The sequence below is a fragment of the Anabas testudineus genome, chromosome 6, assembly GCF_900324465.2.
Source record: "Anabas testudineus chromosome 6, fAnaTes1.2, whole genome shotgun sequence".
Classification (NCBI taxonomy): domain Eukaryota; kingdom Metazoa; phylum Chordata; class Actinopteri; order Anabantiformes; family Anabantidae; genus Anabas; species Anabas testudineus.
Window position 1 is genome coordinate 24,599,204 of NC_046615.1, and position 63,014 is coordinate 24,662,217.

General features: G+C 44.7%; 7 protein-coding genes across 14 annotated transcripts in view; 3 read left to right on the forward strand and 4 right to left on the reverse strand.

Annotated features, from left to right (window-relative positions):
• snx20 (sorting nexin 20) overlaps window positions 1–2,842 on the forward strand; it is a 3,029-nt gene extending 187 nt beyond the window's left edge. Inside the window, exons 1-5 of one of the 2 annotated variants that reach the window (XM_026365056.1) lie at window positions 1–45; window positions 200–262; window positions 368–421; window positions 635–777; window positions 1,298–2,842. The exon at window positions 1–45 is cut by the window's left edge and continues 187 nt beyond it. In XM_026365056.1, the coding sequence (XP_026220841.1) occupies window positions 391–421; window positions 635–777; window positions 1,298–1,969 (846 nt within the window). In that variant the 5' untranslated portion in view covers window positions 1–45; window positions 200–262; window positions 368–390 and the 3' untranslated portion in view covers window positions 1,970–2,842. Of the gene's footprint in view, window positions 263–367; window positions 422–634; window positions 778–1,297 lie in introns of both variants that reach the window. The other variant, XM_026365054.1, reaches the window with a different exon arrangement.
• Window positions 2,843–7,424: 4,582 nt separating this feature from the next.
• mphosph6 (M-phase phosphoprotein 6) lies at window positions 7,425–11,651 on the forward strand. Its single transcript, XM_026366529.1, has 5 exons — window positions 7,425–7,726; window positions 8,111–8,223; window positions 9,485–9,575; window positions 10,770–10,873; window positions 11,245–11,651. Exons 1-5 carry the CDS (start codon window positions 7,679–7,681, stop codon window positions 11,378–11,380), a joined length of 492 nt encoding a protein of 163 aa, XP_026222314.1. The 5' UTR covers window positions 7,425–7,678; the 3' UTR covers window positions 11,381–11,651.
• A 40-nt stretch (window positions 11,652–11,691) lies between these two features.
• Window positions 11,692–18,654, reverse strand: hsd17b2 (hydroxysteroid (17-beta) dehydrogenase 2). The gene is made up of 5 exons (XM_026366528.1): window positions 18,296–18,654; window positions 16,131–16,343; window positions 13,832–14,017; window positions 13,390–13,527; window positions 11,692–12,250 (listed from the first exon to the last, which is right to left on the reverse strand). The coding sequence occupies exons 1-5, from the start codon at window positions 18,546–18,548 to the stop codon at window positions 11,910–11,912; spliced, it is 1,131 nt and encodes a 376-aa protein (XP_026222313.1). The 5' UTR covers window positions 18,549–18,654; the 3' UTR covers window positions 11,692–11,909.
• Window positions 18,655–19,752: 1,098 nt separating this feature from the next.
• On the reverse strand, window positions 19,753–28,839 carry gpia (glucose-6-phosphate isomerase a). 2 transcript variants are annotated; one of them, XM_026366527.1, is made up of 18 exons: window positions 28,595–28,838; window positions 26,316–26,406; window positions 25,555–25,623; window positions 24,864–24,983; window positions 24,701–24,784; window positions 24,331–24,477; window positions 24,085–24,156; window positions 23,929–23,973; window positions 23,376–23,429; window positions 23,108–23,168; window positions 22,644–22,687; window positions 22,062–22,214; window positions 21,771–21,900; window positions 21,276–21,352; window positions 20,970–21,098; window positions 20,702–20,777; window positions 20,275–20,341; window positions 19,753–20,121 (listed from the first exon to the last, which is right to left on the reverse strand). In XM_026366527.1, the coding sequence occupies exons 1-18, from the start codon at window positions 28,711–28,713 to the stop codon at window positions 19,998–20,000; spliced, it is 1,662 nt and encodes a 553-aa protein (XP_026222312.1). In that variant the 5' UTR covers window positions 28,714–28,838; the 3' UTR covers window positions 19,753–19,997. The 2 variants fall into 2 exon arrangements, 1 of the variants encoding a protein (XP_026222312.1); XR_003299171.1 differs by lacking the exons at window positions 19,753–20,121; window positions 20,275–20,341 and having other exon boundaries at window positions 20,970–21,142; window positions 28,595–28,839.
• A 571-nt stretch (window positions 28,840–29,410) lies between these two features.
• On the reverse strand, window positions 29,411–42,972 carry lsm14aa (LSM14A mRNA processing body assembly factor a). 5 transcript variants are annotated; one of them, XM_026365107.1, is made up of 10 exons: window positions 42,700–42,972; window positions 39,019–39,182; window positions 38,790–38,946; window positions 36,488–36,694; window positions 35,306–35,386; window positions 34,615–34,797; window positions 34,018–34,183; window positions 33,255–33,293; window positions 32,804–33,044; window positions 29,411–32,719 (listed from the first exon to the last, which is right to left on the reverse strand). In XM_026365107.1, exons 1-10 carry the CDS (start codon window positions 42,818–42,820, stop codon window positions 32,696–32,698), a joined length of 1,383 nt encoding a protein of 460 aa, XP_026220892.1. In that variant the 5' UTR covers window positions 42,821–42,972; the 3' UTR covers window positions 29,411–32,695. The 5 variants fall into 5 exon arrangements, with proteins under 5 accessions (XP_026220892.1, XP_026220889.1, XP_026220888.1 ...); XM_026365104.1 differs by having other exon boundaries at window positions 29,411–32,716; window positions 36,374–36,694; XM_026365103.1 differs by having other exon boundaries at window positions 36,374–36,694.
• A 992-nt stretch (window positions 42,973–43,964) lies between these two features.
• On the forward strand, window positions 43,965–53,934 carry LOC113165727 (transcription initiation factor TFIID subunit 4-like). The gene is made up of 15 exons (XM_026365425.1): window positions 43,965–45,136; window positions 45,578–45,738; window positions 45,897–45,980; window positions 46,078–46,266; window positions 46,356–46,478; window positions 46,558–46,647; window positions 47,435–47,629; window positions 48,075–48,147; window positions 48,563–48,668; window positions 49,329–49,498; window positions 49,606–49,736; window positions 49,821–49,946; window positions 50,214–50,270; window positions 50,791–50,913; window positions 52,851–53,934. Exons 1-15 carry the CDS (start codon window positions 43,978–43,980, stop codon window positions 53,010–53,012), a joined length of 2,949 nt encoding a protein of 982 aa, XP_026221210.1. The 5' UTR covers window positions 43,965–43,977; the 3' UTR covers window positions 53,013–53,934.
• A 495-nt stretch (window positions 53,935–54,429) lies between these two features.
• LOC113165728 (BTB/POZ domain-containing protein kctd15-like) lies at window positions 54,430–59,900 on the reverse strand. 2 transcript variants are annotated; one of them, XM_026365426.1, is made up of 5 exons: window positions 59,172–59,900; window positions 57,709–57,884; window positions 56,334–56,484; window positions 54,907–55,209; window positions 54,430–54,827 (listed from the first exon to the last, which is right to left on the reverse strand). In XM_026365426.1, the coding sequence occupies exons 1-5, from the start codon at window positions 59,196–59,198 to the stop codon at window positions 54,666–54,668; spliced, it is 819 nt and encodes a 272-aa protein (XP_026221211.1). In that variant the 5' UTR covers window positions 59,199–59,900; the 3' UTR covers window positions 54,430–54,665. The 2 variants fall into 2 exon arrangements, with proteins under 2 accessions (XP_026221211.1, XP_026221213.1); XM_026365428.1 differs by having other exon boundaries at window positions 56,334–56,478; window positions 59,172–59,878.
• Window positions 59,901–63,014: the final 3,114 nt, after the last annotated feature.

Here is a 63,014-nt window from a genome sequence, read left to right on the forward strand (position 1 = left end):
GTGACACCACCCGCCTGCTGTGCCTGGAGCCATTAAACAAACACGGTGTTTAGATTTTTATGTGCTGACTCTGCCCTACACAGTTTACCAGCAGTTTCACTTCCCTCTGCACCCGTTCTGTGCTTCACTCCTGTTTGCTGCTATGAACTTCCTCCTCTCTGCCCCACTGTCAGCACTAAAACACGACATGTGTTTTCAGGGAAGACTCGGGCTTCGTCTCCTCCGGACGACTTCAACGCCTCACTGAGCTGCACGCGTGACGGTAAGGCAGGTTTTTACCTGTGAACCAGAGTCAGGACATCACTGAGTAAAGCTGGAGCAGACGCGGCGGACGACTGATATGATTGTGTCTTAATGTGTTTTGTAGATTAGCTGTACGAGTGTGGTCACATGGCAGAACCGGGTCTAACCTTCACTCCAGGTAAATGAAATCCACCCAGAGACTGATGGGATGCACATGTCACAGATAGTTCTCACACTGCGGGAGTACAGGAGTAGTACTACAATACTCACGCAAAAAGTACTCCACTGGGAGTAGATGTACATCTTCAAATGTACTTTAATCCATAAGTAGCAGTACTGCTGTAAGATAGTATTTGTCTGTCTGTGTGTGTGTGTGTGTGTGTGTGCGCAGACGAAACTCCCAGTGGTTCCAGTTTAACCACTAAGGAGCTGCAGCAGAACCTCAGGGCGGTGAAGCAGAGAGATCGACCCGTCAGGCTGCTGTTTGAAATCCCATCAACTCGAATTGTTGAAGACGCTTTGTCCAAATACGTGGTGAGTTTCAGACCAGAGATTCAGATACTTCAGCAACTGTAGTAATACCACAGTGTACAAATATTGTGTTACAGAGTTTACGTCATAAAAGCAGAATAATGGTAGAAATATGGTCTTTTAGTGCATTTAATGGTTGAATACTGATAATAGTTTTATTTATTCTTAGTTTTATTAATCCAATTCTGAGAAGTAACTGAAGTAATCAAATACAAAAGTAAAGTATTTACCTGTGAAATACTGTGAAGATGAAGTAAGAAGAAAACCAAAATAGCACAGTTAACACAAGGTGTTAACTTGAGGGTGAAGTATTTAGAATGTGTAGTATTGGTACTTTAATAATCTGCCAGCCATCTAAAAAGTTTTTTTATGTAGAGTTTAATTCAGATTCTAAGTCTATTAAATGTGGATCTGAACCCGTGCGACATGGAAAACCTGAATCTAGTTTCTCATTGGTCGACAACAGCGTCACATGACTAATAACATAACCGTGCTCTCACTGTTGGCTTCTGTCTGTCTCCAGGTGTATGACGTCGTCGTGATGCGTTCTGGCAGCTTCGATTCCCGCCGAGTTTCTGTCGGGCGCCGTTACAGCGACTTTTTCCGCTTCCACCATAAACTGCTGGAGGAGTTCAACGAGGAGCTGGAGGAGGTGGTTCTCCCGCGCAAGCACCTGACCCGGAACTTCAGCCCTGAAACCATCTCAGAGCGCCGCCTGGCTCTGCAGGACTACCTGGCCAAGCTGTACGCCGTCCGCTGCGTCAGACACTCTCCTCATTTCCCCAGATTCTTCACCGAGCCGGAGCAGAAACAAGCTCACAGTTTGGTGCGAGCGGGACAGTTTGAAGCGGGCCTGGAGCAGCTGCAGGTTGTTCTGGAGCTCGAGGAGAAGCTGTTACCGTGGCAGAGCCCCACCTTGCCTGTACCCACCCTCGCCGCCCTCACCGTCTGTTACCGGGACCTGGACAAGCTGGAGCAGGCGTTTGCTATGGGTCAGAAAGCGCTGCCTCCGGTTCGACGATATGGGCTGAACCACTACAGAGCGGCGCTGTTAGAGCTGCTGGTGGACTTGGGATACCAGCTGGGTCGACCTGTGGCCCAGTTACAGGAGGAGCTGACCGTGCTGAGAGATGCTGAGAGGGGGGAGGTGTCCCACCGCTCACTGAAGGAGTTGGTGGTTCAGGAGTTCATCTGAGGACGGTTCAGCTCCTCCACCAGCCAAACAAACACAGGTCTTCATGGGTCCAGTTTAAATGTACCGCTCTGTCTGGGCCTGTGTGTGAGTCTGAAACCCAAACAGATCCGAGCCTATGTGTAAAACGTTGTCCTCCAACGTCTTTGTACGTCTCAGCACGCGTTGTTCTCATCACATTACATGATAAACTTGAACTGAGTTCGTTTCATGTCTTTAACCTGATAAAATGATGTTACACCAAACTGAACTTGTGTTTTCAGACGTCATTTAATTTCCTTTGACTTTAGTTTCTCCTGCTTCCTGCAAAATGGGACTTTTGTTTCAATTCTTCTTATTATTTTTTGCCTTGATCTGATAGAGTCCGTGAAGGGACAGACAGGAAGACACCGGTCTTAGAGACGGACTCTAATACGAGGTTTCAGCAGTTATTCAACTGAAGAGGTGAATAAAGATCCCACAGACAGCTGGGAAATCGGTTTGTTCTTAGAAAAACTTGGTTTATTAGATTAGAACTCTCAGCTCATTATTTAAAATCAGACCAACTCATGTTCATAAGATCTGAAAGTGAAGAAACTCTGAGTTTACTTTATTACATTTCTGTTGGTCGTTTATTTCGCTGCATTTACCTGCTCTTAGTTGAACTCCTTCATTTTCTCCAGTAGCTGATTTCTTAAGTTTCTCATGTGAACAGAAACCAGGTGCTGAGAGCTGTTACTCGACTACTTGTTCTCCTCATGTGCAGCCCCTCTAGGAGGTCCACCTGTTCACCTGAACACCTGAACACCTATACATATGAACACCTGTATGTTAGAGTAAAAATGATTTACTCACTGATAATTATCTAATTCTCTTATTACATTTTTGTTTAATTATGGTTTCTTACTTCTTGTCATTATGAAGGATATATGTGTTTGATGTTTAATCCTGTCAGCAACCGGAACATGTTATACTCTGCTGATGCTGCACTCTGCACACAGACATAAAACAGGACAGGTCAGAAAAAGGTCAGCATTCTCAGAGTTGACCAGTTCTTGTTGCTATACACCTATGAGCAGTGTTTTATCCTTATATGGAGTTCTTTTTCCTTGTAAAATGATCATCCTTTAACCATACCAGCCCACATCTGTGACTTCAGGGTGTGTCTCATTTGTAATAAAAAGCTTGCACAAAGGGGGAACGGACGGAGTTGGAGATAGGAAATCCTGGGTGAAGCATTTATGATGCTAAGACCTCAGGCCGGCTCCCCTTGCAAGTAAAAAGGCCAAGTGTCCTTGTTGTGCTTTATTGTCTCCATCTCTTAGTGTATGAAACGTGTTGTGGTAATTTTGGACCCAACACTGTACACCTGTATATATGAACACCTGAACACCTGAACACCGGTACATATGAACACCTGAACACCTGTACACCTGTATATATGAACACCTGAACACCTGCACATCTGAACATATGAACACCTGTACATATGAACACCTGTACACCTGTATATATGAACACCTGTACATATGAACACGTGTACACCTGTACATCTGAACATATGAACACCTGTACATATGAACACCTGTATATATGAACACCTGAACACCTGTACATATGAACACCTGTATATATGAACACCTGTATATATGAACACCTGAACACCTGTACATATGAACACGTGTACACCTGTACATCTGAACATATGAACACCTGTACATATGAACACCTGTATATATGAACACCTGTACACCTCTATATATGAACACCTGTACATATGAACACCTGTACACCTGTACATATGAACACCTGTACATATGAACACCTGTACACCTGTACACCTGAACCCCAGTAAACATGAACACCTGTACACCTGTACATATGAACACCTGTACACCTGTACATATGAACACCTGTATATATGAACACCTGTACACCTCTATATATGAACACCTGTACATATGAACACCTGTACACCTGTACATATGAACACCTGAACATATGAACACCTGTACATATGAACACCTGTACACATGAACACCTGTACACCTGTACATATGAACACCTGTACACCTGTACATATGAACACCTGAACATATGAACACCTGTACACATGAACACCTGTACACCTGAACACCTGTACACCTGTACATATGAACACCTGAACATATGAACACCTGTACATATGAACACCTGTACATATGAACACCTGTACACATGAACTCCTGTACACCTGTACACCTTAACAGCTGTATACCTGAACACCTGTACATATGAACACCTGAACACCTGTACATATGAACACCTGTACACCTGTACATATGAACACCTGTACACCTGAACATATGAACACCTGTACACATGAACACCTGTACACCTGAACACCTGTACACCTGAACACCTGTACACCTGTACATATGAACACCTGAACATATGAACACCTGTACATATGAACACCTGTACATATGAACACCTGTACACATGAACTCCTGTACACCTGTACACCTTAACAGCTGTATACCTGAACACCTGTACATATGAACACCTGAACACCTGTACATATGAACACCTGTACACCTGTACATATGAACACCTGTACACCTGAACAGCTGTATACCTGAACACCTGTACATATGAACACCTGTACACCTGTATATATGAACACCTGTATATATGAACACCTGTACATATGAACACCTGTACACGTGAACACCTGTACACGTGAACACCTGTACATATGAACACCTGTACACCTGAACAGCTGTATACCTGAACACCTGTACACCTGAACAGCTGTATACCTGAACACCTGTACACCTGTACATATGAACACCTGTACACCTGTATATATGAACACCTGTACATATGAACACCTGTACACCTGTATATATGAACACCTGTACACATGAACACCTGTACATATGAACACCTGTACACCTGAACACCTGTACACCTGAACACCTGTACACCTGAACACCTGTACATATGAACACCTGTACACCTGAACAGCTGTACACCTGTACATATGAACACCTGTACACCTGTATATATGAACACCTGTACATATGAACACCTGTACACCTGTACATATGAACACCTGTACATATGAACACCTGTACACCTGAACACCTGTACATATGAACACCTGTACACCTGTACATATGAACACCTGTACACCTGTACACCTGTACATATGAACACCTGTACACATGAACACCTGTACACCTGAACAGCTGTATACCTGAACACCTGTACACCTGTACATATGAACACCTGTACACCTGAACAGCTGTATACCTGAACACCTGTACATATGAACACCTGTACACCTGTACATATGAACACCTGTACACCTGTACATATGAACACCTGTACACCTGTACATATGAACACCTGTACACCTGAACAGCTGTATACCTGAACACCTGTACACCTGTACATATGAACACCTGCACACCTGAACAGCTGTATACCTGAACACCTGTACACCTGTACATATGAACACCTGTATATATGAACACCTGTACACCTGTACATATGAACACCTGTACACCTGTATATATGAACACCTGTACATATGAACACCTGTACACCTGTATATATGAACACCTGTACACCTGTACATATGAACACCTGTACACCTGTATATATGAACACCTGTACATATGAACACCTGTACATACAGTGAGGGAAAAAATTATTTGAACCCCAGCTGATTTTATAAGTTTGCCCACTAACAAAGAAATGATCAGTCTATAATTTCAATGGTAGGTGTATTTGAACAGTGAGACACAACAATGACAAAAAAAATCCAGAAAAATGCGTTTCAAAAAGAGTTATAAATTAATTTGCATTTCCACGAAGGAAAGAAGTATTTGATCCCTTCGAAAAACGTGCTTTAGTACTTGGTGGCAAAACCTTTGTTGGCAATCACAGAGGTCAGCCGTGTCTTGTAGTTGGCCACAAGGTTTGCACACATCTCAGGGGGGATTTTGGCCCACTCCTCTTTGCAGATCCTCTCCAATGTTTGGCAACTCGAACCTTCAGCTCCCTCCACAGATTTTCTATGGGATTAAGGTCTGGAGACTGACTAGGCCACTCCATGACCTTAATATGCTTCTTCTTGAGCCAGTGATTTGTTGCCTTAGCCGTGTGTTTTGGATCATTGTCATGCTGGAGTACCCAACCACGACCCTTTTCAATGCCCTGACTGAGGGAAGGAGGTTCTCACCCAACATTTGACGGTACATGGCCCCATCCATCCTCCCTTTGATGCGGTGCAATTGTCCTGTCCCCTTGGCAGAAAAACACCCCCAAAGCATAATGTTTCCACCTCCATATTTGACAGTGGGGATGGTGTTTTTGGAGTCATAGGCAGCCTTCCTCCTCCTCCAAACACAGCGAGTTGAGTTGATGCCAAAGAGCTCGATTTTGGTCTTATCTGACCACAACACTTTCACCCAGTCTTCCTCTGAATCAGTCAGATGTTCAGTGGCAAACTTCAAACGGGCCTGTAGATGGGCTTTCTTGAGCAGGGGGACCTTGCGGGCACAGCAGGATTTCAGTCCTTCACGGCGTAGTGTGTTACCAACTGTTTTTTTGGTGACTATGGTCCCAGCTGCCTTGAGATCATTGACAAGTTCCTCCCGAGTGGTTCTTGGCTGATTCCTCACCGTTCTCATTATCATTGAAACTCCACGAGGTGAGATCTTGCATGGAGCTCCAGACCAAGGGAGATTGGCAGTTAATTTATGTTTCTTCCATTTGCGAATAATTGCACCAACTGTTGTCACCTTCTCACCCAGCTGCTTGGCGATGGTGTTGTAGCCCATTCCAGCCTTGTGTAGGTCCACAATCTTGTCCCTGACATCCTTGGAAAGCTCTTTGGTCTTGGCCATGGTGAAGAGTTTGGAATCTGGATTGATTGATTGCTTCTGTGGACAGGTCTCTTTTATACAGGTAACGAGCTGAGAGGGCCAATGTCAGCTCGTTACCTGTATAAGATCCACCTGGGAGCTAGAGATCTTGCTGACGGATAGGGGATCAAATACTTATTTCCTTCATGGAAATGCAAATTAATTTATAACTCTTTTTGAAACGCATTTTTCTGGATTTTTTTTGTCATTGTTGTGTCTCACTGTTCAAATACACCTACCATTGAAATTATAGCCTGATCATTTCTTTGTTAGTGGGCAAACTTACAAAATCAGCTGGGGTTCAAATAATTTTTTCCCTCACTGTATGTACACCTGTACATCTGAAGAACCTAGATAAAGCCTTCCATTGGTCTCTGAGGTTTTAATACTGAGCGACACACCGGCCTTTGTTTTCACCGACTCAGGAAGTTTTCACCAAAATGATGCAGAGCTGCACAAAAATCTGAAATTACCCAAGTGTGTGTTTGTTCTTTATTCCTCTTTAATCCTTCTTATCTCCCCTTAAGTAAGCTCAATGTTTCCGAGTCTTCTTATTTCACACGGTGTCGTACAAATGTACTGATAGTTTGTGATGTTTGTGACTAATCTGAAGCTTTTAAATCGTTTACAAGTAAAAACTAACTGTGTTTGTGTTGTTCAACATCAGTGCTAGCGGAGGTTGATTAGCCGGACTGCTAACTGCTGTTCGGCGTTCGACTGCTCCTGCCTGAGCTGCTCGTGGTTTTCTCCGAACATTTTGTGAACTAATGATTAAAACGTCCTGAAGTTTAGTCACTTCTCTTTAAACTGGTGAAATATGGCGAACGACTCCGTGAAACTCTCCAAAAACCTTCTGCGAATGAAGGCAAGTGAAGCAGTGTTTGCTAACAAATGAGAAAACTTAGCAGTCGTGTATATTGGCTACAGAATGTTAGCTGCCCAGCGCCATGCCGAACCTCAATCCGAAATAACACAATGATTTATTTTCTGCCTCGGCGAAAACGACAACTGGTGGCAAATGTCGAATCAAATCATTTTTATATAGAATCTGAACTAGTAATTAATTCGGGTTACAATTTAGCTGCCAAACGGCTTTTAAATTTGACTGAGTAAACTAAACCCTCTTCTACTGAATGTTTTGGTGAATGGATATCACCGAGTTCAGAGTTACAGTTTTATATCAGATCATTGACCTTTTTACAGACAAGTTGGTTTAACTTAAATAAAACTTGACGTCGTGTTTCCGCAGTTCATGCAGAGAGGTCTGGATGCTGAGACGAAGAAGCAGCTGGAAGAAGACGAGAAGAGAATCATCAGTGATGAGCACTGGTATCTGGACCTGCCAGAGCTCAAAGCTAAAGAGTAGGTGTCTTCACACAAACACTGCTGCAACAGAGAATGACACGCCAAACTCCATTCACAATTCTCCAAGTTTAAATGTGGGTAATGAATTGTTAATTGTTGTTAAATCTTCTTACGGAAGATGCTGGCAACTAGAAATAAAAGTAAAATTTTTCTTAGTGGGCAGCGTGAATATATTTCTACCACCTATCAATCGATAAAATAATGTTTATAGCAGCATAGAAGCCACAGCAAAGGATTTTTATTTAAACTGAGTTTCTTGCAGCGGTAGCAGGAATTAGGCATCGTTTTAGGAAAATGTACTTAAAGTATCAGAAGCGACAGCTCTGACATACCAATTAACAAAATCCACTCTATCTGAACCCTGTATATTTAATGTTTGGTACATTTTAACAAAGTATGATATACTTAACATTTAAAGTAACTAATCCCCAGATAAATGTTAGCAACATAAAAGTAGTAATTTTGTAGAAGCAAAAAGTGGCATGAAAAGGAAATAGTGAAAAACCTTAAGTACTCAGATTATTCAGCTCAGTGATCCCACGATGGTGGAATAAGCTGCCAAACTGTGCCCGCTCAGTGACCTCTCTTTTAATATTTAAAAAAGTGCTGAAAACAGAACTCTTCTGCATCTTCCTTTGCACTTAAAAAAACACACTCTCTTACATCTCTTGAAACAGAAACACTTCTTTAACAGCACATTGATGTGATGTTTTTCTCCTTGACTTAGATTTTTGCCTTGTTCCTCACTTGTAAGTCGCTTTGGATAAAAACATCTGATAAATGACTAAATGTAAATTCAAGTACTTGGTAGAGGACTTAGTTACTACTTTTTTCTTACTGACGGTGACGACTACATTTACAACAGTGTCATTTTAACGCTTTTTATGCATTTGTTACAAAATGGCCACTTTTTTGAATGGAGTCCAGCAAAGGAAGAAAAACTTTATGATTGAAGGTTGTCGATTGTGCTGATGGTGGATCTGATTGTATAGTTTTCAAGATTCAAAAAACTTTATTAATCCCAGAGGGAAATTATTTTGCCTCATTACCATTGTTCTCAAAACAGACAGAAAGGAAAGGAACCACAACCAGGAAAGATCCAACACCAACATAAATACAGAATAACATCAATACAGAAAAACTCTCTCTCTCTCTCTCTCTCTCTCTCTCTCTATATATATATATATATATATATATATATATATATATATATATATATATATATACAGAATTTGATATTTTTCCTCCTTCCTCTCAGGAACTTGATCATAGAGGAGAAGAGTTTTGTTCCCTGTGAAAACCTGAAGTACGGTCGCATGTCGTTCAAAGGTTTTAATCCAGAAGTGGAGGTTAGTTTCATTTTATTTAGTTTTTATCTGTTAGAGCTCAGCTCACTCTAGTTTTGTCTCTGCTTGTTGTTTACTGAACATTTAGAACCAGGCCAAACAAAAATTATGTTCCTTGAAAGTATCAGGTTTTCAGGAACCGGAATCTTATACTCTGTGAAACAGTTTCTGAACCAGCTGAGGAGTCTCACACATGAAAACATGAATGTTAAGTTTGCACATGAACAACTCAGAAAGTTAGTGTGTAGAAAAATCATGTGGAAACTGTCATATGAAATTTTAATAATCAGTTGATAACGCCTATAAAAACCAAATCCTTTTTTTATTTAATTTTTTAAATTTATTTATTTTATTTAATTGTCTGACAGCATCAACAATGCTTTTTTTCCTTATCCTGATATTTGTCAAATGTTGATTCGTCTCCGTGATGTCTATACCAGCACTATCTCACAGCCTCAAAACTGGACCCAGCTAGTCCATGATTGAAGTAATTGCCAGTAAATTCAGTAATTATTATTTTGTCCAATAGTTGTTGCCAGACTGTTGAAACACGTCTGTAAATGCATGCTGTGGTGACAATGGAGAGTAGATGAAGCAGCAAACGAATAATTTAATCAGGATCTAAAGTTAGTAAAGTTCCCCTCGTTAAAGTTAAGGACACTTTGTGACGTTCTTTCACTTTACATCATATCATCAGACACGTTTCAGTTCGTTACCTCGCTGTATCGTCAGTGATCAGAATTTAACTACCACCACCTGGCTCAGAGAGAAGCTCCAGCTGGAATCAGCACAGGTGATTTAAAGTTGACCAAAACTGAGGTAACTTACAAAGGAAAAAGGGTCGCCAGGTGCTGTTTACGGAAAGAACTCCAAACAAGCAAGAACTAAACCTCCACCAACTCCCTGTTAGTCACCCGTTCAAACAAAAGTGCAAAAGCAGCATCACCCCTCGTCCTGGTGAGTTTATTACTGTAAACCTGCCCCAGTCTCCAGGGAGCAAAACAGACACAAGTTATGACCAGCAAGTGAACACAGCAGCTGCTCACATGAAATCGCAGCTGAACAGCAGTTTTAACCCTTGTGGTAGAGCACAACAGAAGACCTAAAGGTTTAGACACGTGTGAGGGAGCTCGGATTCCAGTTTCACCACGCTTGAGTTGAATGTGAGCCTGTTCACGGTTTCGTCGTTGCTCACAGAAACTGATGGTTCTGATGAATCCCAAAGAGGAAGAGGAGAAACGAGAGGAAGAGGAGATCAGCCGCATGCAGACGGACGTCACAGATGAAGAAATGGCTCTGAGGTACGAACAGACAGATTCTTTGTAGTCCAAAAATAATCTGCTAATGCAGGTAAAGAATTGAATCATTTTATTTGTGTTTGTCAGGACTGTTCTGCAGTAACCTGCCTTATGGTCTTGTTGTTGAAAACTACACAGACTCTCAGCTGATTTAAAAATATTTGATTTGATGTTTAATTGAGGTGCTTCAAGCATATATGATGGTAGTACTTCACTAAGTAGTTCTTTTTTTATGACAACCCGCGGATACAGTTTACACGTTGATCTGCTGTAAATTCCCAGTAGGATATTACTGAAAGTGTAACAGGATCAGGATTTGTGAGTCCACCAAGCTGCTCTGCTGGACTCACCTGTTTTATTGTTTTGTGTTTCAGGTATGAGAGTTTAGTAGGAAGCATGAAGAAGAAGTTTGCGAAGAAGCGCGAGCGAGCGACGATCGATCAGGATGACATTAACCAAAATGTTGCAGAAACGCACACAAAGAGAGTTTTTCTGAAACCTCAGGACTGAACCTGTGACGGGATGGACTTTAGGAAAATGTATTTTTATTTACTGAAAAGGAGACTTTTTTCTTTCTTTTACAGCTGTGTTTGCTGAAACTGTTTATAGTTTAGTGATTGTTTTGGACCAGCATGAACAGCGTTTTAAAGCTGAATGGATGTTTTTTATTTAGAAAAGATGTGTCTGAGATGCTGCGAGTTGTGAACAGTGTTAGTGTTTGATAGTGTTTTATCCGTCTGTACAGGACAGATCTGACCTTTATTAAAACCATGGCTCTGTAGCCACGTGTCTGCTTCTGTTCACCTGGTGAGTATGAGAGCTACAGTCACCTCCACTTTTATTTTACTTTGTTAGTTGTATCCTAATTTTAATAAGGAAAAAATGCAGTTTTTTCCAGCCAGTCTCCACATAATAATCCACAATGTACTTCAGGCTTTTCAGCATTGTTATTGTGTCATCAACATAGCTTGACTGCTTTAAATGACAAGTTACAATATCAGGCTGAAAGGTAACAACCATCATAAAACCTGGTTCAGTGTCAGTTCCTCTGGAGTCCTGCTGGTTCACAGCCAGTGTATTTAAGGACGCTCATAATGATGGAGTCGAATGTGGTAGTGGGACACCAGCGGTGGAGGAACGGCAGCAGCCATCCCAGCTGTCCAGGGGTGTACACCTGTCTCGGACGTACAGACAGAAGAGCGTGACGCATGTCGTCCACCACAGGGGACAGATCCTCCGTCATCTGGTTGGACATTGTGGACAGACGGTCGAGGAGAGATGAGATGTAGGTCTCCCCGTAATCCTCTCTGGCTTCAGGGGAAATACCTGAGAGGATCTCGTCTCTGTAGTGACTCAAGTCGTCACTGTTTCCAAAGATGTCTGAGGGCAAAGAACATAAAGATACGGTTTCATTTCGCAGCAAACTTGCAGCTTTTTCTGAAGAAATGACTCATGATTCAGCTTCCTGAGAGGTTGACCTGGATGACTGAGTATCTTCGATGGACAACACACCATAAAACACATGGTAAATCTAATGCCATTGAAAATTCAGAGGGATGTTGCTGCTGCTGGAGTAATGAGCTCTGCAGCCTGAATAAGCTAATACCAATCTCTTGACACAGAAGCACGACCATATTGGTGAGAAGGTGTCCCTCTCTTTAAGGTGCCTTTGTCTATTTACACTGCACTTTAAAACGCAGCCATGAAGACGCTGTATAGTGCGTTTTACGCAGGTAACCACGTGACGTTTAGCGTGACGTGTAACATGCATGTCATATATCCGTCACCTTCAAACCATTACTGGTGAATGAACCGTCATGTGCTTGTTTTTGCACATTTTAGAAAAGATTTGTCCTCAAAACACAGTTGAACAGTTGATAAACTGTTATGGTCACAGATTCAGTTTCCCGATGAGAAGCTGGAGGAGAAATGTTACTCGGACCACTATGATCTGCAGCAGGAAGGACGTAATGGATAAAGTTCGAGTTGGAGTAAGACTGGGGTCTGGTTAACCATAATAATCCACAACTGGTTGGGTTGTGTCACCAAATAACTGACCATGTTTTTCTGCTGCCCTTATCCAACTAGTTGCACATTAGTGTTTCATCTGATCGCTTCAACACGTTTAAACACATCCGAATGTAACAGTGATCATTAACACACTGAACACAGAACTATAGTTCAAATCATGTCATGTTTAACATTTTGTTTCATCATGAGTCATATATTAGTTAAACATTATTTATAGGCTTTGTACTGTTTTGTCTTACCAACATCTGCTCACCTAATCCTGAGGCCATGTTTTGTGGAGCAGCCCCAAGTTTAAATATGTTTGTGGCATTTGGAAGAGTAGAGTATATACTCTGTTTAATTAAATAGAATCAAGTAAAAAAAATTCAGAGAAAGTGAGAGAAATGGATTTGGTTGTCATTGCACACCGTGTGTACTGTAGTTTTAAACCGTAACCAAAGACACATCCGTCTGCGCTATCAGCAGTGACTGTGTAGAAGGAGACTCACTTGTCCTGAAGCCTGTAGGTTGGATTACAGCCACTTTGACTCCCCACACCGATAACTCCAGCCTCATCACTTTGGAGAAAATACTCAGAGCTGCTTTCGATGCTCCGTAAGCTGCATACGTGGGCATCGGCACCTCACCTACAGGGGAATCATCACCACAACACTGTAAGTGCATGGTAGTGTAAAGTACAATATTTTCTTCTGAAGTTTCCATAAAAAGAAGTATACATTTGTTCAAAACTGAAATACTACTACTGGTAAAAGAATTTAAACATATCTAAGGAAATACACATAATTCTATGCACACATACAGTCATCTGAGTAGAAAGTCCTACAGTAGTGTGTATGTATCGAGAACGGACAGCAGGAATTTATGTTTACATGTGAATTAGTAGTTTTTAAAAATAAACCTGACGTATCTGGACTTCTCAGTTTGATGTACCTGCCAGGCTGCACATGTTGACAATACGTCCTTTGGACCTCCTCAGCAGAGGGAGGAAGACCTGACACATGCTGACAGCTGCAAGGAAGTTCACCTCCATACAGCGTCTGTAGACTGAGATCGGGTGGAGCTCTGCATCCACGGGGCAGTGAAGGAGTCCTGCGTTATTCACCAAACCCCACAAACCTATATTGACACACAAGACGGGAAACCTACACGGTTAACATGTACAAACCAATGACACCAAACATTACACCGAATATTTATTGTGGGAAATTATCCATCATAAATATGTGTGTGGTAGAAAAATGTGAACCTGTCTTCAGTGAGAGCTGTGGCCTCCTTTTGTAGAAATAACTTCACCAAAATGTCTCCAGAGCTGTTTCTGAGCTCATTGATTTTAGTTCACTCCTTCCTACAGAACAGCTTCAGCTCACAGATGCTGGTTGATTCCTCATCTAATGAGAGTTACAAACACAAGAGTCACACCGACTCGGACGTTGCCCGGGTCAACAAGGTCCGCTTCAGGTGCTGGGGAACCAAGGGCAACCTGATGAGAAGTGGGCTACTGGAACAAGAATAAGACATTCATGGACAAGAGATGAGAACAGCGCTTAATGCAAGAGCAATCTGACCTAAGATTAAAGATCATGGCTAAGATGGACACCTGCAGCCCCTGAGGCCGGTTACCAAGAATAAGTGAAGTACTTTCTGAAACTCTGCTAAAAGATGTGAATGCTGCACTACAAACAGTATCAACTATGACCATCACTGAGGCCAATCGGCTGATATACAGCACAGCAACAGTGATCCTTGAGGTACTTGGCTATAAGATCAACACAAGCCATAAGGTGCAGTATCCTCCATGGAAACTGAGGTTGGAGGCTAAGATCAAGGCAACACGGAGAGAAGTTAGCCAACTATCAGAACTACAGAAAGGCAGCATGAAAAAGTATCACGTACTGAAGAATAACAGCAACATGACAATACCTGAGGCCTAGGAGACTGCCAAGCAAAGACTCACAGCCCTGGCTACCCACCTGAAGAGATACACCAGAGAAATTGAAATCAGGAGAACAGGATGTTCTCCACTGAGCCATCCAAGGCATAATAAGCTGGCCAAAAGAGGAGATGGAAGCCACTGACACCAAGACAAGGAAGCTTCTTACAATGCACAGAGGGTTTCCCCCCAAATCCAGTACCCTGAGACTGTACGCTAAGCGGAAGGAAGGAGGCCGAGGATTAGTGAGTGTCAAAGCCACTATCCAGGATGAAACAACTAAGCTCAATGAATACCCGAACGGATGACATGCTTAGTGAATACCTCAGGCAGCAGGCTGGACCAAGAGAAGAAAGAGGAGGAACCCTCATGGAAGGACAAAGCCCTGCACGGTATGTACCACTGGCAGATAGAAGTGGCTGATGTCAACAAATCCTACCAGTGGCTGGACAAAGCTGGACTGAAAGACAGCACAGAGGCACTAATCCTAGCAGCACAGGAGCAGGCTCTGAGTACAAGATCGATAGAGGCTGGGAACTACTATACCAGGCAGGACCCCAGGTGCAGGCTGTGCAAAGATGCCCCTGAAACAATCCAGCAAATAACAGCAGGATGCAAGATGCTATAGGTGCCATAACCAAGTGGCCAGCACAGTGTACAGGAGCATCCCAAGTACAGGCTGGAAGTCCTAAAGTGAAAATGGGACACACCTCCAAAGGTGGTTGAGAATGACAGAGCTAAGATCCTGTGGGACTTCCAGATACAGACTGACAAACTGGTAATGGCCAACCAACCTGACATAGTAGTGGTGAACAAACAGGAGAACAAGGCTTTAGTGATAGATGTAGCAATCCCAAGTGATAGCAACATCAGGAAGAAGGAGCACGAGAAAATCGAGCAGTACCAAGGGCTGAAAGAAGAGCTGGAAAAGATGTGGAAGGTGAAGGTCCAAGTGGTACCCGTGGTGATAGGAACACTGGGGGCTGTAACTCCCAAACTGGGAGAGTGGCTCCAGCAGATCCCAGGAACAACATCTGAGATAAGATACTGCGCAGGACCATCAAGCTCCCAGGCCTCTGGTAGAGGACCCGAACTTGAAGGAATAAGACCGCTCCAAGGAAGGAGCGAGTGGGGAATTTATTTTTACAGATATAGAAACTTCTAAAGGTTTCGCAAACTGTAAAGCATCAATATACTGTACTTTTTGAAGTACTTGTACCCCTTGTATCAGACAGCTTTAGATTGTTAAAACAAATTTTAACGATTTAATAAATTATTGTTATTATGGTTTGACCTTACCTGCGTCTCCGACCTGAGTACAGATGTACCGATGTGCCGTCTCGATCTGGGAGCCGTCGGTCACGTCGAGCTGCAGGACCTGCAGGTTTTCAGATCCTCGCTCTCTCAGCTGCTGAGCTCCAGCTCCATTCACATCCAGCACACCTGCAAACACCTTCACTCCCATCTCACTGAGCAGCTTTGCCAGGGCATGACCAAAACCTGAATCACAGCCTGAGAGAGGAATGAACAAACTGTACATTCAGTAACGATACAGATTAGAATCATATCTGTTGTTTTTAGAGAAACATAGTTGACAGGTTGTTTATTTTACACCGGTTCACTTCATCTCTCTGAGCTGAGTCATTAACTGCTCCTCACTAATGTGGGTACAGTCGACTTTCTTCAGTAACTGATTCTTTAACCATCGTTGAACAGAAACCTGGTTAGTGTGGTCAGCCTAGTGGATCAGACACCTGGATACTCTAATTTCCAGTAAACAGGTGGGTGCAGGCGAACACGCTGAATGTTACTGAGGAGGTGTGAAGTCCAGTGTAGTGTGGATCACAGCAGCTGTTTGTCTCATACAGAAGCAACACAAAGGAGCAGTGCTGAGCAGCAAATGGTCTGTGTTACGAGTTACGACCTATCAGTGCAGTCGTTGGTCTGTAAAGGGCGAGTTTATCTTCTAAGATAAGTCTGGCGTGTGAACCTTTACCCTTTATCCTAATGTCATCAGCCCAGCCTGCTTTTCCTGTCAGACTCTTGTTTAATCATAAACACACATGCCAGAAATATCTCTGCACGTTATAACAACACAGTCGTGCTGAGCTGAGCTGGACACTTACAGAGAAGCTCTGCTCTTTGAGTACGAGGTGCATCAGTAGTTTTTAGGAAAGGGAAATCCTGGTTGTTCTCAGTACTCAGCACAATTTCTCTGCTAAACAGTTATTTGAACCTGCTGTCTGTCTGCGGCTTCTGTGTTTGGAGTACGTTCTGCCCGGTTTCCTCCTTCAGTTCAAAACACATGCAGGTTAATTGGTGACTTTAAATCACAGAGTGACACCAGCAAATCTTTTTATTTGGACTGAGCTGATTGCTGCAGACCAACATGGTAACATGGCTGCAGTGAGCGACGAACTATTGAATGTTCACATTGTGCCATTAAAGTTGTGGGCATGTTCAAATTGGTATAAACTTGGTGGCTGTTGTGTAACATTTGCTTATTTTCTGTTCTTTGAGTGGGAAGAACAGGAAAAACTGCAGTTATTCTTAGTTGGGAGTGTTTGCACATTATTAAATTCTACATCAGATAAACAGCTTAATGTGGCTTCTGTGCTGTTATGTTTTTGGATCCGTTGGATCTGTTGACTGATGTGAGACCAGATACGATCAAAGGTGGATCATAACCCGAACCCAGATCTTTTTTTTTTGTGTGTGTGAATGTCAACCTGCTCAGTCTCCCTGGGAGAGCCTAATGCCACAGTCCTGGAAAGGAGGCTTATTCTCACATCTAGGAGGAGCAGTATGGATCTGGTTCTGGCTGTGGAACAGCCGATCCTGTCTACATTTTCTATGGACTTGGAGAAAACCTTCAACCTGGTCCGTCAGGGGTCTTGTTGGGAGTTCTGCAGCTGTATCCAGTGTGGGGGTTGTTAGGAGCCACCTAGTCCTTGTAGAACTGGGTTCTGACCTGTCTTTTTTGGAGAACGTTTCTCTGCTGTTTGCAGATAATGTGGTTATGTTGGCTTCCTCTCAGTTTACAACCAGGCCCAAACGAAGTGGGATCATCCTGATTCAAGCAGAAACCGAAACAGCCGACGGTCTAGTAGCCCACGTACGTGAACCTTAAATCGCATCACTGAATCAACAGATGTTACTAGTTATAAAAAGGTACAAATACCAGACCAAAGTATTCACAGGAAACGTACTCGGAGTAAAGTAAAAGTACTTTGTCTGGCGTGCATCAAAGTGCAGAGAAGTATTTGATCTGGTTTGATCTTTAACTATCTTTGCAAGGCTTCATGTGTAATAACCCTAATTTTAAATGTATCTGCAGCCGCCAGTTACACGCAGTAGTGCAGTAGAAGTACTTTCCTCCTCTGCTGGCGACTGCTGACAAGCAGTACACCAGGAGTTGGTGTGTCTTTGTGTGTTTTCAGGTGTGTGTGTATTTTCAGTCTCGCCTGTGATCAGCACAGCTCTGCTCTCTGTGGGCAGCAGCTCTCTTCTTCTTCTGCTCTCAGTGTTCCAGACCAGACTGAGGCTGCAGCTGAGGAGAACCAACCCGCAGAAACCTGGAGATATAATAAAACCCAGCGAGGCCCCGACGATGGCCATGGGCCAAAATCCAGCATCGAAGCCGAGTCCGAGCTTCCTGAGCAGCGTGAAGGTGTAGACAGCTGCAGCTGCTACACAGAACCAGGTGCAGCTCTCCATCTTCACTCCATCTGAAGCTATTGTCCCCACAGTGTGATCTAAGCTCGGAGGCGGTCCTGCACTCTATCAGACACCTGTCCCCAGGTAGGCTGGGAGGAGGAGCAGGTCCTCCCCCTCTCTGAACACCAGACTTCCTTTATATTTTACTCATGTTTACTCTGGCAGGCAAGAGGAGTACAGTTACTCCATGTGTGGACTCGAGGTACTTTAAAGTTCATAATAACAATCAAACTTATTTACACATTTAGCCAGTAGTGAAAGAGTTACCCAGAGCTTCTACTAAAGTAAAAGTACCATCACCAGAGTGTAAAAGTACTCCAAGGTAAAGCTGTACATTCACAACTTTAAGTACACCACAGCAAACCTTGGAACAACACTTCAGCAGCAACAATATTGGCAGTAGTCATTACTATTTCAGAATTACTGTATAAAACGGAGGCGTGTCTTATGTCAGGTGTGAAGTTGGAGTTATCACGTTGATGTCGCAGCAGGTCGAGGTGGAGCTGACTTGAAGTTTTTATATAATGATGAAAGGATGCTGCTCATTCCCAAGTTAATGTCCTTATAATTTGTGAGTACTTTACTATTAGTAGTACTTAAACAGAATTACACACTTGAGAAGAAGCTGGAGCCATGTAGTTTGTTTTCACTTCTAAAAATTATAAAATTCTAGTTGTACCAGCTACTCAAATACTGCACTTAAGTACAAATCTGACACTTACTTCACTTAAATATTTCCATTTCGTGTACTAATAATAAATGTACTACTATGTACTTGTAGACACAGTAGTATGTCAGATTTGTACTTGTGCAGTATTTGAGTTCTCGCTGAGTAGCTGGTACAACTAAAGGTAAGTCATCCCTGTACTTGTACTTGACTGTTCGTACTTTAAACTGATTTAACTGGAGCACCACCAGATTTACCCAAGTACTGTGTACAATTTGAGGTACTTGTACTTGAATATTTAAGTTTTATCCAATTAGTTTTCGGCTTTTGTTTAAAAATGCAAAATACCATTTACTTATAGACATTTAGTACACAGCAGTAAATAAATACTTAAAAATCAGCTGCTAAATCAAAGCAATAACTAATATAATGTATTTCACATTACTGCTACATTTACTTTTAGTTAAACCTTCATGTTTATTCTGTGCCCAACGGTTACAGGTAAAAGTACCACAGTGAGTATTTCGACACTTTGAGTATGTGAAGCAGGTTTTTATTCTACGTGACTTTGAAATGTCACTGGACCCGTTTCTCGTGTTTCCAACCACAACAGGACACGGACGGACTCGGTGACAAACAGACTTTTTTTTCAGAGGCAGTGTTGACTACATTAACATGGGGGGTGGGGAGGTCAGATAAAAGCAGCATTTAACTCTGACCAACAGACAAAGTGCTCGTTCCCACAGACAACACGACGACGACGACTAGAGGAGGAGGAAGGTTCAGGCAAAATTCTTCTTCAGGAAGTTGATCAGGCCGTTGGTGGACGAGTCGTGGGACGTCACCTCGGACTCGTCCTTCAGCTCCGGTTCAATCTTCTTCGCCAGCTGCTTCCCCAGTTCCACACTGTTGACAGACAAGTTGGACAGCTTTACTTCATCCCACTTCTTTTGGGACGTGTTTCTGCACCTCAGTCTTCCTCAGCGATGCCATCTGCTGAAGAAGTCTGAGGTGCAGCTGAAGGCTCCAGTGACAAATGTTCAGATGTGCGCGACTCACCCCCACTGGTCGTAGCTGTTGATGTTCCACATGACACCTTGAACAAAGATCTTGTGCTCGTACATGGCTGGAAAAAGAACAGAGCTGCGTTATCGTCCGTTACCTTTTAAGGTTTTTTGTCACGTCAGGTGGAAAGTTTAGAGGGAATCGCAGATCCAGGTACTCAGCCTCTAACAGTTGCTCTTGTTGACCTCAGCAGGTTAAAAATCTTAACATCTGGTCTCGCCCCCCCACATTAGAGCTGGATCGATGCCTCACAGCTTCAGTACACAGTAAAGTATCAGGGGGCCACAAATGTTTGGAATGTCTTCCAGCTTCTTCATCAATTACTCAATGAATGGAGGAAACATTTGATAGAATACCCTGTTACTTAAAATACTCCGTAGCTGCAGCCTTCATCCGCCCTTCAACACAGACTGTCACTCACCAACCAGAGCTCCCAGTACGAACGGGCTCAGCTTCTTGAAAACGATGGAGTTGCTTGGCTTGTTCCCTTCAAACACCTGATGAAGAAAAGGAGGAGAAGAAATCTGAGAGGAAGCCGTTTGACCGGGGACACGGGGAGTTCAAAAGTGACCAATCAAACCTGAGTTAAACACGACTCGGTTCTTCACTCATCACTGAGGATAGCTGGTTTCACAGCAGCTCCTGCAGTAACAGTGAATGCTAAAATTAGAGCTACGCTTCTCTTTGACCTTGTGAGGCAGCAGCTTCTCCAGTGCGTCCCCTTTCAGGCCGCTGGCCTCCAGCTCTTTACGAGCCTCCTCTGGGGTTTTTCCCTTCATCAGAGCTTCTGTCTGAGCCAAGAAGTTTGCCACCAGGATCTGGAGACACACACAGACAGAACGAGCACGTCAGGACCTAGAAACTGCAGAGAGGACATTTAAGTTCAGGACTGGTATCTGAAGCAAGGTGAAAGGAAGGCTGAACCGTGTCAGCGTAAAGGTTTGGATTCACATCGACCTGCAGTCAAGAAGCAGGAGCAGCAGGTGTGAAATTACCTTGTGGTGAAGGTTGTCTCTGATTGGATGCTGAGACTGAGCGGGAATGAGGAAGTCAGCAGGAATCATTCGAGTGCCTGCAGAGGGAAGAACCAGCGATTTATGATCACAGGTGAAGAAGGAAACGTGTTTAGTCAGGTCTGGGTTTCACGAAGCTGTGGACTACAATCTAAAACTAAAATCTAAACAGCTCGACGTCACATTGCTGTGCTCTACATGGAGTAGGTGGACAAGTCGAACTGAAGTGTGTGCAAACTGGTTTCTAGTAGCACGTTTTACTGCTACCACCTGCTGTGAGACACTGGGATTCTCACACGGCTCAGCAGGAAGTGTGGGATTTAAAATTCAACTTACACACGAAGCGCGTCGGGCCTCAAAACAACAGCTGCTTCATTTCTACTTACTGAAAACGTGTACTACACTGACGCAGCTCGACTCATTTCCACTGCAGAGTATGAGAAAACACTACAGGTGCCGACGGCTGTGGCTGCTCACCTTGATGGATGAGCTGGTAGAAGGCGTGCTGCCCGTTGGTCCCCGGCTCCCCCCACACGATTGGTCCGGTGTGATAGTTCACACGGCTGCCATCTTTGGTGATGTACTTCCCGTTGGACTCCATGTCGCCCTGAGGACCAAACACACGGTAGAGTCAGCGACGTGTAAAATCTCATTTTTGCATTTCTCTTCAGGTTTGACTGGAGCCGTTTCCTGACACCACAAACAGAGCTCCCTCAGCCTGGGGCCCCCCCCACCTCCCTCTGAACAGATAGTCCAGGCCTCACTCACCTGTTGGAAGTAGGCAGCGAAGCGATGCATGTACTGGTCATAGGGCAGCATGGCGTGAGTCTCGGCCTGGAAGAAGTTGATGTACCAGACGCCCAGAACAGCCAGCAGCACGGGCACGTTCTGCTCCAAGGGGGCGCTGCGGAAATGAGTGTCCTGCAGAAATCATGGTTCGGGAGAAAATATTTTAAAAACAGGTTCAACTGTTCAATAAAGGTTTCAGTAAATGATAATTCCAGAACAAATTGCTCCGTCTGCACCTTTCATTCTTTTGTTCAACAATAAACGTGTGAAAAAGCTCATTTAACTCTTCCAATAACACTAACGCTCAGGACACTGTTTGCTTTTGTCCTGGATATTTGTTCATGGCGACGTCCACTCGCTTTCTGTCTTATCGTGAAGCTGAAGTTTACTTCTACTGTTAAGTTTATTTTCCTTTGTGAAACTTCTCAGCTCCTGATAAAAATCAGCACATTCTCAAACACACAGTTGAGAAATATTCTTGACAAATGTAAATATTACGTGTGTGAAATTTACTTTTGTTCTCTTGTACAAATGTGAAGCAGATTAAATTTATCCTCCTACCATCCAGTGAGCCCCTGCAAGAAGCTGCTCGAAGTTTTCGAAGCCTGAAACACAAGACGACAAAATCAGAGGTCAGATGTGTCTGCAGAGGCAGGCAACAGTTCAGCTGCAAACACAGAGACAGTGTCCCAACCAAAGAGGAAGTGAGCTGCAGCTTTATTCCCGTTTTGACTAAGAAATGTCTGATGTGGATCATGGACGTTCAGACGACTGAGGCACTGAACAAAACTTAAAAACATGAAGATTCTGAATGAGGTTCTGCAGCCTCTGTGTGCAGCTTCCGTCAGTCCCTGATGTGAAGTATCGTGCTGCAGTTTTTAGTCCACATGCATACACCTGACACCTGCCTCCCTCCTCACACTCTTAACTCCTCTGGACCCTTTTCAAAATGCACATCAATCAAATCGTGCAGAAATCTTGTTTTCACATTATTTGCTCAACCACCAGTAACTTCTGTTCAGTACCTATGTGCAGGGCGATGGAAAGACCGATGGCCGACCACAGCGAGTACCGACCTCCGACCCACTGAAACATGAAATCACACTGTCAGTCCACCAATCGGAGAGCAGGCAACACAGCCAATCAAAAAAAACAAACAAACAAACAAACAAACAAACAAAAAAACAGGTAATGGTGCTGGGAGGGTTAATGAGCCTAATCCTGGAAAACACGTACAGAGACCAAGACCATGACCCTGTTCTAACATTTCTAGACTCCAACATCATCACTTACGTCCCAGAACTCGAACATGTTTGCTGTGTCGATGCCAAAATCCTTCACTTTCACCTGAGAGGAGAGAAACGAAGACGTTAGATCAAGAACAGACCAGCTCTCATCTAAACTACTGGTTTGACGATATCATCACTGCTAAAAGCAAACCAATCTAGAAACCTCTGGTATTGTTGACATCTGTGCAGAACAAATATTTTATCCTGGACCAGTCTTTAAATGATGGTGTCTTCGTGATAAGCAAATTTTTCTTTTAACGTTTTCAAACTCGAACTAAAGTGAAGTTCTAAAAATAAAAAGCTGAAAATAGAAAGTGTTTCACGCTTGTTGATGTCCCACTGTCATGTTTCACAAGGACCTTTCCATCAGCTGATCGACAGCAGCTGTTCTAAAAACTAAATAACTGCGTGCTCCAGGTAAATAGATGCTGATAAAATGAGACGTTTAAAGGCTGTGGGAAAGTTGAACAGGCTTTTCTGCCTCTTTGCTAATGCAGAAAGGTCCTGAAGGTTTTAAAATGTACTGAAGCACAGAGAGAGAGGATTTAAACACTTACTGCGTTGGTGGACAAAGCCACAAAATGTTTGGCAACAGCAGATTTCTGTGGAAGAAGACGGAAACGGGATGAGACAGCTGAACTGCGCAGCAAACACACACATTACAGTGAACGTGAAAATCCAACACATCAGTGTCAGGGCACAGATCCACTCACATCCTTGGCTGCCTGTAGGAGCCATTCTCTGGCAGACTCGGCATTGGTGATGGTCTCCTGGGTGGTGAACGTCTGTAAAAAAGGTCGAAGACGAGACAAAGTGAGTCCAGAGAACCGACATACAAGAGCAGCAGATTCATGTTTGTTCGAGCTGCTAAACAGTCACACTGGGTTCGTTTGAATTTCCTGAGCAAACATAGCAGCATGTGTGGGTTTTATTCTGTGTGTGTGTGCGTGCACGCTGACCTTGGAAGCAATGATGAAGAGTGTGGTCTCTGCATTGAGCTGAGCGAGGGTCTTGGCCAGATGAGTGCCATCGATGTTGGAGACGAACCAAACGTTTGGTCCCCCTGCTGAGTACGGCTTCAGAGCCTCCGTCACCATCAGAGGACCCTGAATGCAACACGACACCAGTTACAGCTTCAGGTGACTCTCCTCCCGTGTTATCACGTCTCGTCTCCCTGTAAAGTGCTGATCGCAGTAACTCCTCCCACGCAGGTGTTTTTCAAATCTACCTGGAGAGTTGCACCTGTGACTTCAAGACCAGCGCTGTCGCCGTCTTCACTCCGCTCTTTAAGTCCCACTTTGCAGAAACATTGACATCACCATGACTCACCAGGTCTGATCCTCCGATGCCGATGTTCACCACGTCCGTGATGCTCTTCCCGCTGAAGCCTTTCCACTCACCGCTGCGAACTTTCTGCAGACACAACACATACGTGTTGAGCTTCGTCTGTCATTTTGTGCTGGAGCAAAGTTAGTAGCTGCACACTGCTTACGTGGCAGAAGGCCTTCATCTTGTCCAGCACCCTGTTGACCTCTGGCATTACATCTTTCCCATCGACATGGATCGGCGTGTTGGAGCGATTCCTCAGAGCGATGTGGAGCACAGCTCGACCCTGGAAACACGCAACTATTTTAATGAATCAGGAATAAAAACGTTTGTTTCTAAGCTTAAATCTCATGGATCAGTTACCGTTTCATTTCATCTTAATTTATGAAGTGTGGGTTTTTTATTCAGCCTCTGTTTAGAAGTCATTAAACCTGCAGCGTGAGAACAAGCTGTCACTACAGATTCGTTTTAAGTTACAACAGTTGGAGCTGTTTGCTTCTCCTCGTCATAGTTGACGATAAACTTAAACATATTAAAGGTTTGGACAAACAAAATTCCCAGATGAGCTGTTAAATAACCTGTAGCTGTTATTGATAAAGTCGAAATTGATTAACGGGAAGAAAAGTTTGATACGGCATCATTACGCCACAACCAGTAGGTCGCTTTGGATAAAAGCATCTGCTAAATGACTAAATGGAACCAGAGAGAGCGGCTCACAGTCCAGACGTGGGTCTGCGTCTGCTCTCATTGTCCTGTTGGTGTAAATGTATTTTTATTCTAAAAACCTTTGACAACTTTCTTGGACCGATACCCGCCTGCATGTGTGTTAGGTGACCTATAGTGAACGTCTTCATTACCTCAGTGAAGTTGATCTTCTCCCCAGAGAACATCTTGTCTCTGGCCTCCTCCACCCCCCTCGACTTGGCCTGTGAACACAAGAAGAGGAAACTGTGTGTTTCTGCAGCAACATGAGGATTATTACAACAGTCTGTTTCTTCACTGATCCTTCCTCTCTGCAGCCTGAGTTGTGAAGGACGTGTTTCCACATATCACTGCAGTAGAAACCCGACACTGAGCTCTCTGCGATGGTCAGAGAGGAAATGCGATTTCTCTTTCAAAATAAAAGTGCTGCAACCTTCCTGTTTCATTGTGTCTTTGAGCAACAGTGTTAAAGTCAAGTGTCTCAAGACATTAGAGCCCAAAACTTCAGCAGCTCATCAGCATCTCCACTGACATGCAGCAGAACTCCAGAGTCCTGACTGGTAAGGAGCTGTGAGGAGGTGCAGCACATGTTAACACTAAAAACACAGAGTTCATTAAAGAAAACACAGCTCATTAAAACTGAGGAGAAGCTGCAGCTTTGTCTCACAGCTCCACTGATTAAACACATTTGTTTCTTCACCACTCAGGGTGAAGTCAAACTACAACGGGCTGCATTCATGTCAATTTCTGCTTTAACTGTGGAGTTATCAGGGGCTCGCACGCTCCACTAATCATCCTGAGGACGCAAATCCAATTATAGTAACGAGGTTTCTGTTTGCACGACAACCAGGGGGAACAACGACCAGCCCTTTATCATCACAATCAGTCACTGTGAACATGATTCTGGGAGATTTACCAATGCCAGCAACATGGCCATGACGTCCTGGTTGATGAGGTTCTTGGAGAAGTCCAGCAGAATTTCTCCATCATCTGTGTCCAGAACCGTGCTGAGGAACAGAGACAGAGTCAGAAACCTCCCACTGGATGATGATGTTTCAGCTGGTAACTAGTTATTTAACCGTAACTGATGCAGTGAGGAGCTTCTTTTCTTAAACAACCATGTGTGAAGGTCCCCACAGAGTCCAGACCTGAACCCCACAGAGAATCTTTGGGATGTGCTGGAGAAGACTTTGTGCAGCATCAATACAAGATCTTAGAGAAAAATTAATGAAGCTTATTGAAAGGTGAGGAAATAAAGTATTAACCTGTAGTAGTACCTCATTTATGTTTTCTTCTCAATCTAAAAAGGAACTAAACTGTAATTTGGTAAAAGTACAATATTACTCCAGAACATCTTAGAAAGAAAAGTAAAAAATTATTTTTTTATATATATAAAAAATATATTTTTTATATAAATAATATAAATTTGAGGTAACCTGCAAATTTATACTTTAAAATAATTTTTAAATTTGTACTTGAATCAAGTATTTTTTTAAAAACCGCAGTTATCTGTTCTTAAACGGGATCACTGTTTGGGAATACTGCAGTACTAGTATACAGTAGTATCCACTAGTACACAGTAGTACACAGTAGTACACAGTAGTATCCACTACTACACAGTAGTACACAGTAGTATCCACTACTACACAGTAGTACACAGTAGTATCCACTACTACACAGTAGTATCCACTACTACACAGTAGTACACAGTAGTACACAGTAGTATCCACTACTACACAGTAGTACACAGTAGTATCCAGTAGTACACAGTAGTATCCAGTAGTACACAGTAGTATCCACTACTACACAGTAGTACACAGTAGTATCCACTACTACACAGTAGTACACAGTAGTATCCAGTAGTACACAGTAGTACACAGTAGTATCCAGTAGTACACAGTAGTATCCACTACTACACAGTAGTACACAGTAGTATCCAGTAGTACACAGTAGTACACAGTAGTATCCACTACTACACAGTAGTACACAGTAGTATCCAGTAGTACACAGTAGTAGTACTGTGGGACCTCTGAAGCTGTGCAGCAGCGCACGTAGCCACCAGGACTGAAACTGTTCCGTTAGCGCAGCATCACCGTGACTCATCCACAATTTCCCCGCTGAGTTTTAGTTTAAATCATCAAAATGTGAAGAAAGTAAAAACGGTTTCATATGTAAATATATATTATATATATATATATATATGTAAATGAACCAAATTCAGGTAAAACGCGGTGTTTTGACAGGAAACAGGCCAAGTGTTGACCCGAACCCTGCGTCCATTATCGGACACGACCATGTCTCCTGACGGTCAAGGCGACAGGACATGAGGCTAGTTACCAGTAGTTAACCAGTTAACCAGTAGTTAACCAGTAGTTAACCAGTTAACCAGCAGTTAACCAGTAGTTAACCAGTAGTTAACCAGTTAACCAGCAGTTTGACCCGTGTTTCTGTCACTATGTGAACACGTTTCAACAAAAATAATTCACATATTCAACAAGTTTGAGCCAACTTAGCACTAGCTTACATTAGCTTCGGTGTCCACGTTCACTATCGCTCGATATTAAACATTAATAATAAAATGTTCTGTTGTATAACTGGACGGAAATTGAAAGAAATAATCAGTTTATTAATCAATTAAACCAGTTTGAAAGTAAACCTGGTTAAAAACGGTCACATCGAGCAGTCTCATCACGAACCACGGCAGCTAACGTTAGCCACGTAGCACATAGCATTTCTATGAGAAAACATAAAGCTAGTTAATAAACGCATCAACTTCAGTTTCCAGATTCACTAGTTTTACGATGATTTTGTTTGGTTTTGTGATGATTTTGTTTGGTTTTAAGATTATCTTGTACCGTTTACGAAAACGTGACACGGAAATGCCACCACAGCTAGCCCACATTCAGCTGTCCGATAATGGGTGCACGGACTTTAGCATGGCGGCTACTATCCGCTACATGATTAATTCGCCGTTCAAACGAGGCCCGAAGCTTCGAACGACCGACGAGCTGCAGGTGACACCGGACAGGTGAGTGACACCGGACAGGTGAGTGACAGCAGCTCGGGACGTTTCCCGTCAGCGGCCTGAGGTGGAAAAACGCCGACGCGACGCGGTGACCTTCAGACTCATCACGCCCACCCCGTCCACCATTCGATCCGGTTTATCGGCTGCTCCGGTTCCGTGCGTTTCCTGACCTGAACTTGCCGAATCGGGTCTTGTCTTCGTCGAACATGGTCCTCATGTTGAGGCTCCCGGCGTTGGCTTTGTACCACTGCTCCAGCTTCTGGTAGTTGGGGTCGCTGGTCAGAGCCATGATGGTGGCGGTACTGGTACTGGTGCTGATACTGGTCCCGGTGTCTCGCTCCGACCTCCTCGGTGCTGGACTCGTGTCGCTGCGGTGCTGCAGAGGACAGAAGACGCCGGATCCGCTGCAGAGGAGGTTTGACAGCGGCTGCACCAATGGGAGCTCAGGCCTCCCCCACCCGGACCCGCCCAGGGCCGCGTGTGGAGGGTGTGACGAGGGGCAGAGCGGGCCACCGGCCCCGGGAGGCGGCACAGGTGGAGGTCTGGAGGTCCGTTACTGAAAAGGTAAAGTTCCTACTCGGCTTCGTACCAGTAATCACAGAATTAAAGGTGTTGTCACTGAGTCCACATGTAAGAAGCAGTACTGGTGCAGTAATCTCACATGGGATTATCATAAAACCCCCTCAGACCAGACTCCAGAGGAGAAGCCGTGCAGCTCCTGGCTCTATACCACAGGTCAAAGTGTGACCTTCGCCCCCCCAGATTCACTTATTTATTAGAAACTGAAATAACAGTTGAACTTTCAGTGAAACTCTTTTTTCTCTCTCAGCTTTAAGTATTCAACTCAAACCAGAACCAGGCCCAGGCCGGACTGCAGCCACAGCCCTTTGCCAGCTGCCTGATGGTCCAGCCCTACGTGCTGCACAGATACAGAAGTGGAACGGAGATGCAAAACAAACAGCCACATATCACAAAACGTCACACTCTGTATTCCTAATGTGCTTTATTAGTGCTTACAGTATTATTACCACAAAATCCTCACCACTTTGAAAACCTGAAGATCTGGGTTCTGACTCGTGATCCAGCTCCACCCGAAGCTGCAGAAACTTTCTTTAATCCTCCGTCACAGAGCAAAGAACCAGTTTCCAAAAAACTAAACAATACAAATTTCAGTTTGTTTGGACGCGTCAGTGTAAAAACTGTGGCAAGTTCCAGATGTGCACACTGAACTGATCCAGGAGAACCAAAGGAAATGAAGACTTGGGTCGAATACACATCGTCAAAAGATCAGAACATTTGGTGAATTGTTCTGTGCTGGATTTTGATCACGTTGTTCTTTAGTTATAATTCTTCTAAACACCTGGTTTGATTTTGGTGACACATCTCAGCCTCCACAGAAACACAGCACACCTGTCTGAGCTGCAGCTGCAGTAGGTCTCACCTGGTACATCAGGCGATTTCAGCACCTTAATGCAAAGAAGCCACGTCTACAATGGTGAGAAAACAAACTGAATTCTTTTAAGGAAGGTCCAGTTCAGTCCACATCAGCAGCAGCGTTTAATCGTTATATTTGACGTTAGCGGCCTATGTTTCCTGAGCTCTGCTTGTCAGGGTGACATCAGTTGTTCTGCAGCCCTGGCTCCACACAGATCTCCATTGAACTTTTGTACATTTTAAATGCCCAGAGACACAAGAAAATTAGAAATGGAAATGTGAGCTACTGTTCTTTGATGGAAAAGAAATCCTAAACCAAGCAGACTGTATAGAACAATCTTCCTGAAATCCAAATTTAAAAATCTATTTTAACAGGTTTTTGGGCATATTCACTCTGGGTGATCAGGAAAATATCAAGTCTTACAACACTCCACAAGTGCAACTTTTTTTTTTTTTTTAGACCACGTCCAGATGGAGTCAGATTTTCAGTCAAAATCCATCTGACCCTTGGTGTCTTTAGAAATAAGTTTGGATATTGCTAGAAAACTAGCAAACGCTTGTTTGTACAGTCGACCACTTGCAGTGCTGCAGGGCTGAGTTAGTGGCTTCAGGTTTTGGATGGTGACTTGTAATCAAAAGGCCAGTCTGCAGCACCTGAGAACGTTTTCTGATCGTTTTAAAACTGAGACAGTGAACAACTGTACAAAAAGAGGAACGTAGAGGAGTCAAGTCGTGACAACACTCATGAGACCAAAGTCCAAAGACCACACAGAGCAGAGAGGAAGACACCAGCTATGAAACTAGGTTAGCTCTCCAAGGACAGGTGAGTTACCTCACACAAGCGAACCCCACCGCATCTCCTCTGTGAGAGCAGAACACTAAACTGAACTGGAACAGGTGGTGGGTTGTACTTAAATCCAAAGATGCTAAATTTAGAGCAGAATACATTAGTGTTTCACGAAGCAGCCGACAAACCTGTGTAACGTACGACAGGATAAAATCTTCAACAGCTTCTCACAAAGTGCAATGACCCTCAGCTACGGAAGATTTAATAGACGAATCTTTAAAAACCATCTGATTCCAGAGTTTCTGCTTTCCTCAGTCACGTATCATTGGAGACGTCAGAAGACATCGCGTGTGGCATGTTCTTTTTACTTTATGTCCGAATTTCATGTTAAAAACGAATGAGGAACACTATTAATTATTTATAACGTGTTGTTAAGATCGACTTTCAACAACAACAAAAAAAACAAAACAAAACATTTAATCACTGAAGTTTCACTTTCCATTAAAATCACAGAGGCATCAACAGTTCAGTCTCTAGCAGCAAAAATGTTTTAGTCTCTACAACTTCACAAAATTATATTAAATAGTTATTATTTAAGACCGCAGTTATGTTTTGCTGCTCTCTGCTGGACACAGAGGTCGAATTTTAGCGCAGCACTCTATGACTACTCTTAAAAACAGACAAACACATGAATATCATTTCACTTTAGGCTTATTTAAGACATCAAAAGGAAACGGGTGGTGAGCTTCAGCTTGTGTCTTATTAAATCTGTTTCTTTTCTTTGAATGTATTCATTTTGTCCAAAATGTGACTGGGGAAACCAGAAAAACCTACATCTGAAAATTTTACATTAAAAACAAAACAAGTGATTATGAAAGGAGTTTATTTGTTGTAGAAACATTTTCACCGTTTCACTTGATCCGTCTCAGTTTGGACATATTAAATCTTCCGTACCATCTGCTATAAACTAAAAACCAGTGAATACAGATTTTAGTCCTTGTCTGTGTTGATTTCCCTGCAGCTCCAAATCAACTGTGACCTCAACACTTGAGTAACACAATCAACTCTGCACAAAGCGAAACCACTGGAAAAAGACAAAAATGCAGCGACTGTAGTTTGACCTATGATCCATCTGCACCCCCTCAGACCGAGTTACTCGCTCACCGGGAGTAAAAACTACCACAAAAACCAGCTCCCTACACTAATGTGACAGAACAGTCGAGCTGCAGCCAATGATCATTTTCCTCATCGATTTATCTGCCCATTACTTTCTCAATGAGTGGTTCTTTGTATTAAAAGACCAGAAAATTGTTGGAGCACTAAAGAAATGTCTTTATCAGTTTTGTTCTTTTTCACAACCTGAAAACGGGAGAGGAAGAATGTTTGAGAACCTAGAACAACCTAATTTAGGGCTTTTTGATTAATCGATTATCAAAATAGCTGCAGATGAATTTTCTTTCAGCTCTAGAAGAAACATCTTGAATGATATCAAAGCTCCACACCAAACAATCAAAGATGAAACTTATAGGAAAAGGCTGCAGGAGAAAACGCACTGCGACTGCAGAAAGGTGAGAGAGACATGATGGTGAGCAGGCTGACTACATAACAGCATGAAAGTCTATGTGGTAGTAGAAAAATACATGTGCGACTGAGACCCTGTGGTGCTGTAGCCACCTCCCCAAATAAAGCTACGTCAGTGAGCATCAGCGTAACTCGTGGACGAACAAAATCTCATCAAATACAGGTTTGGGAAAGGAGCCAGGCAGATAACTCGTAGTGAAACAAAAACATCCCTCTGAAATACGACATTTATACATAATTATTTCAGCCACCTGGAAATTGTATTTTTAAATGTTTTTTCTAATAAACTGCGTCGTCTCCACTGTGGAAAGTTAAGTTGCATTCAAGCAGTCTACCCCAGTGCTGGTGACAAATATACAACTAGTAGACAATCTTCATTATTTTAGTCAAAATAGCAACCAGAACTATTGGTTTTCCATTTAAGTGCGAAGAAGTTCCACCTCTGTGCAGAATCTTCCCTCCTTTGGGACTATGCAGCCACTTTGTTGTCCTTCTGGAAGGAAAGAACAGAACAGACATTTAGAAAAACAATGGAAAAAATGGATGCGTTTCCTTTAATAAAAGATTTTCCTTTTACCCTGTATGCTGATAAGTCAGCAAACTCCCGGCCTGCCTGGTTTCCTCTGTACCCTCCTCTGAAGCCGCCACCTCCCTGTGGAGGCCCGAAGGACCCTCGGCTAGCTGGACGACCCCGACCTCCACGGAAGCCCATACCACCACGTCCGCGGTATCCTCCACGGCCTCGGCCCTGACGCAGAGGGATGCCGAACGTTTCAGCATTCATCCTCCTCTCCTCCGCCCAGGTCTGCCTCCGCTCCCTGAAATAGGAGATGTTTGAAGGATCCAATGCTGATTCTTCAAATTCAGACACTGATCTTTGCTCCTAGTCTCATGAAACACAGACTTTCTGTGCTGAATGTTGTGTGAGAAACATGAAAAGCTTCGCCTGCTTGCTCCACTCTCTCGTCGGTATGGTATGGACAAACTGGTTGAAAGGTTTAACTAAGACTAACCATAAGAACACTTACCGTGGAAAACCTGAGCCGCCAGACTTGTCATTTGCTTTCCTAAAGAAAAGGAAACAAGACACCAAGAGCTTTTATTCTCAGAGTCCAGGGAGAGGCAGGTCATGAAGCAGTGGTATTTCTGACATGATGAATACCATCCTGTATCTACTTCATTCTAACTCATTCTGTGTGTTTTTATGACTAGAATTATTATTACCAAGATATTTCTCAACATCGCGTTCATTTGTGTGAGGACCTTTTGTGAACATCACCACAAAAACAGCGTTTACACACAGCAACAGCTAGCCTGCTATTAGCCATTAGCCCTGAAAAACACAGACCTGAAATCAGATGCTAAGGAGGTGGAGCTGCTGAAAAAAGCAGACAGTCTCTGCCCAGTTAAATGGAGAGGTCCCACAAATTACTCTGCTCCACCTGTGCTGTGTGGATTGGTCATTTCTGCTGTGATCCAACGTCACCCTCCTAACAATGTCAAGCGATCGGCTAACTGCAGATTTGCCTGATCGTAGAGCTTAAAGGAATCTACAGACAGATTTCAATCCTTTAAATATACTGCGACATGGATCTAACAACCCTGAGTAAGACATCAGCTGCCATGTATGTAGATTGTGATATATGGTAGTAACACCTGCGGATTCATTTCTGATTAAGGTTCATCGTTTTTCCTAAACTCCAGATTTGTGCTCTTCTGATGCTCTGTTCCTCTCGCTTATCTCCGTCCTCCTCCCTCTTGTTCAACTCTGTCATGTTCACTGACTCGTACCTGGTATCGTCACAGGAGATGTTGTCGAAGAAGGACTTGGACTTGTCGTAGTAGCAGTTGGGGCCAAGCGGGTCACACTCGTCATCAGCGTTGCTCTCGCTGTTCTGCGTTTCCACACCGGAGTCGCCTTTATCCTCCCCGTTGACCGACTTCTCCGTCTTTTCATCTGTGTGAAAATAAAATGAACAGTCATGCTTTGCCATAATGACTCAGCAGCTTCACATTTATTTATACCAAGTGATCAACTTTCAGTTGTTAAGTTTCTATAATCTGAGGACATGGTGAGGAATTCATTTTCCATATTAGTCCACTCTACAGTAATCACTACTCTCTCACTATTTAATCATAGGTTTAGGTTTATCACTACTGCTGACATTTCACATGGCTCGTTATCACAACCTCTGCAACTCTGCACCATGTCTCCAAACGTTTAGTGCACTGAAACTGGACTCAAAACACAAATGTAGGGTTGACCTTTTGGTGACTTACATCCTCATTACAGGACATTTTACTAACAGACTGATATTTCTTCTACTACTGAAGCTTTTTTTTTTTTTTTAAATCATCATCTTGACATGCCAACACAGAGAATCCTACCTTTCAACTTCAGCTTGCTCTGAAACTCTCTGTCAATCTCCTCTTTGTTGAACTGTGCATTGGCGCTCTCAAAATCAAAGTCTTTCTCAAATTTCATGGGTCCATCTCTACGAACATTAAAGCGCCCTCTTCCGCGGTGTCCTCCCCCTCGCCCACGCCGATTAGCCTGTGCACCAGTAGCTGCTAGATTACAGAAGAGAACACTACATTAGCTGCCACATCTTACGTTTGAAAGATCTAAAGACGACTAGCAAACAGATCACATAGCAACACATTAGGTAGTAAACTATGCCAACACATTATGGTAGAAGACTTGTTGCAATGTTGTAAAATACCAGCTCGGCTTTGCGTTAGCTTTACGCACACCCACTACAGAAGTAAAATTCACATCAAACGAGGAGGAAATGCAGTAAAACTAATCAACACCACAGGTAGCATTCTCAGTTATTCACCGAGCATGAAAACAGCATCTGGGAAAAAGGGAGGAAAAAAAAATAAAAAATAAAAAAAAGCAGAAGACATGTGTCTTCGCCTTCCATTAACATGAACAGCACGTCATTCTGCACACATGTTCACTAGCAAAGAAAAACATGACGATGCTCAGCAGCTGCACAGGATGAGTATGGGCTCCACTAGCTTGACAGGCATGCAGAGTTGGAATGGACTGTGGAAGATGGTTTCTGAGTTTAACCTGTGGAACGTTTACTGGTATCCCTGCCTTCACCTCGCGCCTGCTCAGACTCTGGTTTGGGGACTTTCTGGACTTCTGGGCCTGGAACAGCAGAATGTTTTAGTCTTCCAAAACAACCTCAACAGTGATGAGAAAACAGCCCTGGTGGCACTAGTCTCCTACCTTCACGCAAAGGCACAACGGTTTGAAAAGTGGGACCTCTGGAACAAAGTGTTAAGAAATCACACACAGTGGGAATCATTGTTTACTCCAGGATGTTTCATTGGCATCTCATTCCTGAGCGTGCACTGGGACATTGAGGGAAGAAACATTTCACTGTACCTAGTAAAGACCAGTTCATCTGAGTAGGACAACATTTATTTTGTCTTCAATAACTAACATTAAACACAACACGATAACCTGTTTCCCTGACTTGTGCAACCCAAACTACATTCTGGAATTCCTCTCCCCGACTTGGACGTGCCCGTTGACAAAGTGACAGTGTTTTCACAGGAGCAGCCTGTCAGCAATAGCTACAGCTCTGTGCGTGTGTCGGAGGCCTTCAGGGACATTACAGAGTGTGGGTTAATCCTGTTTCGAAAGCGTACCAAGCTCAGTATGCAGTGACTTCAGATGAGTATTTTTTTGCACAGCAGCTCGTCGAGTTACTGTTTACAGTGTGTTAAACGACAACAGCTGCTAGTTGATCTTTCTTGTCCATTGGTACATATGACCCATGTTACTGATTTCTCATTAAGGAAATAAAGGACTGTTCTTGAGTCATATTTAATATTCAGTTCATGAAGACAAAAAACCCTATTAAAATCATTAAAGAATTGAAATAAATCCAGGAGTCATTTTTTAGCCTTAGCCTTCATGCTACTCAGCAACTTGTGACCAACACATCAGTGGGCAGCACCATTCTGTAGGTAAAAGCACAACCAGAGTATACCATTCTCTGATTACTGCAAAATTTGCTAAAATCTTTTTCTGTGCTCAAAAGTGCTGCATGCTCAGGAATGAGACTCTTGATATAACTGTGACAATAGCACAGGTCAGAGCGTGCAGGTCTCCGGCCTGAGGTCTCACCTGAGTGGCTAAAGATAGAGTGGGTAAGGCCTGCAGTGGAAGCCCTATCTACAGCAGTGATGGTTCGGGGTGCAGACCAGACCTGGCTGCTGCGGCCTCCCCTGACAGTCTCACCCCTCCTTGTGTCCATGGCGTCTTGGTTCTGGACCTTCTGGTTGCTCTGACCGGTGGCTGAGGGAGCCGTGCGACCGTGGGCGGGGCTCCTGCGTCCCAGGCCAGGAGCTGGAGCTGTGGCGACAGTCGGGGCTGCCGGGGCAGGCTGCATCACCCGCTCTAGGGTGGGGCTCTTCCTCAAAGGATCCAGGCTCGGGCTGCTGCGACCTGGAGGACACCAACACAGATCAAGATTTTTGGACCCCGGGGCTTGTAACGACAAAATAAATCAAGGTTACCATCAGTCAGCAGCAACTGGATCAACTGCACATACGTCAGTCAGGTCATTTAAACTACAACCAGCTGGGATTATTTATCAGAAAGCAGGAGCTCACATTCAGATGCTTTCACACCTGAGCAGAAATAAAACTTCTTCCTAAGTTCCACGATACCACAAATCTCACATGTGAAATATTGCAATATTGTTAAAAATAAAATCCTTATTCTGAGCCAAGATCTAATATTTTAAAAACGGACATGAGGACCCCCCTGACTTTAGTTACAAATATTGATTTAGCTCATACTTTGAAGAAAATTACTGTGTAAATGTGGATTAAACCTAATCCCTGTTTCTTCACTTCAGATGAGCGATTTAAAGCCATGTTGATAAGAGGTAAAAATCCATGACTAGTTCAACTACACAGCATTTAGACTCATCAGTGAATGACAGTATAACATTTTGTTTTTATTAAATAAAATGGAGGGGAATTACTTTCTAATAAATAAATGCAGCATGTCAGTGAATGGGACGTTAGGTTTACCCCTCTTAGTTGAAAATTGAAATTGAACAACAACAAATTATTTTGTTTTTTATACGTTTTTTTTTTTATTTTTTTAACTTGGACCAAATAAAGTGTACTGCAGGTGTGAAAGGTTTGTTAGTGTGAGAGAGGATCTTTGAGAGGACAGATCTGAGTGTGCGTCTGAGCCTTTAAGCATGAAGACACACCTGATTCAACAGGACATGCAGGTAACCGTAAAAAGCATGCAGACAGAGGTTTTAAACCAAACTCAGTGTTTTACTACTATGCAGTTTGATCTTTTTGCAAAGCTCATCATCAGGCATGACTTCAAGCCAGGTACAGTCTCTCCAAATTTCAACATGAGGAAAGTAAAAATCTGACAAACACTGCAAACATTAACAAGCCTCCTGGGCTTGGACACAACTGATTTTTCTTAATCGTATTTAAACAACCGGGTATTTTCAGCGTTGTCTGTCCATGATTGTGTCAGATGTAATTTTGTTCCAGCCAGTGTAGACACACTTTTAAAGTGGTTTCCTGTAGGTTTTTACCTTCGGTTACAAGGGTACCCAGAGACCGCGAGTCAGAGGGGAGAGCAGAGCCAATAGCACTGCTCTGAGACTGGGGTAAGGCTGTGCTCGTGTCGCTCACATACGAGGGAACTGATTGTCCTGTATGGGGAGGAACAGTAGGAAGAGAGCACTGAGGGCAACAAGACTCCCGGTTCCTTTAAATTCACTTTGTTGTCCTGAATCTCTGTGCATCAATAAAACTAACTGGAAACCAAACTGCAAGGACTAGGGCTATGCTGATAACGAAACATCCCCAGACAGTGACAATAACAATAGAAAACTCACGTAACTCAGCCAGAAAGCAGGCAAAGGGTGTGATAAACAATAACATTCATCACCAGTTACCCTGCGAATTATGTTCTAGATGAATAATTAAAATGTAAACCTATATAAATGGCTTAATAAAATATCTTTAAATGTCTTGTTTTGTGCAACCAAGTCCCAAAGAGATTTGGTTCACTATCACACATGACAAAAAGGAGCAAAGTTTATTATCAGAACAGCTGACTGCTTTTCTATTGTTTACAGTGTCCATTAAAGCTCCTGTCACAGAACTTCATTACTAAAAGCAATAAATTTACGCTTGTACATTAACCAACATCAGGGCAAAGGTTATATTCAGAGTTTTATCAGATGTAAAATTTTAAATCTAAAATCTGTCATCAGCACAACCCTAGTCACAACCACATCTGCACCTTACATACTGCAGTACTGTGGAGGAGGAAGGTGAAGGCCTCAATTAGTTACAGTCACACTGAAGCCATAAACCCATCCCTTCTCAGTTTCTGTGGCATGTTTTACGTGGTACAAGAGCCATGGATAGACCCTGAACCCTTGGATATCATGCCCAACTGCCTCCCTGTTCCCGTTTGACTTTTATAGTTACAAGCCATGAGAGGAAAAACGGTATCAATAAAAAATATATCTTATGACAGTCCATGTGCTTACCAACACCAACAGCTCCAAACTGAGGTGAAACCAGGGGGCTGGCACTGAACTGGCTATAGGCGGGAACTGGGGCCCGGTTGAAGAGCCCATAGGAACCAGCAGACTGGAACGGGGTCGGGGCAGAGGCAGAAGACGAGGAGCTGGAGCCGATGGATGACTGAGAGGAAAAAAGATGGTTAATGTCACAGCAGAAACAATCGTTTCAAAAGCTCATCAGCTGAAGATCTACCTGGACTATAGCAGGGTCCTGAGGGAGGGAGCATGTTGGTTTGGGCGGCTCACACACAGTCAGGTCCTTGATGTCACTGCCTCTGAAGATGATGTACTCGAAGGTGTCATCTCGAGGAGGGATGGGTCTGTCAGTGGGGCGGTCCTCAGTGCCAAAGGAACGAACTGAGGGAAAAGGTTATGGTTCAGTTCGTGCATCATTTGTATAAGATTAAAATATCTGGTGTTAATCTACAAAGATGAATCACTCCGTTATAATATGTGAGACTCAATAAGTTATGTGTCACATGTAATGGGAATACTGGTTAATTTCCACAGAATCTTTGGTTTTAATATTTGGACCAGCAGCAGCTCCCTGTTTATCAGGAAATAAAAACCTTCGGCAAGTCACTTGTGGGAGTACTATGTATGAGCAAAATACTGCATTGGAGTAAGTACCCACAACAGTATCCAGTACAACTAAGTACTCCAAGTCAACTCATAGTGACAAAAGTGTTTTGATTTGAACTGTTAAAAGAGTTCATTTGATGTTATTAGATGATTCTGAGTCATTGCTCACAGACTCTGATTTTAAACCCCCAGTTACTTTGAGTCGGAGAGACTTTTTCTGCCCCTTACAACCGTCTCAAAAAACATCTTGAGAACAAAGACAACAAATTTCAGCTTGTGGCCTTCATCAGGATCAGTGTAAATAGAACATTTACTGTAGATAAGATAAAGAAACAACACATTAAAAAAATGTATAACACACACGCACGCACGATGGGCTTTTGGTCATGTGGATTTAGACCAGGGGTATTCAACTAGAATTTAAAGAGGTCCGGTTACGCAATTTTTTTGGAAGCAAAGGTCCAGAAGATTATAATGTCTAACTATTTACCGCGATAGATTATCAAGTAGCCTGCATGTAATCAGTACTTGACTGTCAAATCAAATTAATTCAGTACAATTCAAAAACCTTTTGACAAATTTATTGTTATGTAACATCAAACTGAGCATGTGGCTCCAGATCCTGGTGGACTGGTCATACTGGGCTCTGAGACTAGAAACTTTCTGTGGTCGCACTTCAGATTTCAGTGGGTATGTGTGTTCAAAACCTTTGTGTTTTGTCTCATAATGACATTTGACATTGGTACTTTTAATAAGAGCCACAGTTTCTAAACATATCAGACACTAGTTTACTGCTCCCAGTGGTAATATGACCAGACAGGAGTCTGGATTAAAAACTCTTTACTGTCCACTTTTTTCTTTTTGGACATTTTTATATTTATCTCTTCCTTTCTCAGTCTCACCGTCCTTTTATCAACTTTCTCCTCTGTCGTCTGTATCTCTCTCCTCTCTGTCGCCTGTCTCTCTCTCTCTCCTCTCTGTCGCCTGTCTCTCTCTCCTCTCTGTCGCCTGTCTCTCTCTCCTCTCTGTCGCCTGTCTCTCTCTCCTCTCTGTCGTCTGTCTCTCTCTCCTCTCTGTCGTCTGTCTCTCTCTCTCCTCTCTGTCGTCTGTCTCTCTCCTCTCTGTCGTCTGTCTCTGTCGTCTGTCTCTCTCCTCTCTGTCGTCTGTCTCTCTCCTCTCTGTCGTCTGTCTCTCCTCTCTGTCGTCTCTGTATCTCTCTCCTCTCTGTCGTCTGTATCTCTCCTCCTGTCGTCTGTATCTCTCCTCTCTGTCGTCTGTATCTCTCCCTCTGTCGTCTGTATCCTCTCCTCTCTGTCGTCTGTATCTCTCTCCTCCTGTCTGTCTCCTCCTCTCTGTCGTCTGTATCTCTCCTCTGTCGTCTGTATCTCTCTCCTCCTGTCGTCTGTATCTCTCCTCTCTGTCGTCTGTATCTCTCCTCTCTGTCGTCTGTATCTCTCTCCTCTCTGTCGTCTGTATCTCTCCTCTCTGTCGTCTGTATCTCTCTCTCTGTCGTCTGTATCTCTCCTCTCTGTCGTCTGTCTCTCTCCTCTCTGTCGTCTGTATCTCTCCTCTGTCGTCTGTATCTCTCCTCTCTGTCGTCTGTATCTCTCCTCTCTGTCGTCTGTATCTCTCTCTGTCGTCTGTATCTCTCTCCTCTCTGTCGTCTGTATCTCTCTCCTCTCTGTCATCTGTATCTCTCCTCTCTGTCGTCTGTATCTCTCCTCTCTGTCGTCTGTATCTCTCCTCTCTGTCGTCTGTATCTCTCCTCTCTGTCGTCTGTATCTCTCCTCTCTGTCGTCTGTATCTCTCCTCTCTGTTTCTCTGTTATCACCATCTCTGTTTGTTAATTTTTTTCCAACCTCCTCTCATCTACTGTTGAATCGCTAATTTTACCGCCTGTGATCCACAGAATCGATTGGCTAAGTGAAGTCACGTGGGACGGCTTAACTCGCATTCAATTGGCCAATGCGTTCTCGCGTCCACTAAATTACTACCGTAACGATTGCAATAGCTGCGCCGATTAAAATTAAGGTGTCCCGCTGGACTTGGAATCAAATCGTTCGGTTTGGTCTGTAGCTCCGGGTCCGTATGGGACAGCTTCTGGGTCCGGATCCGGACCGCGGTCCGCCTGTTAGTGACCCCTGATTTAGACCATTTAGGTTCTTGGACTGGCAGAAGTGGGTACCTGGTAAAAGACAAAGGTGAGATCACGGCTTGACTATATAATTTTTTCCATATTTATTGATACAAATAATCTCCATCCTATACCGTCAACAGGTTTGTTAGGCCTCAGCAATACAGACTAAGAGATAGAGAGAAACCTTAAAGTGATGTTTACAACACAAGCTTTGGTTTGACATGACTGTTATTTTTATTTCTTTTTTAAGTGACAACATTTCAGGAACATTTCTGGACTTGACTTTACATTCATGTTATCAACCGCATCAAGTACACTGGTTGACGTTAATTTAACTAGTTAAATCACTTTGTCACAAGTATATAAAAATTACTTATGGGATTGGCATAAGCTTAGTATTTTTTTTACTCGAGTAAAGATTTTAAGTAGTACTACCTGTGGATAGGTGTTTTTCGGCAGGTACTTGCACTTTTGCTGTACTACTGACTTCGTGTACTTCTACCACTCTCTGCTACAGAGGACTGAAAGCTGCTGATGTAGGACTATCATTAGTTCTAAGTCATAATCTGTTTTTGAGGAACAGGTGAGCAGTGACGTCAGGCTACAGGTGAACCTGGCTGAAAACTGAGCAGCTGTGAGCCACTGTTACATAAACGTTTTAGCAGTTCATGTTAACACTTAGCAGCTGCTGTTTACCGGCCGCTAACTCCCATGCTAACGTTAGCTGACAAGCTGGAAAGCTGACTCACTTTATTGCTAACACAGAGTTAACTTTGTCTATCCACCTAGGTAGATTAAAATATAACTAAAATATCGGCAGTTATGACTGAGTAGTCATTTCACTTTCTTTGTCTAAATAATTGCATCACTCGTCTGATGGCAGTAAAGTTGCTGTTAGCATCTTACCAGTGTTGCTGCTTCAGAAGTCAAACACTGATAGTTTTTGCTAACATGCTAACGCTACCAAACCGATTAAAGTCATTAATTTGCTGTTATGGAGTTCGGGATTAAAAACTACACTCGGTGGGTTGTTGAACAGCCACATAGCTGCAGATCGTGCATTAATCCTTAATTGTAATGCACACACATTTACTCCCACAGAGATTAGGTTAACAACATGAACCGATGTTTGCATTAGCCACCTAGCCGCGTTACCTTTAGCTAGAGCGACGGTGGAGTTCTCGGTGTCGATGGTGTACAGGATTCCTTCATAGCGGATCTCGGCCTTCGAAATGAGGCTGATTTTGCTGCCGAGATAAGGCGTCCCGCCGCTCATGGTGTAACTTACAGCTCGGCGGTCCTAACAGACAACCGGACAAACAGCCCCTGTGAAGCGTATAGTTAATATAACCGACTAAACACCAAACTACCAACTTGCTGTTGTCCCTGCTACAACATGGCCACCGCCTCCTCCATCGAAGAGCTCTGAGCGCGGGGGCTAACGGGAACTCCTAATATCGCGAGGTTACGCGCCTGCGAAAGTTATAGATATTTGTAATATAGAATAGAACTAATGACTCTGAATACACTTTGAGGTAGTTGTACTACAGTATTTCTATTTATGTTATTATTATTATTCCCACTTTTATTTATTTTTTCTTTTTAATGTGTTGACAGTTGTGGTCACAGAAGGAAATTTACATTTTAAAAAACTACACAACATTTTCAGATTCCAGTTGGAGAATTAATAAAATACAGTGTTAAAGATTAAAGCAGTCATTTTCCTTTAGCTGCTTTTACAGTGTATCACAACTCTGACAACAGTTGAGGACTAACAGGTTTTTAAGATGTAATTAACGGCTAATAAATCATTAACCAACACATCACCTATGAGGTATTAATGGGTTGTTAACTCTGTCGGAGAAATTACTTTCTTAGCTGAGTGCCTGCGCTTTTTCATTTAAAGTACATTTTTGGCATGTACAACTTTAACTTGAATAAAGATCTTGAAGTGTTACTTCTAGTTGTAGTTTTTGTTTTTTAGACAAAGAGAGTTAAACTTCTTTTACACACTCAAATCAAATCAATAAATAACTAATCTTAATCTGTTTATTCAGATAAAAACTTTTTTTTACTCAGCTAATGAAAATACCAATAACTGATAATTGATTAATGCCCTTGGGGACATTCTTTTAGTTCGGGGTTCAGTGGCTTGTCCAGGAAGGACAACTGCCTTTTGCCCTACCAACTGATTCACAGTCTCCCCCTTACATCGCATTGACATTTGCTTACCTAGATATTTTATATAAGTAAAATATATTGTAAACTTTACCTGTAACTAAGTATTTATGCTATTGTCAGTAAAAGATCAGAGTACAGGTAACTGCCCCATAGAGAATCTGTTTGTTCTGTTTCTATGCTCAAAAACCAGCCGGATCCTCGGCGCATGCGTACATTCTAAAATACGATTTGCACAACGGTCGAGCATCAAAGATGGCGGGAGCCTCCGACCCACTGGAGGACATGCTCTTCAATGAGGTGGACGAGAAGGCGGTCAGCGACCTGGTCGGTTCTCTGGAGTCTCAACTGGGCGACCGAAAGTCTGCCGCCGCTTCTTATTCCGACGGGAAACGGGAGGCAGCTCCGGCCTCCGCGGGGCAGTTCTCAGGGAAAGTGCGCGATCAAGTGGGGTCTGTGGAGCCGCCGCAACAAGGACATCCAGCCGCCGGGTTAACCCAGGAACCCGGCGCTAATGATCCGCTCTCCGGTAAAACCCTCTCCGCCTCTACCTCCGCCGCCGCTACCGGGGCCGTGATCCCCGCCGGAGCCGGTCTGCAGGTAGTCGGAGCATCTCAACCCGGACCCGGACCCGTAACTTTGCCCACTCAGTCTGGGGCTACTAGCTTCCACCGGGCGCCTGTCCTGGGTCCGAGCGCGGCTCCCAGCTCCACCGTCGTCCCGGCGGCGGAGGCTCTCAGGACCGTCTCTCCCGGACTGCAAAGTTTAAACGGCGGAGCTGTGAAGTTGGTGAATTCGCCCGCCGGGACCAGCACGGTTAGAAGTACTGTCACTCCGGGGGGCTCCGCGATCCCCCCCCCCATGGCTTCACAGCCCGGTTTCCCGGTACCTCAGTCCTCGGCGGCGTCTCCCACAGTGACCCTGCAGAGACACCCCAGCCCGGGAGTCAGCGTCGCCCAGAACGGGGTGGATCCCAAGATTGGCCCGATGGTGACCCAGGGTGCCCCGTCACCAGCAGCCTCCACCTCTCAGATCATGAACCACAGCAACCCTCTGATGCACACCAAGATGCTGGTTCCCAGCCTGCCCGTTTCTGGAAGCTCCGTGATCCTGGCCAGTACTCCCCCTCCTCCTGCAGCCCAGTCCTCCATCAGCCAGATCCAGACTGGGACCAGTACTGCTGCTGTCCCCCTGGCTGCTGTCGGGGTGAAGCCTGCAGTGAACGGTGTGGCTCAGCCTGCGGTGGCTGTGGTCAGGCCGCCTGTGGCTCCTGTGGTGGCCACCTCCATCCAGCAGCAGAGACCTGGGCTGGTGGCAAGCCCGACCCGGGCGGCCGCCCCTCAGCCTCCGCTGGCTGTCCGGCCCCAGCAGCAGACCACCATCCAGCTGCCCCCCGGATTCACCATGCCTCCAGGTGAGAAAACTTATGGATGATACACATTCACCTGAGCTGAGGGGTCACCTGTTGGTGGGTGATCAGCTAGATGTCCTGCTTCTCCGAGGGACTCTCCAGAATCCACCAGGACTCAAATCAGGCTTAAATTATACAACCTAAAGTCAGTAATGAGTCTCATTGGTCTTTTGAATGAAAACTAGATATAACCAATAATCAGAATCAGATTTTCTGTGTCAGTCTGAACTAAACGTTTGTTCATGTCCACAGTTTAAATTTCACTCGGTATAAAGTCCTGGACCAGTTAAATCATTTATTAAATGGTTCTGTGGTCGGACCAAAGCAACAAAAATATTTACTCCACAAACTCAAGCGTTCGTCACATGATCCAGGTTTCAGGATCAGATTGTCTCCAGCTCTACAGAATCAATCACACGTTTCTGCTGTTTCCTGCTCCCCCAGGTATGGTTCTGGTCCGGACAGAGACGGGTCAGTTGGTGATGGTCCCTCAACAGGTTTTGGCCCAGGCTCAAGCTAAGACCCAGCAGGGCCAAACAGTGGTCACCCAGAGACCTGCGACCCCTACGGCCGGAGCCACCATTCGGGTCAGCAGCGCCCCCACGGTAGGTCTGGTCCTAAGGACCAGGGTCTCAGGGTTCAGGTTTTAAAAAGTCTGGGATTGTCTCCATCTGTTATTTTAATCGTCCTCAGTAACCAGCAGCTTATTAATCTGCTTCAGGGTTTCATGATGTGACCCGTTTTCCCTCTCTATCGTCTGCAGGGTCCTGGTACGCCTGCGACTGTCCGCCTGGCTTCCCCCGCTCAAACCAGGATGGTTCAGTCTCCCTCTACCACCACTGTTCAGGTGAGGTTCCTGTTTGTTCTCCTCTTGTTTCTACAGTAAGAAAGTCCCAGACTCGGTTCTAACAGTGTTGTTGCCTCTGTGCTTCTGTGTTCTGAAGGCCATCACCGTGGCCCCCGGAGGAGCCGCAGTGTCGGTGAAGATGACGACCCCTCAGAACGCCCAGACGGTCATAACAGCTGGGGGGGCACCTCCAGCCAAGCCTGTGGGGGTTCCGTCCACACCCATGACCAGCACCACCCCCGTTCCCCCCCCCCCCCCCCCCGCCAGAGTCACTGTGGTGTCACAGGTGGAGTTTTGACAGCAGAGCACGGTTCACAGAGAAATCGGTGATCGGTGTCGAGGCGGTGGTTCTAACTTTGTTGTTCATCCCGACAGGAAATGCAGGAAAACGTAAAGAAATGCAAGAACTTCCTCTCCACGCTCATCAAGCTGGCGTCCCACAACTCGCCCTCCCCTGAAACCTCCAAGAATGTGAAGGCCCTGGTCCAGGACCTACTTGTGAGTCTTTGGTCCTGACTGGATTTCCTCTGGAACCGTGATTACCTGAGTCTAATCAGCTCCATGTGTTTTTATCCAGGATGCAAAGATCGAGCCGGAAGAGTTCACCACGCGGCTGCAGGCGGAGCTCAAATCTTCCCCACAGCCCTACCTCATCCCCTTCCTCAAGGTACCAGCTGTCCCTCATTACTACTAGTATTACTACTACTACTACTGCTTAGTACTGTTGTTGATACTATCACATTTCTACATTTTATGGTATCTACCTGCTGAGTTGCTGCTGCTGCACTTCCCCCACAGTAAAAGTACCATTACTGCATTTAGAGTTTTTCCTACGTTCTGGTTTATCAGCACAGACCTCTAAAGACCTGTGCAGATCCAGGCAGGCCTGTAAAGACCTGTGCATACCTGTAAAGACCTCTGCAGACCTGTAAAGACGTCTGCAGACCTGGAAAGACCTTTGCAGACCCATGCAGACCTGTAAAGAACTGTGTGGACCCATGCAGACCTGTAAAGAACTGTGTAGACCCATGCAGACCTGTAAAGAACTGTGTAGACCCATGCAGACCTGTAAAGACCTCTGCAGACCTGTAAAGACTTCTGCAGACCTGTAAAGACTTCTGCAGAACTGTAAAGACCTGTGCATACCTGTAAAGACCTCTGCAGACCTGTAAAGACCTCTGCAGACCTGTAAAGACCTCTGCAGACCTGTAAAGACCTCTGCAGACCTGTAAAGACCTCTGCAGACCTGTAAAGACCTATGTAGACCTGTAAATACCCATGCAGACCTGTAAAGACCTCTGTAGACTCGTTTACACCTCCTGTAGACCCCTGTGAACCCCCTGTAGACCCTGTAAAGACCCCTGTAGACCTCCTGTAGACCCTCTAGACAAGGCCTTCTGCCCCCTCACACCAGCCCTTCCACCCTAACACTCTCCCCTGTCGTCTCTCCACAGAAAAGCCTCCCCGCTCTGCGTCAGTCGCTCCTCAGCAGCCAACAGTCTCTGGTGACGCCCACCCCCAGCTCCTCTGCGCCCCCCCCAGCCGCCCCTGGCTCCGTCACCACCGCGGCCATCAGACCGCGGCTGCCCGTCAGTCCGGCCGGCAGCTCCATCAGACTGAACGCGCCGCTTGGGAACACAACGGCTGTGGTACGAAGACGAGTTCAGTTGTTGAGCTGCAGCAGGTTCAACAGAACGTGGATTTGGACCGTTAGCGGTTCTGTGTCTTTGCAGTTACATACTAAATACTAAGAGCTTTAGAAACCTGGAAACATGTAAACTGAAGGTTGTCTCCAGGACTAACCTGAGGAACCAGGGTTCTCTGAGCAGGTCTAGGCAGAACCGTCAGTCACAGAGTAAAAGAACAAATGAGAACACGAGAATTAAAAAAATACAATTCAAAGTTGAGTTCAGTTCAGAAACAAAATAAAGTAAAATAGAAAATATTCACAGTAAACCCCGATCATTGCTGTAGGAAACTTCACCTGTCCACCAGGTGACACGTGGAAACAGTGAAGACGATTATTATCTGTGGTTCTGTTCTGGTTCTTCTCTGTACACATTCGTGTCAGCTGGTTCTCTCTTTGTCCTTCAGGCCGTGAGCAGGACGGTGCAGACCGTGCAGCCTCGTACACCTGTTGTCATCAGCCAGACCTTCAGACCTCAAGGTGAGTCCAGCTGCTGCACCTCCGCATCACTGGGTGGAGTCGCGCTGAAACCTGCGAGGAGTTTCTGAGGCCTCCTGACACCTGAAACCGTCACGGTTTCATGTCAGAGTTCTGGGTCCTAACGACGTTTGGTTTGAGTTTCAGAAAGTGGAACCTGAAATACTAAATAAATCGTTTTTATTTTACCTCACTGTTAAAGCTGTCAACACATTTCCATGCTGGCTGCTGCTCAGGTCAGTGATGTCAGAGAGATGGAGTGAGCACAGTCTGATTTATAACACCTGAAACCATCAGGTGTGATGTTTGTGCCATAGGTGTCGTTCTGCATCAACCTGCACAGCGTCAGCTGATGTTCGAGACATCAGAGATTTCCTACTGTGACAACCTTTTTCTTTCTTTCTTGTGTTTTCTTCAGGAACACTCGTACGAGCTCCAACAACCATCATCGGCAAAAGTACCCTTCACCTGGTAGCTCCGGCCAATCAGAAGAAGCTCAGTGACCCGGGGGGCGGGACATTCAGGTGACATGTTACCTTTCAGAAAACAGGAGCACTGAGAGTGTGGCTAGGCGAAACTTAAATGTTTTAATTGTAGGACATTGTGCAGATGCTCGTCTCTGAGTAACGGGACTCTGTCCAAGCCTGAGCCATCAGTTTTCTCTCTGGTGTTGAGACGGAGAGGTTCTCCAGGCTGCCCCCCTTCGCTCTAGTGCACTGAAATTAAATAAAATTAAAATCTCTACGATATTAAGTCACAGTTCTTCAACTGTGGGGAACAGCACTAAAGTAAAAATAAAATCCTAATTTTAGGACCTCATGACTAAAACTAAAATTTAAATAATCATTCTAATCTTCTGAGAATAATCCAAAAACAAAATAAACTGAAGTCAATCAAAACACAGGCAACAAATGCAACATAGTTCTCAATGTTGAGCATGAATTGTATTTAGAAATACGATTTGAAGTAAATTCATGACTTTACAGTAAAATCCGAGTTTAATTTAATGTCAGCAGGTTATGACTGTTTCTTACGTGGCTCCTTGTGGTTTCTGCAGTGAACCACGAGGGGGCAGCATGTGCTCAGTGTGCAGTTTATTAGGAACCCCAGTCCAACACTAAGTCTCAGTGGGTGTGAATCCTTCCCCTGTTCATCTACGTCCTAACATCTCCTCTCGTCCTCAGAGATGACGACGACATTAACGACGTGGCGTCGATGGCCGGTGTCAACCTTAACGAGGAAAACGCCCGTATCCTAGCAACCAGCTCAGAGATTGTCGGCACAAAGATCCGGTCCTGTAAAGACGAGTCCTTCCTGCCCACCGGCCTGCTGCACTGCCGCATCCTGAACACAGGTACGGTCACCTGTAGCGAGCCGGTCTTCTTAGTGAAATCTTTTCACACAAACACGTTTAGACAGAAACCGGTTACTCTGCCTCTCTCTGCCATTTCTCGCCTTCAGCTAAAAAGCTCGGAGTGACCGAGGTGCCGCTGGACGTGGTGAACCTCATTTCCCACGCGACCCAGTCCAGACTGCGCTCGCTGCTGGAGAAGGTCTCGGCCGTGGCTCAGCATCGTACAGACGGGGGAAAGGCAAGAACACACTCACACACACACTGATCCAGACACGAGGGAACGCTGCAGGCTGACGTGTTGTTGTGGATGTCGTCACTGCAGGATGAAGAACATTACGAGCAGTCGTCAGATGTTCGCTCTCAGCTTCGTTTCTTCGAGCAGTTGGAGCGAATGGAGAAGCAGAGGAAGGACGAGCAGGAGAGAGAGATCCTGCTGAAGGCCGCCAAGGTGCAAAAACTCTGTCCACACCTCACTTGTCGGATCAGGTTTCATCAGTAAAAGATGGTTGTAGAAACCGGCTAAAGGAGACTAGGTTCTCTAACCACAGCTTAGTCTACTTTCTAAACCCAAAAGGAAAAACGACTTGTGAGATACAAAGGATGTGCCGTAAAGAAGTGATAGGTTCTGATCCGTCACGTCGTAATGACTCGGCCTCAGTCTGAGCTGTGCGCAGGCGTCCGTTCACATGAGATCTGATCTGTGTTTGATTTCCAGAGTCGTGCCAGACAGGAAGATCCCGAACAGGCTCGTCTGAAGCAGAAGGCCAAGGAGGTGAGTTTCACTGTGTGTTTAAATTCGACCCGTACAAGATTTTTGTGAGCGATCTTTGGAGAGAAGTTCACCGTGTTGCCAGGTGTCAAAAGCAGCACAGGTCCTGGTACGGTGTTGAAGGCTCAGGCGGGACCCAAAGCCAGCAGATGTCAGGGGTCAGTTCCCATAATTCAGAAGAGGTCAGTCAGGCTGTTGGGCTTTAGAAACAAAGTAGAATTTGTCTGAGGCCTTTGAAGGATTCTGGTTTTGGATGACAGGTGACCTCAGAGGTTTAGCTCTTCACATGAAGGACCAGCTCCAGAGGGATGAGGAGGAGAAGCGCTTGTAGTTAGTCCAAAGTCCAAACACCGCCCTTCTTCTGCTGGTGCAGTTGTTATGTCAGTCTTTCCTTGTGCAGCCCCCCCACCTCCCACAGTGAATCTGTGACCCCCCCTGGACCCAGCAGTGACCCACATGACACGACCTGGCTCCGGGTTCATCCCCGAGTGTATTTCTGATGCAGTGCTGTGTTTTTCTGCAGATGCAACAGCAGGAGTTGGCTCAGATGAGACAACGGGACGCGAACCTCACAGCCCTCGCTGCCATCGGGCCCCGCAAGAAACGCAAGCTGGACTCACCGGGAGGAGCCGGGGCCGGCGCCGAGGTAAGACTCCAGGAAACATCACATCAGGCTGGTACCACAGGGTCGGGTCAGACCGGCGCCTCTCACTGTAAATATGCTAATGAACTGAGACGACCTGCACAACAGTCTCAGCCCCGCCCTGAGTGAAGGGGGTCAGCGTTTGCCTGCAGGCCTGTTATGGGTGTGGACCCCCCCCCCCACCTCAGGCAGATTTCAGTTCTGCTGAAATGAGCTTGGGGCTGGGGGCTGTTGGAGGGGGAGGGGTCCCCTCCACACACATCCTGCCTGAGCCCCCCCCACCAAGAGTCAAAGACAAAGGGAGCAGAGAGCTGAAGGGAGGGGGGGAGGAGCCCTGCAGAGAAATCTGACATTTACATTCTGTGATAGTTGAAGGGTTAACCCCCCCCCACCCCCACGTGTAGGACCAGGTTTTATTCAGTCCAGTTTGTCAGGAGGTAACATTTTGCACCACCCTTCTCAACTGGAAACTTCCAGCACAGATGATTTTCTGTTCATGTCTAATCTGCCCCCCAGCTCCTGACTGCAGGCCCAATCAGGCTCAGATAGTCCCGTCCACCCCCACCCCCCCGGGGACCGCAGCTTGTTGTGAACACGCTGCCGACTGGAGCCAGAGCTCCGTGAATGTCTGAACAACAACCTCACGACAGCAGAGCACAGAATAACGAAACCAGTAACGTGGTTGAGCATCTTGCACACAGAGGGGCCACAATATTAGGAACAGCGGGTTCTACCGGCCACCTCAGTGAGGAACTGAACTTAGGAACGTTTTGAGCTCAGTTAATGTTTGTGTGTGAGGTTCTCGCGCCTTCCGGCCTGTGGCTTCATAATGCTCTGATTGTCCCTGTGTGGATCTGGAGCTTCATTCCTATCCTCTGCTGTCAGCTCTGCCTTGGGGCTCTGCAGCACACTTACCTGCTCAACAGGTGAGGAGAGGGAAAGAGTGTTACTGTGGTGAAATTAAAGATTAATGCAGGAACAGCAGGTCGGGTTCAGACCGCTGCAGCTCTTCCTGTGCTTCAGACGCCTGTAGCCTAGATTCTGTCCCACCTCAGACAGAAACCGTAAAACTCAGGACAGGAACAACAGGAGCAGACACGGTATCGTGAACAGTGGATGGGACACAGAACTTTATTGATTAAGTTTTATTATTATTTATAATAAGTTTAGTAAGTTTTATTATTTAAATTTATTATTAAGTTTGATCAATGAAATGAAACAGTTCTAGTCTCGGGTCCGTTCAGACTCACACAGACACCCAGACGACGAGGTCTTTGTGATCAGAGCTCACAGGCAGCCGCTCTGTTTCTCAGTTTCAGCTGCTTCGCTCGAGTCCGTCTAACCTGAACATGTCTGTGTAATGAGACGCGTTGGAGCAGCGACCGAGCAGAGCGGCGCCAGCTGCAGGGCCGGGCGGCACCTGCCCTCACGCTTCCACACGAAGGTGTGTCCGTGTCCCTGCAGGCCTGGACTGGAGGTGTCACCTAGTGCTGCTTCCTGTGGGAAATGAACCAACACAGCTGTAGAAGAACAGAAACGTGTTCCAGTCGGGTCGGAGCGGTGGTTCACACTCGTCGCTACTGTTACAGTCAGTAAAAGTACAGCTGTAATCTGATTACACTGGTGAAAGAGAGAGAGACTGTGAAACAAGAACTGAACCACAGCAAGAAAAACACGTTTGACAGCCTGAAGAGTTGTGAAGGTGTGTTGTGCTGAGCTCGGTCCCTGGTTCCGTCCTAGATTTCTGGACTTTAGTTTAGAAAATGTGAACCCCCGTTACTCTACGTTAGTAAAATAATGTGCTGCTGCTGCACCACCTGGTGAATCCTGCAGTGTTTGTGTCTCACTCTTCAGTCCCTGGAAGCTGACCCCCCTCACCACCACCACCACCACCACCACCACACACACCCAGTCTAACCTTCCTCTGTGTCCCCCCACAGGTGGCGTCAGGCTCGGGTGCGGGCTCGTCCACGGCGGCCTCCTCCCGCCAGCAGCTCCGTCAGAGAATCACACGAGTGAACCTCAGGGACTTCATCTTCTGTCTGGAGCAGGACCGCGGCTCGGCTCGCTCTCTCATGCTCTACAAGGCTCTGCTGAAGTGACCAGGGCCCGTACAGACTGGATTGCTCACAGGTGGTTCGCAGTCCCATCTTCAGTTTGTCCTCTGGACTCGTTCTCTTCTACTTCTACACGTCGGTTTGAGACCGACGACTCGGTTTTAGCTGCACGTTACTTTTCTGCTCTGATGTGGTGGTAAGGATGCTGATGTTCTGCTGCGTGTTCAAACGCTGCCTGATGACGGGGATCCGCGTCTCCTCTCTGCGTGTGGACACACCTGTGGCGTGGAGCAGATTATTTTCGTTTTTGATTTATCATGTGAAAACATCAAAAACCTGACGTTTAGTATAAGACGTCTCAGATCCAGCTGCTCAGAACAAGAACTGTTCTGACGGGTTCGTTTTAAAGTTTTAGTCTCAGTAAAACTCGTCGGCTTCTCGCTCAGATCCACTGACGCAGATTATTTTACTGGAACAAATGTAAATGATGTGATTTGACGACCGGGCGTTTAATAAAGAGTCCAGGTTTATGACGAATGACCCACAATGCAGCTGGACTCTTTCCAGAGTAATGTGCAGGTGTGAAACTGTTTCCAGACTGAGACGAGCTGGACCTGCAGCTGCACCTGCACAGGTGCCTTTCAGTCTCATCCCAGCCTCCATTTAGATTTTCTGACACCTACTGGTTCTAAAGTCGGAGAGTTTTATTCAGCATCATGTTTTTAAAGGGATGTGTGAAGACAGGTGTCGACCATTTTAACGTGTGTGCGTGTGTGTGTTGAATGGTTAAAGGAACAGTCCAACATTTTACTCTGTCGACTGGTCTGCTCTCGCTATTAGCTGTTAGCTTAGCATCCAGAGGCTGAAAACGTGTTTTTCTGATTATTAATTATCTGTAACGTCTGCTACACGTTACGATCATGTTTTCTTGGACATTTTCATGATGCAAAACGACAAATTACAGTTTTTAAACCGTTTTAAATCGGCTAGTTTTTGCACTTGTTCCCTTTCAGTTTGCTCCGTGCTGTCTTTATGCTAAGCTAAGCTAAGCTAAGCTAGGCTAAGCTAAACAGCTGTAGCTTCATATTTCGTGCACATGCAGAGAATAAAGCTGTTGGACTGTTTCTGGTTTGTCTCTCTCCTCCGGGAGCTGGTTCTCCTACAGACAGGAACTCACTCAGGCTTCGAACCGCTTCACAGAAACATTCCTTATCCTCATCTTCATCTTCATCCTCATCGTGTTTCACTCTTCGCTCGACTCAAGTTCGTTTCCAGTGAAAATGCAGTTTGGAAAACGCTTTAATGTCAGTTTCCCTGTGTCCGGTCGGTCTGGGTCCTCGCAGCAGCTGTGGGAGGACGAGTTTTGGACTATTTATATTTCTACACTCTGTAATAATCTGATGCAATTTTACAGTGTTTGTACCTTTGCTAAGAAATAAAGAAATCAAGTGATGACAAGCAGTTTGGACTTCATGTGTATTTTATCATCAGTGGAAACACAAATGTCCGCTTTTAAAAAACGCTTCAAATATTTACAGGAGTTCAGTTTGGTTTGGTGACGCCATCTTCGTCATCTTCATCATCTTCATCATCTTCATCGTCGGGCTCCGATTGAAAACCACGGGATCCGAACCGTGCCCTGAGGTCTCTAACAGTCCTCCGACGTCTCCAGGTCGATGACACCTTCAGACATGGCTTTTAGTCCAGAGGCTCCTGTTTGATCCGGATCGGGGTGCTGCTGACGGACTGGCTGCGCAGCAGCTCTCGACACAGGACGTACTCGCTGAACTGGGATGAGTCGACCCCCCCGCCGCAGGACGCCTTGATGCTGAAGCCCTTCTGAAGCAGACGCTCCAGGACCTGAGAGACAGAGGGTGGGAAGGGGGTCAGTGCCACAGGAAACCGGATTTACAGGCACTGACAGCAGCTTCGTACCGACCTGCACCGAGTTCAGTCTGCAGTATCCGTTGAGGGGGAAGCGGATGACGTGGGTCGGGTCCTGGTTCCAGCCGGCGTTTACCGAGTTACACATCACGTCTCCGGTCTCGGGGAAGACCTCCTCTATCAGGACCTTCTCCCCGCTCAGAGCGATCCTCTCGCCCAAGTCAGGTGTGACCCGGACCACCAGACACTCGCAGGGCGCCACTCGCTGGGCGTCCCGCTCCGCCTGCCAGCGCTCCAGCTCCCGAACCATCGGAGTCAGCTGGTAGAACCGGGCCTCCTCGTACAGCTGGGGGAAGTCCTGCAAAGGGGACACGGATCAGAAAGCTCCACAAACAGTAAGCGGATCTGGGTAGAATCTAATTTTACTTTTACTGTGTCTGGAAGCGTCCTGACCTCTGACCTTGCAGCGTGCAGTTTTCCTGTGCTGCTGCAGAAACACTGACAGGAGGAGGCCTCTGTGTTTTTCTCCCGACGAGGAGCTGGTCTTGGCTCCGAGGCCCCCACACTGTATCAAAGCCTCCCCACCCCCTCCCCCTCCCCAGGCGAGGGGTAGATGTGCTTTCTAAAGAGGGGCCGTGTCCGCGGGGCGTCTTAGTGCTTCTGAGCAGAGCAGCAGAATAACTGCAGGCAGCAGATGAGAGAGATGCGACACACACACACACACACTCTCTCTCTCTCTCACACTCTCATTTAATAAAACACACACTCGTCTGAGCAGCCGGCGGCTCCGCGCTGATTAAAGTGGGAGAATTTGCAGAGACTGTTTGTTCAGACTCTCGCACAAATAATCTACTGACCTGCAGGTCGTGTTTCTCCATCTCTGCATATCTGAGCTGCGTTCGCTTACAGCTACAGCTCGTCACAAGAGACACAGCTGCTGCTCTGCAGCTGCAGCATTGGACTAATATTTATCTTGCAACGAACTGAATCTCCGCTCTGAGATGTTTCTTCGCACTTTAATTGTTCGAGTACAATCGTTTCCTGGAAAGAACCGTTTGACTGATATTTGAGTTCTTTACTGACACTGACTGAATCCTCGTCCATTTGTTGGTGGAAACAAGATTCCCCCACCAGTTGACTCTTCCTGGGTCACCCGTGGTCACCAGTGGCTACCCGTCGCTCACTTCCTGATTATAGTGTGCGATGCTGATGTCTGTTAAAAGACTTGGAAAGATCCTCTGATGTTCTGCTACATCAGGTTCTGACCTCAGATCTTTTTTGGGTCATTTGGACAAACTGTGAACGTCTGTACCTGCCACCACGTCTAGTTTCCTGTTCACAGGATGTTGATGCCGAAAACGTCAGTAAACGCTCCCAGACCATGTTTATCTTTTCTCCTAAATATGTGAAACAGCACAAGGAAGCAGCATTTTCTAGAATCAGAGACAATAAGTGGCTCTTTTATTCTGTGCAGTTCAGTACCTTGAAGTCTTCGGGTAGAAGTAGTTTGCAGGTGCGCAGGTAGCTGAGGATGTAGCGGAAGATGTCTCCGTCTCTGTCGATGAAGTAGTGCTGCTTCAGACTGTCCAGCACGATGGGCTCGGTGCCGTTAAACAGACGACTGATCCTGCACCAGTAGAACAAGACAGACGATGGTAAAAGGACTGTGCTGGGCTCGAGGAACCCACTCGTCATAAATATTTACTCTCTATTCGCTCCAACATTCGTTTTTTCATTTCTGTTAGTAAGAGTTGATTTTTCTCAGTCACTGATCTGAATCAGTTGTTGAATCTCTCTATGAATTGAACTGAACATGTTGGATTCTGCAGAAACAAACCTTCCTGTTACTGCAGTACTGGACTGAAAGTACATGTTATAGAATGTACTTACTACAACTTGTGTACAGGATTTGGATTGAACTTCTACTTGTAGAGTACTTTTTTTAGGTGAGTACTTTTACTTGAGTAAACCCAGACCCCGTATTGGGTTGGAACCAGTGAGTTAAGCGAGAGCCGAGCGTCTCACATTAAATAGTTAAAGTGTCGTCGACAGACTTCAGGCTGTAGCTGATTTTTTGTGTCGGGTGACGCCTGAAACGGGAGGATGGATCTGAAACCTGACTGAAGAGTAACAAGCAGCTTCACTTCACGGTCATTTAACATACAACAGAACATCTGTATGAAAAACATCTGCAGAGCTGAGTCTGGGCGAAGTAACTCCATCTCCACCTCTCTGCTTTCTCGGAGGAGCGGCAGCAGGACCACCAGGATCACCTCCAATTAAACCTGCCCTTCATCTTCCTCCTCCTCAGTTCTCTTTCTGTTCTCACTAACAACAAAAAGAACGAAGATGGAAGGAATCGATCAATCAATCAGTCTGAGTTCAGTTTAAGGAAATGTTCAGAGTCCGTTTCCCAGAAATCCAGTGAAAATACATTTGTCTCTACTTTTATTTTTTATTATTTCTAATTCTGTTGCTGTGAAAGCTTCTGTCTCAAAACTAGTTCCTTGTATGTGGAAACATTCCTGATAATGAAGCTCATTCTGGTTCTGATTCTGAAAATGCTGTTGATAAACTTTGTGTAATGACTGAGGAGGTGGGTCAGGGTGAGGTAAAGGGTCAGGGTACAGGGTCAGGTGTGTGTAACTAAAACTGAGGAGAAACCTTCAGAGCGCGGGGGACGGGGGGCATGTCGAGCTGAATAAAGTTCCAGTAAAGTACTGAGTATTGACTATGTATTTGTGCCACATGCAGACACGGTGTTACTTTATTTAAAGTACAAATAACTCAATCGAAGTAACTCTGAAGAACCAGCTGGTCACTGGTGTCCTTCCTGTATCTGACCCCCCCCGCTCACCTGGACTCTGGGAATTTGGTGAGTGTCGCCAGGCTGCTGGTGTACATGTGCCCCCCCACGTCGATGTGGACTGGGGCGTTGGCCTTAGTGAGCTGGGCAGGCGACGGGATGCCCTGGGCGGTCATGGGGGACACAGGTGAACGGCTCAGGGACATCCTGGACATGCTCCGCCCCTCCTGGAACAGGTAACAACAGGTCAGACACACCTGAGCCAATCACAGATCTTTTCTTCACATTTATTTAAATAGTTTTTTATTTAGATTTTGAAAAAATGAAGAAAAATACAAGTACCTCAAACTGACCGAGTGCAGTATTTAACTACGAAGTAATTACATTAAACCAATGGTACTTGAATACTTTCCTACTGATTCTTTGTGTATTTGAACTGCTGATACAGACAGTACTTTAACTCATATTACTTCTGTACTTTTACTGCTGATACTACATGAGGCAGATGTTTTTGATGAGGAAGGACTTTTCCCCGTACCACATTACTTTTGCACTGTGTACAAGTATTTGAGTCTAGTACTTCAGGTACCAGTGGAGTTCCATTCAAGCAGCTGCTCTCAGATCTCATGGATGTAATATTCATGGTGGGGGGAGCAGCAGCCACACGGTGATGCAGAGGATGGAGATGACCTGGGGGTAGTGGGGGCTCTGACACCCCCACAGAAAGTGTGCGGATTGTAAAGAAGCTTTGAAGCATGAAAGGTGAACAGGAGGCGGCTGCAGCTCGGGCTCTGCCCCGCGGCGGGCTCGCTGCCCCGGGACAAACTGACAACACTCCTCGCTGTCTGCCGCTGAGCTGGAGGGGGTGAGGCGGGGGGCACAGGAAACAACAGCCCGCAGTTTGTGTTGCTGACAAGCTGCAGACACAAAGTCTGATCCTACATCATCTAAAAACAAGTCAAACTTTTTTCTCCTCAATACAAACATCGCCACACACCAGATCCCATTCAAATATTTTCACGTTTAAACGTTTCTTGCTAATAAGCACATTTAGTACGGTTCCGGTCTGGTTCTCTGGATTTCCACAATAGCGAACTGTAGTTTGGTGAATTCGGGGTAAGAAGTTTCCATAAACCGCAGCTCAATTAGATTTTTTTTACTTTTATCACAGGATGACACACGTCGCTGCCGCCCAAGACGCCATGTTTGCTACTATACTGTGGAAAAAAGAACAGGTGAGCTGACAGTAACACGTCCAGCTTCAGAACATTTAAACTGGGCCGCATATAACAGTTGGTTGTGCAGTTACAATAAATACAAAGTGTTGTCCTTGTGTCAATTTATGACTGCATACACCCACGAACCCCTAAAATCAACATATCGTAAATGAGATTTCGTCTGCAACGTTACGGTGCGTGACGAAGCGGCTCCAAATCACCGCGAACGTTATCGAAATGTCGACTGTTCACTTCGGAACCGACACACATGACATCACACCTGACCCGGTTCCTTACCTGAGAGGACACCGACACTGAAGACATGAAGACCGTCTGCTCCGTCCCGGGTTTAAGCGTCAGGTTCCCGGCTGCGTCTCTGTCCTCACGGAGCCTCTGTGGAGGAATAAAGAGGAGGGCTCAGACGGTGCCGCCCGGGGCCCCTCACACCCCCGGGGCCAGGATTAGGTGACGATAGCTCGGGTGGCTTGTTCTGTTCTTTCGCCTCAACTCGTTTCTGTGAACCGGGTGGGGGAGGAGGGGGGGCAGAGCAGCTCGTCTCGCGGGTTTTCACAACAATTTAGGACCCATCGAACACGAACCGGTCCCGTTGTGTCCGCCGAAACAGGATCCGTGTTTCCTTCCGACAGCTCGTATATTTAACCCCCCCCCTCCTCTGGAGCCAAGTGACGTCTCTCGTCACGCTTTGTGCCCCCAGCAGCCCGCGGCCAAATGCGCCATTTCAATTACTGCGCACTGGTAGATGGAGATGTGCGCCGGGAGGCTGCGCACACACATCCGTTTAATTCTCCACATTTTTCGGCTAATTCCGGAAAAGCTCCGAGCGGCTGCGGTTCCGGGATCAGGAGAAGCTGGAATTCGAGTTTTGGACGTGCAGAACCCACTCGACCCATGAAGTGCTCCAGTGCGCGCGGTTTTACGCAGAGACGTGAGGCCGTGTGGACCGGTGCTGGGTCCAGTCTGCTCACAACCAATCACTCGTTAGTGTAAAAATTCAAAGAACATAGATTACTAAAAGTAAAAGTACTCATTATTATTGATTATTGATCTTTTCACGTGTTCGTCACTAGTTTATAATCTACGGATTCTCCTTAGGGTCAAAAATACAGATTTCCAATACACACTGTGAATTTATATTTAGTTTCAATAAAGTAACTACAGCTTTCAGATAAATGTAATGGAGTACAAATGTAAAGTAACGGAACTGACATAAAGTACTATTTATATTACACACACACATATACATGTGTATATATATATATATATATATATATATATATATATATATATATATATATATATATATATATATATATATATATATATATATATATTAGGAGTTAGCTACCCAGCTTTACTTATCTATGAAACCAGGTGAAACTAATCAATTAGTCAAACTTCAGGCTGCTGGATGTCCTCTGATTTCCTTTGTCTAAACATGTTCTCACCATAGATGGTCTCAAGTAAAACTGTGAGAAATCTCTGTGAGGAATTTCTATATAATTCTGTTTCCAGGTCTATTTTGTACAATCTTAAACCGTAAACACTGTAAAGACACAGAGGAGGAAGAAGAGGAGAGGAGACAGAGGAGGATGAAGAGGAGACAGAGGAGGATGAAGAGGAGAGGAGACAGAGGAGGATGAAGAGGAGACAGAGGAGGATGAAGAGGAGAGGAGACAGAGGAGGATGAAGAGGAGAGGAGACAGAGGAGGATGAAGAGGAGACAGAGGATGATGAAGAGGAGACAGATGATGATGAAGAGGAGACAGAGGAGGATGAAGAGGAGAGGAGACAGAGGAGGATGAAGAGGAGACAGAGGAGGATGAAAAGGACACAGAGGAGGATGAAGAGGAGACAGAGGAGGATGAAGAGGAGAGGAGACAGAGGAGGATGAAGAGGAGAGGAGACAGAGGAGGATGAAGAGGAGAGGAGACAGAGGAGGATGAAGAGGAGAGGAGACAGAGGAGGAAGAAGAGGAGACAGAGGAGGATGAAGAGGAGAGGAGACAGAGGAGGATGAAGAGGAGACAGAGGAGGATGAAAAGGACACAGAGGAGGATGAAGAGGAGAGGAGACAGAGGAGGATGAAGAGGAGAGGAGACAGAGGAGGACGAAGAGGAGGAGACAGAGGAGGATGAAGAGGACACAGAGGAGGAAGAAGAGGAGAGGAGACAGAGGAGGAAGAAGAGGAGAGGAGACAGAGGAGGATGACAAGACTTCATTTTGACACTTTAATTTCCTGTTTGACATCTTGAGGCTGAAGCTGCTGCTGAGTGACCCTGATGATGAAGGTGATGAAGATGATGAAGATGATGAAGGCAGAGGTCCAACACATCCCAGAAGAAGCTGCTGCAGTAAATCGTATCGTTAGTTCATAAATTTACTCTGAACCAGGATCTAACTGAATCTGTTGACAACAGGAGGGGGCGGGGGTGAAGGTTCCTCAACCCTCAGGGCGACGGAGAGATGGAGGAGGGGCTGACACTAGACTGCCCCCCCACATCCCCCCCACTCTTTGTTCTACAACTGATCCAGTCTGAGACCACATCGACAGTCTCTGGAAATACTCAGGACGTAGAAACAGGAAGCTGTCATGTCAATAATTCTGAGCTCAGGCTGAAGATAACTAGTGATGATTAGTGATAACTAATGATGATTAGTGATAACTAGTGATGACTAGTGATGATTAGTGATAACTAATGATGATTAGTGATAACTAGTGATGACTAGTGATGATTAGTGATAACTAGTGATGACTAGTGATGATTAGTGATAACTAATGATGATTAGTGATAACTAGTGATGACTAGTGATGATTAGTGATAACTAGTGATGATTAGTGATAACTAGTGATGATTAGTGATAACTAGTGAAAACTAGTGATCAACTATGATGATTAGTGATAATTAGCGATAACTAGTGATGACTAGTGATGACTAGTGATAAACAGTGATAACTAGTGATGATTAGTGATAACTAGTGATGACTAGTGATCAACTATGATGATTAGTGATAATTAGTGATAACTAGTGATGACTAGTGATAAACAGTGATAACTAGTGATGATTAGTGATAACTAGTGAAAACTAGTGATCAACTATGATGATTAGTGATGATTAGTGATAACTAGTGATAATTAGTGATTATTAGTGATAACTAGTGATGATTAGTGATGACTAGTGATAAACAGTGATAACTATTGATAATTAGTGATGATTAGTGATAACTAATGATGATTAGTGATAACTAGTGATAACTAATGATGATTAGTGATATCTAGTGATAACTAGTGATGATTAGTGATATCTAGTGATGATTAGTGATGACTAGTGATAAACAGTGATAACTAGTGATAATTAGTGATGATTAGTGATAACTAATGATGATTAGTGATAACTAGTGATAACTAATGATGATTAGTGATATCTAGTGATAACTAGTGATGATTAGTGATAACTAGTGATAATTAGTGATGATTAGTGATAACTAATGATGATTAGTGATATCTAGTGATAACTAGTGATAATTAGTGATATCTAGTGATAACTAGTGATAATTAGTGATGATTAGTGATGATTAGTGATGATTAGTGATGATTAGTGATAACTAATGATGATTAGTGATATCTAGTGATAACTAGTGATGATTAGTGATATCTAGTGATAACTAGTGATATCTAGTGATAATTAGTGATGATTAGTGATATCTAGTGATAACTAGTGATAATTAGTGATGACTAGTGATGATTAGTGATGATTAGTGATGATTAGTGATAACTAATGATGATTAGTGATATCTAGTGATAACTAGTGATGATTAGTGATATCTAGTGATAACTAGTGATAATTAGTGATGATTAGTGATGATTAGTGATGATTAGTGATAACTAATGATGATTAGTGATAACTAGTGATGATTAGTGATAACTAGTGATAATTAGTGATGATTAGTGATAACTAATGATGATTAGTGATAACTAGTGATAATTAGTGATGATTAGTGATAACTAGTGATGATTAGTGATAACTAGTGAAAACTAGTGATCAACTATGATGATTAGTGATAATTAGCGATAACTAGTGATAAATAGTGATAAACAGTGATAACTAGTGATAACTAGTGA

Excerpts from the sequence above, each read along its gene's own strand:
- LOC113165727 (XM_026365425.1), top strand. The coding sequence starts at position 43,978 with ATGGCGGGAGCCTCCGACCCACTGGAGGACATGCTCTTCAATGAGGTG. Across the intron at positions 46,267-46,355 it reads GAGTCACTGTGGTGTCACAG|GAAATGCAGGAAAACGTAAA; the intron begins GTGGAGTTTTGA and ends TCATCCCGACAG. Across the intron at positions 49,947-50,213 it reads TCCTGCTGAAGGCCGCCAAG|AGTCGTGCCAGACAGGAAGA; the intron begins GTGCAAAAACTC and ends TTTGATTTCCAG.
- hsd17b2 (XM_026366528.1), bottom strand. The coding sequence starts at position 18,548 with ATGGAGAGCTGCACCTGGTTCTGTGTAGCAGCTGCAGCTGTCTACACC. Across the intron at positions 16,344-18,295 it reads CAGAGCTGTGCTGATCACAG|GCTGTGATTCAGGTTTTGGT; the intron begins GCGAGACTGAAA and ends TTCCTCTCTCAG. Across the intron at positions 12,251-13,389 it reads ACCTACAGGCTTCAGGACAA|ACATCTTTGGAAACAGTGAC; the intron begins GTGAGTCTCCTT and ends CTTTGCCCTCAG.
- mphosph6 (XM_026366529.1), top strand. The coding sequence starts at position 7,679 with ATGGCGAACGACTCCGTGAAACTCTCCAAAAACCTTCTGCGAATGAAG. Across the intron at positions 7,727-8,110 it reads AAAACCTTCTGCGAATGAAG|TTCATGCAGAGAGGTCTGGA; the intron begins GCAAGTGAAGCA and ends GTGTTTCCGCAG. Across the intron at positions 9,576-10,769 it reads GTTTTAATCCAGAAGTGGAG|AAACTGATGGTTCTGATGAA; the intron begins GTTAGTTTCATT and ends CGTTGCTCACAG.
- gpia (XM_026366527.1), bottom strand. The coding sequence starts at position 28,713 with ATGGCTCTGACCAGCGACCCCAACTACCAGAAGCTGGAGCAGTGGTAC. Across the intron at positions 23,430-23,928 it reads TGGCTTTGTCCACCAACGCA|GTGAAAGTGAAGGATTTTGG; the intron begins GTAAGTGTTTAA and ends CTCTCCTCTCAG. Across the intron at positions 20,778-20,969 it reads AGAAGCTGCTGCCTCACAAG|GTGTTTGAAGGGAACAAGCC; the intron begins GTCAAAGAGAAG and ends TTTCTTCATCAG.
- LOC113165728 (XM_026365426.1), bottom strand. The coding sequence starts at position 59,198 with ATGTCTTCAGTGTCGGTGTCCTCTCAG. Across the intron at positions 55,210-56,333 it reads TTCTACCCGAAGACTTCAAG|GACTTCCCCCAGCTGTACGA; the intron begins GTACTGAACTGC and ends TCCCCTTTGCAG. Across the intron at positions 54,828-54,906 it reads GCAGACTGAACTCGGTGCAG|GTCCTGGAGCGTCTGCTTCA; the intron begins GTCGGTACGAAG and ends TCTGTCTCTCAG.
- lsm14aa (XM_026365103.1), bottom strand. The coding sequence starts at position 42,820 with ATGAGCGGCGGGACGCCTTATCTCGGCAGCAAAATCAGCCTCATTTCG. Across the intron at positions 39,183-42,699 it reads CACCGTCGCTCTAGCTAAAG|TTCGTTCCTTTGGCACTGAG; the intron begins GTAACGCGGCTA and ends CTTTTCCCTCAG. Across the intron at positions 34,798-35,305 it reads TACCAGTAAACGTTCCACAG|CAGCTACTGGTGCACAGGCT; the intron begins GTTAAACTCAGA and ends TCTGTAATCTAG.